General features: G+C 36.2%; 2 protein-coding genes across 3 annotated transcripts; both read left to right on the forward strand.

The window, feature by feature from the left end:
• Positions 1-213: 213 nt before the first annotated feature.
• Positions 214-54869, forward strand: aldh3a1 (aldehyde dehydrogenase 3 family, member A1). 2 transcript variants are annotated; one of them, XM_065281293.2, is made up of 11 exons: positions 214-262; positions 1562-1724; positions 5755-5986; positions 6069-6154; positions 6228-6436; positions 7614-7731; positions 7814-7955; positions 8051-8217; positions 53555-53654; positions 54012-54271; positions 54665-54869. In XM_065281293.2, exons 2-11 carry the CDS (start codon positions 1572-1574, stop codon positions 54677-54679), a joined length of 1482 nt encoding a protein of 493 aa, XP_065137365.1. In that variant the 5' UTR covers positions 214-262; positions 1562-1571; the 3' UTR covers positions 54680-54869. The 2 variants fall into 2 exon arrangements, with proteins under 2 accessions (XP_065137365.1, XP_065137364.1); XM_065281292.2 differs by lacking the exon at positions 214-262 and adding an exon at positions 954-1105.
• Positions 27411-41142, forward strand: LOC135771172 (uncharacterized). Its single transcript, XM_065281289.2, has 8 exons — positions 27411-27551; positions 27619-27773; positions 29204-29340; positions 33784-33877; positions 35536-35862; positions 36135-36309; positions 36409-36533; positions 38061-41142. Exons 1-8 carry the CDS (start codon positions 27428-27430, stop codon positions 38379-38381), a joined length of 1458 nt encoding a protein of 485 aa, XP_065137361.2. The 5' UTR covers positions 27411-27427; the 3' UTR covers positions 38382-41142.
• Positions 54870-67745: the final 12876 nt, after the last annotated feature.

Raw genomic sequence — 67745 nt, forward strand, 5'->3', positions numbered from 1 at the left:
TATTGGTTATTTAAGGGGGGGGGTCTTCTTAATAGTCTGTTATGACTTGATGTCACCACATCAAATAATGCATGATGGCGAGGAAAACAGAATGCATGATCAAGTTTTAATCAGTCATCTGCACCTCACGTCAATCAAAGTGATGTAATGCAACAAATATTGAACTACAGATAATGAAAACAGGCGTAGGCCTTCAGGTGTCCAGGTTAAGATAAGAGGGCACATGCAAAAGATAAACGTATGCAGCTATATCACTCATTTTGTGAGTATAATGAAGCCTATATCTAATATTTCACTATATAGCTTGCTATGCAATTGCATGAAGCAGTAATATTATGTTTTTTGTCCAACTAGCTTATGTGACATTGAATACCTCTATTCAAAAGTTTTAGGGTCAGTTTCACTTAAATTTATTGATTTTTTCATATTACTATAATATAAATGTATTCAGGAAATAAATTTGTTAGCTTAGCTAAGTTTCAAGAAGCTTAGTAAGATAAGAAAATATTTATTTACTGATATAAAATAATGTATTTTAAAAATCCTGTTTATTTAAGTAATATTATATGTTAAATAATAGAATTTAAATAGAGTACATTTACAGAAATATTGTGCTTTTTTGAACGTTAAAATAGCTCTGCGCCCGACGAGATGTCAATCTCAGAAATGGCCCAAAGACTACTATTTGAGTTTGAGATCCTGGCTTACATAAACCCCAACAAGGGATACTGCTCGTCTGGATTCATTGCGATAACTACGGCTGAAAGTAATTTACATTATTCCTTGCGTAACAGCTTTCATTAGTCAGTAACAACATTGTTTAATGTTTAACTGTGCTATTATCTTATACATTATTATAACTAAAATCTGACTTTCCTGCAATTTTGTGCATCAAGTTAAATACATTTTTTTAAATCTATTTTATCGAGTTTTGTTAAAGACAATTTACTAGACGCGCCGCCGTTTGACGGGCTCAATAAACCCAGTCAGCGTTTGTTTTGTCCCCTGCGTCACAGTTCCCGTGTATATAACTGTTCTACAAATGGGGGCGTGAACAGTTACTGTACCATTCTCCGCAGTTTCGCAGCTCGTGGCTGAAATCAAAGTGAGTATCAATAACTTGTTAACAACAAAGTATGCTTTTATACGTCCTGAATCCAGGATAAAATCAAAATATTTCGTTTGAATGAATTTTAACCGATTTAAACTTGATGTGTGTGTAACGTTACTCTGATGTGTGATCGACGCGTGAAAAGGATTTAAGGTTAGAAGTGATAAACGCTGGTGCTATTTTTTTACCCAGTGTTAGCTAAATGAGTTGTGTCTACACTGAGATGAGTTGTAAACAATAAACATATTGCAAATAAATTGTTTGATTTCCTCAAAAACGCTGTTGAACTGGTTCTGAAGCTAGGAAAAAGCACTTGCTAGACAATACCTGGTTTACTTTTTACTGTCGTTGTAATGTAACTTTAGCTCAAATATGTGTTACCCAACTCTAAAAACGGTATAGTTACTATAATAGTTGAACTTAGTTTGATGAAACAAATTAATGATTCAGGTCTGAAAGGATGGATACGGTAGTGGATGGAGTGAGAGAAGCATTCCAGTCAGGCAGATCCAGATCTCTGCAGTACCGAAAACAGCAGCTGAGAGCCCTACACAAACTCATCACTGAACGCCAAGCAGACATCGCAGAAGCTCTTAAACAAGACATTAACAGGGTAAGTTACAACAGGAACACATTTACATTTATTTACATTTAGTAGACGCTTATCCAAAGCAACTTAAAATGCATTAAGATAAACACTTTTTCAGTGCTTGTTAACATTGGTTTACCACTGAGGTAACTTACAAAACATCAACATCTTGATGATATATAAAAGTGATATATAAAAGTCAATGATATATACTGAAATGATATTGTGACTTTAAGCTGTTTACTTGACAAGATGCAGTGAAAAACGTACGTTTTTTTCGTTGCGTTTATGAAACATTTTATGTATGACAACACTGTCAAAAAGATTTGCGTTTACACCAGCCTAATTTCAAGAGAATTTGTTTACAAGTTGGTTAATTTATATGAATTCATACAAAGTTAATTGTGCAAAAACGTATGATTATCATAAAAAAACAATAATAAAAACCCCAACTCTAACTTAACAGGGGTCAAGGCAAATCATACAAAAATGTACAAATGTGGTCGTACGAATTAAAGGGCACCAATTATCCGATTAACGATTTTACATTTCCTTTGTTGTGTAAGTGTGTATTAGTACATGTTAACGATATGCAAACGTTAATCCCAAAGTTAACAATGACACGAGTAAATCTCTTCTTGGACTACAATAAACACACGGATTGTAGGCAACAGTTTACTTCCTGGGCCGTTAGACGTGGACACTATGGTCATTATCATAATTCCTCCTGCTTCTGACATACAGCCTTTAAAGGTGCAGTGTGTAAATTTTAGCGGCATCTAGTGGTGAGGCTGCGAAATTGCAACCAACGGCGTAGTCTACTGCTCACCCCTTGCTTTTGAAACACATAGAGAAGCTACGGTAGCTGTCACAGTACAAACATGTCATCGTCGGAGAAAACTTAGTAAAAAAAATTGTCCATTAAGGGCTTCTGTAGAAAAATGGCGGCACAAAATGGCGACTTCCATGTAAGGGGACCCTCTTTGTATGTAGATAAAAAGGTCTCGTTCTAAGGCAATAAACACCTAACGTTTCATTATGAAACACCCCTAATAATATAGTTTTATATATTATTTTGCATTTCTGTCAAGAGATCCTTCTAAAAATTACACACTGCACCTTTAAGTAGTCTGTGTTTTCATATTTAAAGGGACAGTAAGTAGTGCTTCAAGTGTTTAATTAATCAAAATCAATTTCTTTATTCATAAATATGTCCTCTTGGTGTCAAATGACCTCTGCCAGTGATCAGACTTTTTTTGTAAGCTTAAAATTTCTTCTCTTTACTTACATTGAAGTCCAAGGAGACTTCCATGTCGTTCCGCCATACTGATAAACTATAATAGCAGAGAGGGACAAAAAGCACTAACCTACCAATGCGTTTCCACAACGCGTTTTCATTCAGACGACGTGAACCAGCTGCAACGGACAAGGAGATCAGTGAGTACATAACGGCTACCGTAGGTGCAACACGCATTTGGAAAGGCAAGGCGCTAGAGAGCACTGTTAGTTTGAATGCAAAATACAATTTCACCACTAAATAGTGGTAAATCCTACTTGTTGTCCCTTTAAAGAATTTACTACTGACCAAACCATGACTCAAACACGAGTTTTGTTCAGTGCAGAGTAGCGCTTGTTGTTTTTCGTTTCTACGATCACAAATGCAGACATGGTTTTAATTTTAGGGATGTCCCGATCAGGTTTTTTTGCCCTCGAGTCCGAGTCCGAGTCATTTGATTTTGAGTATCTGCCGATACCGAGTCCCGATCCGATACTTCTATAATACATAAAAAAAAGAATAAAGAGCGAAAAAACAGAACCAGGATGCTCCTTATGTCATGCCGCACGCATTGCTGTTTCTGTGTGGAGTCAAAAGAGTCTAACTCTGTGCCAGTGCATAACTACAGATGTGTTAAAAATAATGAATATATAGTATATATGTTCAGGGGTTAAATTGGGGTTTGTTTTGTGGGGAGGCTCTGTTGGGAGGGAGGGTTCGAGGGGTAACATGTTTAATCCTGATGACAGCAAAGCCACTGGTGTGTTTCAATGACATTTTGTATCTCTGATAGGATTTTATAACTTTCAGCTTTAAAGCTGTGCCACAGGTTGACCCAAACATTAAAACCTGAACTTTAAATAATGCAAATCTATGAGTCTGACACCCTATATGCATTTGGTGCACATGTCATTATGCACAATTGATCAAACTTTGAAGGAAGTTATAAGAATCAACCTCCTTGACTAATTCTAGGCATAAGATAGGCTACCCAAAAAGACTCAATTAACAAGAAAAACAACATACTGATTCAGCAATATGTCTTATAAATTAGCCATAGAGATTCCCTAAGCTGGTCAGCAGTTAGTTAAACAATCACTATAGTTAGGTTGTAATTTATTTGTATAATCAAAATACATTATTTTATTAAACTATACAATCAGTTGTATCCAGTTATCTAGTTAACATTTTGTAATGAGATGAGTGACATGGCTATACATACTTTAATACTTTGTTTCTAGACTTCTATTAAGTTTTTTTTGACATGGGCACCATTCTTACCTCTCTTTCTCTCTCTCTCGCTCATCTCTACAGTAATTTCAAATGATCCTGCGCGAATGCGCGTTCTTGAGGTTCTGAGTGAGACGCGGAACTGCGTCTGAGCACATGTTGACAATAACGATCAACGCGTCGTTTAAATGAGCGGTAAAAACGCGGTTTTGTCGTGGGTTCCTTGCACGCACGAGTGTGAAGCCTATGAATGAAAGCACGTCAATGGGCTTGTTCGACTTCATGCGGCGCCGCAACAATCGACAGCCGGGTGACGTCAAACTACCGCGAGAGTGATCTGCGAAATCATACGGAGGAGTTTGCTGCGGAACTTTGACGTCATGCAGCACCACAAGAACCAGCAGCCGGATGAAGTTGAACAAGCCTATTCTCTTCAGTTCACACGCACCAGCGCAGCGCGTACACTGGCGCGGAGCAGAGCGAGAATTTAATGGATTTTAAACCTTGCATATGTATCCGAGTCCTGATCGGGAGGTAACGTCCGATTCCGATCGAGTCTGAAACCACGTGATCGGGGCCGATTTCCGATCACGTGATCGGATCGGGACATCCCTAGTTTTAATGTTTTAGTATCCTTACATTACGAATCTGTTACGTCCTGCTCAAAACGCGGTGGCAAAGTTGATCGATAAACTTGATCATCTGCATTTTATGGATCAGATTTGGTTCGTATTGACAATGTAGTAAAGACGATGTTAACTCCTGTCAGTATTGCATTGGTAGCTGATCTTCAAAACATGGTAAGGAGCGTCACATTTCTGGCTGACGTCAGAGGTAGTCAGGCCAAACACAGCGTATAGATTAGCTGGCCAATCAGTAACTTCACTATGCGCCTCGAAAGGGTGAGCTGTGGACTGAGCCGTTGGTTGCAATTCACAATCTCACCACTAAAAGTCCCACACTGCACAGAAAATCTCTTACCGTGGGTTCACACCAGTCGCGTTTGAGGCGTCAAATTCGTGTTACCATGTCTAGTTTGAACATTTTGAGTCTACTCGCTTCATTTGCGTGTGAAAGCCGCGCCTGAAATTCTAGTCATTGAAACATTCACGCGGAAATTCACATCACTACTAGAGCAAGCTCCTGATTGGTTAACTTAACGCAGTGCGTTTTTCCGCCAAAGTTCAAGTTTTTCAAGTCGCTCGTTTGCCGTGGCAACGCTAAATGCCTCATTCACGCCGCGAGACCTCCAGAAGCGCATCAACGCGTCTTTACATTGACTTAACATTGAAATCACTTGCGCTTGACACCTCTACCGCAGCTGCTCTGAACGCAGCATTAAGATTCTCCTTATGTGTGTGCTCTGACCAGGTTTCATAATTGGCCAGGATTTAAAAAATCCTGTAGTGTGATCCCTGTTTTATTTAGTTAAGATTACGACGACAAGGTGTCGTTATCAAAAACTTGCGTTTTCAGGACCCCAAAACGCAGTTGTCATGTAAACGAACAGCCAAACCGCATTATGTAAACGGCCCCTATATTCAACAGAGTACGTTTGACACTACACTATTTGAGTTTATCGGCCTTGAGAATGACATCAAGTTGGCGGAGAGTCATCTGGATGATTGGGCGGCCCCTCAGCCTGCGAGGAAGAACCTCGGCAATGCACTTGATGATGTTTACGTAAAGCCTGAACCTTTTGGTGTCGTGCTGATCATCGGTGCCTGGAATTATCCTTGGGCTCTGACCCTACAACCTCTCGTTGGAGCTATTGCAGCTGGTAGGCTGTGTGATCTTTTCTAAAAAATCACTCTCTTTGGGACCACATCATATGATTTAACACCACTTCCTCTTTTCTTTAGGCAATGCAGCCGTAGTGAAACCATCAGAGCTGAGTGAGCACTCTGCTAAACTTATGAGTGAGCTACTTCCTCAATATCTTGATAAGGTACATGACTTTAAACCTTATTTTATGTGTATTGGGAAATGTGTATTGTAAACCCAGCATTTATATATTTTAGGAGATGTATCGAGTTGTGACAGGAGGTGCTCCAGAGACCCAAGAGCTGCTGAAGCAGCGTTTCGACCACATCTTTTATACTGGGAACAGCACAGTGGGGAAACTGGTTATGGAGGCAGCTTCTCGTCACCTCACACCAGTGATTTTAGAATTGGGTGGGAAAAGCCCCTGTTATATCGATAAGAACTGTGACATTGCTGTGGCATGCAGGTAGTGTGGTTTGCATGTTAAATGAAAAGCTGCAATCCGTAACTTTTTCAGTTAACATAAACAAAAATGATGTATACATTTGTTCCTTTTAATAACATGAAGGAAGATATTTTGAGGAATGTTTGTAACCAGACCATTTATGAGCCCAATTCACTTCCATAGTTTTCTTATTCCTACTATGGAAGTGAATAAGGCTCATGATCGATTTGGTTACAAATATTCCTCGAAATTTCTTCCTTTATCTTCATCAGAACAAAGACAATTATAGAGGTTTGTAACAACATGAGAGTGAGTAAATGATGACTGAAGTTTCATTTTTGGGTGAACTATCCCTTTAAATATACACCCTAAAAAAATCAGCGCTAAATAGCACTAAAAGCTCGTAATCATAGGGAAACATTTTTAGTGCTATATAGCACTTATGACGAACCATCCGAGGGTTATATAGCACCACTATAGCACCAGATATGATTATGATCCAGTGAAGCACTTTTAGTGCTATTTCACACCGTTTGTTTTTATAGTTTGTTTTGTAGTAGTATAACCTTACTACAAAAATGACTTTTTGAACTTATGCATGATTACGTCACGTCTGTAAACAGATAGAAGACGACCCGGCTACCCTATTGCATGTGTGTGCTGCTGCAGATGGTAAAGAGTTTGTAGCATGTTGCTTAAAATTTTAACTTGTCAGCTAGATGGCAGCATATAATCTGTAAAGTTTTAAGCGACGATCATCTGAGGAATTATGAATATCAATTACTTAAACATATCAATTTATTACATCCTTACATCTGGGGAATTTGATTGTTTATAAACAAATCTACGTTGAAACATTTATGTGGACACACATAAATTATTTCATTTAATGAGAACAAACGCAGCAGATATATTACTTGTTCAGATTACGTTTTTCGGATAAATGTCCTGTCATGTTGATTTCCAATGACAGATCCACTCTGATGCGGGGATCACAGACATCAGATTCACCCACGCAGATTAAGAACAGTGCACATACAGAAAATTAGATAGCTGCAATTTTATATTTTAAACAGAGATGGCGATAGAGAGGAAAAATTTATGGATTGCAGTGCCGGCTTGTAAAATATATATATATTTTTGCATGACAACTGATAGCCGGATAATAATGATGCAATAATTGTATAATGTTTATCAGACGAATAACTTGGGGGAAGTTCATGAATAGCGGCCAGAGCTGCATTGCACCTGACTACATCCTGTGTGAGCCAAGCATGCAAGACAGGATCATTGAAGAGATTCGAAACACACTGCGGGTGTGTACTCTGTTTTTAAGGATGATGTTGTAGTGTATAATCACATCGATTATATATGAATTCAATTGTAAACTAATTCTAGGAGTTCTACCAAGAGGATGCGAAAAATTCTCCAGATTATTGTCGTATCATTAACACACATCACTTTGATAGAGTGATGGCTTTGATGGAGGGCTGTACAATTGCTTTCGGAGGAGAGAACGATAGGTCACAGTGTTACATTGGTAATTTGATTTAAATAAACCTTGACTACTTTATTACAAAATATGGATATCTCTGTCGGTTGCAGAAACATGCTTTATTTACTCTTCTTCAACAGCTCCTACAGTTCTGCGTGATGTTTTGCCCCATTACAGAATCATGCAAGAAGAAATCTTTGGACCTGTGCTGCCAATAATTACTGTTAATGATTTAAGTGAGGCTATAAATATTATCAACAAAAAGGAAAAGCCTTTGGCACTCTATGTGTTCTCCTCTGATAAAAAGGTACTTTTATTATGTATTCGATTTTTTTAGCTAGAAATTAATATTTTAACTCAATCCTTATTAGGGGTCAAGCCCCGAAGGGGCGTAGAACCCTATTGTTATTGTTAGTTTTCTTATTATTAGGGGTTCAAGCGCGAAGCGCTGAAACCCTATTGTAATTGTTAAGATTTTTATTATTATTATTCTGCCGTAAAACGGAACGTGCAGACCAAACCGTAAGGCCTAGAGACTTGAAACTTGGCCAAATGGTAGGACCCAATTTGGGGAGAGGTTGACAGAGTATCAACCCGATTGGCCTATAGGTGGCGCTATAACGACGGAAATCACGTTTATGCTCATAACTCCCAGAAATCTTGTCCAAATGTCAAGTGTCTTATATCACTGGAATCCTTGCGTCAAGACGAACAAAACGTATATCTCCGATTTTATTTGCGCCTAGAATTTTTTTTCGCTATTTTCGATTTTGTCGAAAAAAATAAAAACGAACTAGTCCTAGGTTTTTCGACCGATCGGAACCATTCCAGTGCTGTAATATTCCTTGGAGCGTAAATATCAAAAGTTATCAAAAAAAAGTTGAACTTTCCACTCACCGTCGTAAAGCCACGCCCAAACGCCCCCTATGGGCGGAGCCTCTAGGTCTTAAATGGCTATAACTTGGGATTAGAAAGAGGTATCGACACCAAATTTGGTGTATATATACAAGGGACTATTCTGGGCTCACGTTCAAATAATTGCGCCGCTTGACCACTAGTTGGCGTTATAACACCACCTCAACCTTTGAAGGGCTGTAGCTACAAAAGTGTGGGACCGATCAACTTGAAATTTGGCACGGTTGCTCTTGGTCTAGGGTACTATTAATGTCTAAAAGGAATTTTGCATGGCTCAAGAAACATGGCCGCCATCGGCCAATCAAGAAAAAGCAGCTATTAGACAGGGTTAACGAAGGCCGATCGAAACGAAACGCGGTGGGCCTGTTTGTCTCTTGGCCATGAAGGTCTGTGCAGAGTAAGAAAAAATTCGGCCTCCGGGGGGCGCTATCACGTTTTTTTAGTGTTTAAATTATTGTGTATTATGTAGTGTTTTAGATATCCACAAGATCCTCATATCATTTAATAGAGGTACTTACAATGAACAACTTTCCCTCAAGAAGCAACTGTCTCAGTAGAATCGTTTGTTAGATATTCATCATTTTCTTTTAAACCTACTTTTGCGAACTAGTCCTAGGTTTTTTTACCAATCTGAACCAATCCAGTGCTGGAATATTCCTTAGACATTGAATATCAATAATTATCAAAAAAAGTTTAACTTTGCACTCGTCGTCGCAACACCACGGTCAAAAGTACGAAGAGGCGGTGCCACAAATACTTAAATGGCTATCATTTATGATAGTAATGAGATATCAACACGAAACTTGGTACACATATGTATAGACCTAGACTGAGTTCACATGCAAAAAATAGCAGAGATTGTCCACTAGGTGGCGCAATAACCTAAACAAAGAACGATGACTATAGCATATGTATACGACACATAAATATTTGTCTCACCTACTATTTTGCACATAACATCTGCTTTCAGATTCTTATAAGGGTCTATTAGGATAATTACATATCTTAGAAAACATGCCGACCAACAGCCAGCCAGCATTAACCATGTACGAGTCCAGCGATTACAACTAAACTGATGGGCTTTTTTGTCTTATGTTCTCAAGTGTCTGTGAGGATTTTTGGCTCATCATTCCGGAAATATTTGCATCTAGAACAACGGGTGTTACGTTAACTGTCCCCTAGATCAGTGGTTCTCAAAATTATTCCTGGAGGCCCACTGCTCTGCACATATACAAAAGTCTTCTATTTTAAACAAATCTACTTTAATCATCAGTAGAGATTTGTATGAACTGAACTGATTGTGTCAGATGAGAGAATCATACAAAATGTGCCGAGCATTGGGTCTCGAGAAACCACTGCGTTTCAGTGAGTTGAAAGTACTTCTCTAGATGTTTATGTTTATATGAAAAACTATTTTGTGAATTTACTGTACTATATCTATTTTATTTTATATTCAAATCATCAAAATGTATTAAAACTAATTAAAATCTAATTATCTCCACTTCTGTTTTCAAATTAAAATATGAACAATTTATATATATATATATATTATTTTAGAAACTCATTACTATAATATTACAATCAAATAGTTTAAATTAAAACTTGTTTAAAGGTTGAACTGCAGATTAGTATGGTTTACATCTAGGCAAATATTCATTTCTACATTCATTTCTGTTCTTATAAAAAAGTTATTAATTTTTTTTCTATAATATTTACTCTATTAATACATAACTGAGTATTATGTAAGGAGTTACAATCATAAGATGTATAACATTGAAAGAGTTGAATAAGTCCACTAGGTATGGCATCAAATACAACTGCAAATTCCTTAGCAGTTACTGGAATCTTATAGTGATTGAGGAATTCACAATAATTAAAGAGGTGACCATCATCTTTAAATAACTGCCTCACTAATATTATATTATTATCATACCAATTTCTATAAAATAAGGATCTGTTTCTTCTATAGAAAATTCTTGTTATTCCAAATAACAGATCTATGTGGAGAAAAGTTATGTTTATATATGAGCATCCAAGAAAAACAAACCTGTTTATGGAAACCTGAAAGTTTTATGGGAAACTTGTTTATATCAAAATTGTATCGCAAAAAAAATTCCAAACCACCCAATTTCTTAAAAATCATTTCTGGTATGATGTTCCATAAACTACCTTTGCAACTTCAGTAACTTTTTATCCACTTATTTTTAAAAACACAGTTAGCAGTATTAAAATCTAGTAAAAAAAAAATGTATCCTCCTTTCTCAACTGGATTGCATAGAATTGACTTTTTAATGTAGTGCTTCACTGCTGGGTCTGTCGTTCATACGTGGATTACTCAGTTAGCTGGATTTCATTGTTGACGATTTAGCTTCATGTTGAATTATTTGTTTCTTCGAAGGTCATCCTAGAGTTGTTGTTATAGTAACATGTCCGTAAGGTTAAAACTGCTCGGGATTCAAATTCAACTCGTTATAAAAAATTATACATTTAATATTTTAGTAATGTTAATCAAAAAACTATATAATATAAAAAACATAATTAAGACTGTGTTTTAAGGACTAGTCTGAAGAATTAGTAGTTAGTTAGGGCTAATCAGTCTTACTATTTGGATTTAAATAGAATTTAAATAATTTAAATATTTTTTCACGTGATAATTAAAACAGTTGTGTTCAATCGTGAAGATAAAAATGTATGACTAACTTTGAAATCTAGTCTTAGAGATTAATGTTACTGACCATTGGTTTAAGTGTAGTTCCAGACTAAAATTTAGGCTTAAGTTTTAGTTGTCTTACTTGAAAATAGCTTACACTGGCCTACCTTTAAATATATCTGGGCCATAGTTTTGTCTTAAGATGTACACCAGTAATGTTTTTTATAAGGTTTGTTTGTAAAAAGTACCTAAATGTTTTTACATAACTAATGGCTAGTCATGCATCAATCTAAACCTGTGGGAAATGTTGTTGCAAAAAGTCTTAGCTTGAATCTTCATAAGAAAAATACTCAGGAGACAAAGGTTCCAGGTGCCAAACAAAAATTACTTTATTCGCTCGAGCCAACAAAGTGAGACAATCAATACCCCTCAAAGAGGTGCTCAAAGATCATCTGCCCTCCCAACATCTGACTCCATTTTTATACAGTAAGATCAAACACTTCTTATCTGAGATGACGTATATTCTTCTCATTGGTCTCGGTCTGCCACAATTAATTTTATTTGTTTGATGTAGCAAAAGTGCAGCTTCATCCTGCCTCATATCTAAAATGATATATTCTGCTTATTGGTTTTCATGGCCTTGGCCTAGCTTGCACAGATACCTTATTGTTAATGTAGCGAAGTACAGCTGGACGAATTCTCTAATATAAAATGACGTACTCTTGTTTATCAGTTGTTTCGACCTTCTCAAGATAATCGTGGCGAGAACAATCAGGGTATAGTCGCAGGATCGCACCTGGACTCTTTTAATTAGGAAAGGAAAGTTAACTGAGAAAAAGAAAGTTTAACTGGGTGTCTTATAGCCTTGTGTAGAAACAACAGGCCTTAGGCCTTATATAATATTAATACAGCATATGATCAGTAATTTACCCAACAAAAACTACTATATAAACAACCCAATAAAGTTATAAAGCTTCAAATGTTGTCTTAGAATTTTTCAAATCCTAAAGGTATGAAAAAAATTGCTGTAAATATGTGGATCCTTAAAGAACAATAATAGGCCAACATTAGAAATAATAACTAATAGTCATACATAAAGAGAATAAAATATATTTGGTTATCAGTAGCTTTAGTATTCTAATCTACTTTCCAGAACATAAACATGTCATGATGTATCTTATAAAGTTTTTAATAATTGTTTATAGAATTATTGCAATGAAATTGTAATGTTATGATACAATTGGTTATTTTAAATGTAAATGATTTGCTGAAAACTTACTCTAGCACAGAACATGTGTGAACACTAATAAGTGCTTAATAGCAAATCTGACTGACATTTACTTAATGACATCATTTGTTATTAACTCCATTTGATATAAACAACACATCTGTATCAGTTATGTATGGACATAGCCAGCGGTTAAATATAAAACAATGTAAAGCTTTAGTACTACTTTTAGGCCTACTATAATATGACAGAGGCGATCATCTGAAATACTTGTATGTTTGCACATAATATCTATGTCAAAGAATATATATGTTCTATAAGAACAATTACTTTTGTTAAAAAAATGTCTAAAAGATTTAAACAAGCAAACGTTTAGTAAGACCTACAGAATAGATCTCTATGAACTAAAATAGCTGTTTCAGATGAGAGAAACATACAAAATGTGCAGAGCATGTTTGTGTATATGTTCCTTTTGTCCATAAAAATATATACGGTTTAATAACTTGCATACCTCACTTTATTTACCTAATTAAAACAGAAAGCCTTCATGGTACTCGATTAAAGGACATGAACATGAATCTACTAAATGAAATGATATTTGTTATTGACACGATTTAATAACACCATCCACCATTCAGATAACGTATCTGGTTGTTTTATTAAATTGTTTCAGTTCTTACACTCAACAACAGTAAAGCCAGTGCAGTACAAATTTGTCTACACTGTATAAATTATATATATATATATATATATATATATATATATATATATATATATCAAATACAAAAACAACTTTGCCAAAGTATAGCTATCACACAGTCATTTTGAAAATGGCCATGACGAACGGCCCCTAAAGCTTATGACAAAGCATACAATGTATTATGGAGATCAGGCAATATACTCTAATTTCTTATTGTGGATTTTAGGTGCAATTTTCCGTTATGTCCACTAGATGGCAGAAGAGGTTCAATCACAGGCTGACATTTGAACTCTCAGAAAACCCAGAAGATGATTACTCTTTAACTAATTCTACTATTAATAGAAATCTGTTCACATTTAAAGGTGCAGTGTGTAATTTTTAGAAGGATCTCTTGACAGAAATGCAAAATGATATACAAAACTATATTATCAGGGGTGTATAAAGACCTTTCATAATGAACCGGTATGTGTTTATTACCTTAGAACGAGACCTTTTTATCTACATACACCAAGGTCCCCTTACATGGAAGTCAACATTTTGTGGCGCCATTTTTCTACAGAAGCCCCTAACGGACACATTTTTTACTAATTTGTCTCCGACGATGACATGTTTGTCTGGTGGCGGCTACCGTAGCTTCTCTATGTGTTTCAAAAGTGAGGGGTGAGTAGTGGACTAATTTGTGACCTCACCACTAGATGCCACTAAAATGTACACACTGCACCTTTAACTTCATGATTTTACTGTTATACTATTAAAATCAAATTTAGTGAAAGACTACCACTTCAATTGTTCTGAGTTGTCAGTTTTATCACTCATGTCACTTTATGATAGCTGTGAAACGTGAACATAATTTTGGAGGCACTTACACGACATTTGCAGTAAGAATTATATTTTTATGTTTTTTATAAAAAAAACTACATACAAAATGAGTGTGTAACCATGTCAATATTAAGTCTTGTTCTTTAACAGTCTTGTTTCTCCTTTCTCAGGTAAACGTGTGTGTGTACAATATACAATGCAGAATATCTATATGGCCATGTCCTTAAACGTCTTGTGATCCCAAATAGCTTGAACCCCGCTAATCGCTGCTTGCAGCTATATTTAGGGGTTCAAGCCCGTAGGGCTGAAACCCTATTGTAATTGTTAAGATTTTTATTTTTATTAATTATTATTATTTTGCCATAAAACGGAACGTACAGCCCAAACCGTAAGGCCTAGAGACTTGAAACTTGGCCAAAGGGTAGGACCCAATTTGGGGAGAGGTTGATAGAGTATCAACCCGATTGGCCTATAGGTGGCGCTATAGCAATAACAAACGCGTTGATGATCATAACTCCCACAAATCTTGTCCAAATGTCAAGTGTCTTATATCACTGGAATCCTTGCGTCAAGACGAACAAAACGTATATCTCCGATTTCATTTCCGTCATGAATTTTTTTTCGCTATTATCGATTTTGTCAAAAAAAATAAAAACGAACTAGTCCTAGGTTTTTTGTCCGATCGGAACCGTTCCAGTGCTGTAATATTCCTTGGAGTGTGAATATCAAAAGTTATCAAAAAAAATGTGAACTTTTGACTCATCGTCGTAAAGCCACGCCCAAACGCCCCAATGGGCGGAGCCTCTTGGACTTAAATGGCTATAACTTGGGATTGGAAAGAGGTATCGACACCAAATTTGGTACACATATACAGGGCACTATTCTGGGGTCACGTGCAAAAAATTGCGCCGCTTGACCACTAGTTGGCGCTATAACACCACCTCAACTTTAAAGGGCTGTAACTACAGAAATATGGGGCCGATCAACTTGACCTTTGGCACCGGTGCTCCTGGTCTAGGGTACTATCTGTGTCTAAAAGGAATTTCGCGTAGCTCAAAAAACATGGCCGCCATCGGCCAATCAAGAAAAAGCAGCTATTAGGCAGGGTTAACGGAGGCCGATCGAAACGAAACGTGGTGGGCCTGTTTGTCTCTTGGCCATGAAGGTCTGTGCAGAGTAAGAAAAAATTCGGCCTCCGGGAGGCGCTATCACGTTTTTTCAGTGTTTAAGTGATTGTGTATTATGCAGTGTTTTAGATATCAACAAGATCCTCATATCATTTAATAGAGGTACTTACAATGGTCAACATTTCCTCAAGAAGCACTTGTCTCAGTCGAATCGTTTGTTAGATATTCATAATTTTCTTATAAACCTACTTTTGCGAACTAGTCCTAGGTTTTTTGACCGATCTGAACCAATCCAGTGCTGGAATATTCCTTAGACACTGAATATCAATAATTATCAAAAAAAAGTTGAACTTTGCACTCGTCGTCGCAATACCACAGTCAAAAGTACGAAGAGGCGGTGCCACAAATACTTAAATGGCTATCATTTATGATAGGAATCAGATATCAACACGAAATTTGGTACACATATGTATAGACCTAGGCCGAGGTCACATGCAAAACATTTCAGGAGATTGTCCACTAGGTGGCGCTATAACCTAAGATCAAAGAACGATGACTATAGCATATGTATACGACACATAAATATTTGTCTGACCTACTTATTTTGCACTTAACATCTGCTTTCAGATTCTTATAAGGGTCTATTAGGATAATTACATATCTTAGAAAACATGAGACCAATAGCCGCCAGCATTAACCATGTACCAGTCCAGTGTAATGGTGTGCGATTACAACTAAACTGATGGGCCTGTTTGTCTTATGTTCTCAAGTGTCTGTGAGGATTTTTGGCTCATCATTCCGGAAATATTTGCATCTAGAACAACGGGTGTTACGTTAACTGTACCCTAGATCAGTGGTTCTCAAAATTATTCCTGGAGGCCCACTGCTCTGCACATATACAAAAGTCTTCTATTTTAAACAAATCTACTTTAATCATCAGTAGAGATTTGTATGAACTGAACTGATTGTGTCAGATGAGAGAATCATACAAAATGTGCCGAGCATTGGGTCTCGAGAAACCACTGCGTTTCAGTGAGTTGAAAGTACTTCTCTAGATGTTTATGTTTATATGAAAAACTATGTTGTGTATTTACTGTACTATATCTATTTTATTCTATAATCAAATCATCAAATGATTAAAACTAATTAAAATCTAATTATCTCCACTTCTGTTTTCAAATTAAAATATGAACAATTTATATATATATTAATTTTTAGAAACTCATTACTACAATATTACAATCAAATAGTTTAAATTAAAACTTGTTTAAAGGTTGAACTGCAGATTAGTATGGTTTACATCTAGGCAAATATTCACTTCTACATTCATTTCTGTTCTTATAAAAAAGTTATTAATTTTTTTTCTAGAATATTTACTCTATTAATACATAACTGAGTATTATGTAAGGAGTTACAATCATAAGATGTATAACATTGAAAGAGTTGAATAAGTCCACTAGGTATGGCATCAAATACAACTGCAAATTCCTTAGCAGTTACTGGAATCTTATAATGATTGAGGAATTCACAATAATTAAAGAGGTGACCATCATCTTTAAATAACTGCCTCACTAATATTATATTATACTCATACCAATTTCTTTAAAATAAGGATCTGTTTCTTGTATAGAATATTCTTGTTATTCCAAATAACAGATCTATGTGGAGAAAAGTTATGTTTTTATATGAGCATCCAAGAAAACAAACCTGTTTATGGAAACCTGACAGTTTTATGGGAAACTTGTTTATATCAAAATTGTATCGCAAAAAAAAATCCAAACCACCCAATTTCTTAAAAATCATTTCTGGTATGATGTTCCATATACTACCTTTGCAACTTCAGTAACTTTTTATCCACTTATTTTTAAAAACACAGTTAGCAGTATTAAAATCTAGTAAAAAAAGTATCCTCCTTTCTCAACTGGATTGCATAGAATTGACTTTTTAATGTAGTGCTTCACTGCTGGGTCTGTCGTTCATACGTGGATTACTCAGTTAGCTGGATTTCATTGTTGACGATTTAGCTTCATGTTGAATTATTTGTTTCTTCGAAGGTCATCCTAGAGTTGTTGTTATAGTAACATGTCCGTAAGGTTAAAACTGCTCGGGATTCAAATTCAACTCGTAATAAAAAATGATACATTTAATATTTTAGTAATGTTATTTTAAAAAACTATATAATATAAAAAACATAATTAAGACTTTGTTTTAAGGACTAGTCTGAAGAATTAGTAGTTAGTTAGGGCTAATCAGTCTAACTATTTGGATTTAAATATATTTTAAATAATTTAAATATTTTTTCACATGATACTTAAAGCAGTTATGTTCAATCATGAAGACAAAAATGTATGACTAACTTTGAATACTAGTCTTAGAGATTAATGTTACTGACCATTGGTTTAAATGTAGTTCCAGACTAAAATTTAGGCTTAAGTTTTAGTTGTCTTACTTGAAAATAGCTTACACTGGCCTACCTTTAAATATATCTGGGCCATAGTTTTGTCTTAAGATGTACACCAGAAATGTTTTTGATAAGGTTTGTTTGTAAAAAGTACCTAAATGTTTTTACATAACTAATGGCTAGTCATGCATCAATCTAAACCTGTGGGAAACAACCCAATAAAGTTATAAAGCTTCAAATGTTGTCTTAGAATTTTTCAAATCCTAAAGGTATGAAAAAGATTGCTGTAAATATGTGGATCCTTAAAGAACAATAATAGGCCAACATTAGAAATAATAACTAATAATCATACATAAAGAGAATACATATTTGGTTATCAGAAGCTTTAGTATTCTAATCTACTTTCCAGAACATAAACATGTCATGATGTATCTTATAAAGTTTTTAATAATTGTTTATAGAATTATTGCAATGAAATTGTAATGTTATGATACAATTGGTTATTTTAAATGTAAATGATTTGCTGAAAACGTACTCTAGCACAGCACATGTGTGAACACTAATAAGTGCTTAATAGCAAATCTGACTGACATTTGCTTAATGACATCATTTGTTATTAACTCCATTTGATATAAACAACACATCTGCATCAGTTATGTATGGACATAGCCAGTGGTTAAATATAAAAAATGTAGAGCTTTAGTACTACTTTTAGGCCTACTATAATATGACAGAGGCTGTTATCTGAAATACTTGTATGTTTGCACATAATATCTATGTCAAAAAATATATATATTCTATAAGAACAATTACTTTTGTTAAAAAAATGTCTAAAAGATTTAAACAAGCAAACATTTAGTAAGACCTACAGAATAGATCTCTATGAACTAAAATGACTGTTTCAGATGAGAGAAACATACAAAATGTGCAGAGCATGTTTGTGTATATGTTCCTTTTGTCCATAAAAATATATACGGTTTAATAACTTGCATACCTCACTTTATTTACCTAATTAAAACAGAAAGCCTTCATGGTACTCGATTAAAGGACATGAACATGAATCTGCTAAATGAAATGATATTTGTTATTGACAGGATTTAATAACACCATCCACCATTCTGATAACGTATCTGGTTGTTTTATTAAATTGTTTCAGTTCTTACACTCAACAACAGTAAAGCCAGTGCAGTACAATTTTCTCTACACTGTATATATATATATATATATATAAATATATATATATATCAAATACAAAAACAACTTTGCAAAAGTATAGCTATCACACAGTCATTTTGAAAATGGCCCTGACGAACGGCCCCTAAAGCTTATGACAAAGCATACAATGTATTATTGAGATCAGGCAATATACTCAAATTCCTTATTGTGGATTTTAGGTGCAATTTTCCGTTATGTTCACTAGATGGCAGAAGAGGATCAATCACTGGCTGACATTTGAACTCACAGAAAACACAGAAGATGATTACTCTTTAACTAATTCTACTATTAATAGAAATCTGTTCACATTTAAAGGTGCAGTGTGTAATTTTTAGAAGGATCTCTTAACAGAAATGCAAAATGATATACAAAACTATATGATCAGGGGTGTATAAAGACCTTTCATAATGAACCGGTATGTGTTTATTAGCTTAGAACGAGACCTTTTTATCTACAAACACCAAGGTCCCCTTACATGGAAGTCAACATTTTGTGGCGCCATTTTTCTACAGAAGCCCCTAACGGACAAATTTTTTACTAAGTTGTCTCCGACGATGACATGTTTGTCTGGTGGCGGCTACCGTAGCTTCTCTATGTGTTTCAAAAGCGAGGGGTGAGCAGTGGACTAAGCCATTGGTTGCATTTCGTGACCTCACCACTAGATGCCACTAAAATGTACACACTGCACCTTTAACTTCATGATTTTACTGTTATAATATTAAAATCAAATTTAGTGAAAGACTACCACTTCAATTGTTCTGAGTTGTCAGTTTTATCACTCATGTCACTTTATGATAGCTGTGAAACGTGAACATAATTTTGGAGGCACTTACACGACATTTGCAGTAAGAATTATATTTTTATGTTTTTTATAAAAAAAACTACATACAAAATGAGTGTGTAACCATGTCAGTATTAAGTCTTGTTCTTTAACAGTCTTGTTTCTCCTTTCTCAGGTAAACGTGTGTGTGTACAATATACAATGCAGAATATCTATATGGCCATGTCCTTAAACGTCTTGTCATCTAAATGGCTTGAACCCCGATAATCGCTGCTAGCAGCTATATTTTTAGGGGTTCAAGCGCGAAGCGCTGAAACCCTATTGTAATTGTTAAGATTTTTATTATTATTATTCTGCCGTAAAACGGAACGTGCAGACCAAACCGTAAGGCCTAGAGACTTGAAACTTGGCCAAATGGTAGGACCCAATTTGGGGAGAGGTTGACAGAGTATCAACCCGATTGGCCTATAGGTGGCGCTATAACGACGGAAATCACGTTTATGCTCATAACTCCCAGAAATCTTGTCCAAATGTCAAGTGTCTTATATCACTGGAATCCTTGCGTCAAGACGAACAAAACGTATATCTCCGATTTTATTTGCGCCTAGAATTTTTTTTCGCTATTTTCGATTTTGTTGAAAAAAATAAAAACGAACTAGTCCTAGGTTTTTCGACCGATCGGAACCATTCCAGTGCTGTAATATTCCTTGGAGCGTGAATATCAAAAGTTATCAAAAAAAAGTTGAACTTTCGACTCACCGTCGTAAAGCCACGCCCAAACGCCCCCTATGGGCGGAGCCTCTAGGTCTTAAATGGCTATAACTTGGGATTAGAAAGAGGTATCGACACCAAATTTGGTGTATATATACAAGGGACTATTCTGGGCTCACGTTCAAATAATTGCGCCGCTTGACCACTAGTTGGCGTTATAACACCACCTCAACCTTTGAAGGGCTGTAGCTACAAAAGTGTGGGACCGATCAACTTGAAATTTGGCACGGTTGCTCTTGGTCTAGGGTACTATTAATGTCTAAAAGGAATTTTGCATGGCTCAAGAAACATGGCCGCCATCGGCCAATCAAGAAAAAGCAGCTATTAGACAGGGTTAACGAAGGCCGATCGAAACGAAACGCGGTGGGCCTGTTTGTCTCTTGGCCATGAAGGTCTGTGCAGAGTAAGAAAAAATTCGGCCTCCCGGGGGCGCTATCACGTTTTTTTAGTGTTTAAATTATTGTGTATTATGTAGTGTTTTAGATATCCACAAGATCCTCATATCATTTAATAGAGGTACTTACAATGAACAACTTTCCCTCAAGAAGCAACTGTCTCAGTAGAATCGTTTGTTAGATATTCATCATTTTCTTTTAAACCTACTTTTGCGAACTAGTCCTAGGTTTTTTGACCAATCTGAACCAATCCAGTGCTGGAATATTCCTTAGACATTGAATATCAATAATTATCAAAAAAAGTTTAACTTTGCACTCGTCGTCGCAACACCACGGTCAAAAGTACGAAGAGGCGGTGCCACAAATACTTAAATGGCTATCATTTATGATAGTAATGAGATATCAACACGAAACTTGGTACACATATGTATAGACCTAGACTGAGTTCACATGCAAAAAATAGCAGAGATTGTCCACTAGGTGGCGCAATAACCTAAACAAAGAACGATGACTATAGCATATGTATACGACACATAAATATTTGTCTCACCTACTATTTTGCACATAACATCTGCTTTCAGATTCTTATAAGGGTCTATTAGGATAATTACATATCTTAGAAAACATGCCGACCAACAGCCAGCCAGCATTAACCATGTACGAGTCCAGCGATTACAACTAAACTGATGGGCTTTTTTGTCTTATGTTCTCAAGTGTCTGTGAGGATTTTTGGCTCATCATTCCGGAAATATTTGCATCTAGAACAATTGGTGTAATGTTAACTGTCCCCTAGATCAGTGGTTTTCAAAAGTATTCCTGGAAGCCCACTGCTCTGCACATATACAAAAGTCTTCTATTTTAAACAAATCCACTTTAATCATCAGTAGAGATTTGTATGAACTGAACTGATTGTGTCAGATGAGGGAATCATACAAAATGTGCTGAGCATTGGGTCTGGAGAAACCACTGTGTTTCACTTAGTTGAAAGTACTGCTCTAGATGTTTATGTTTATATGAAAAACAATTTTGTGAATTTGCTGTACTATCTGGGCAAATATCAATATGAAACATAAAATAAACTTTTGCCGTTGTATTCCTAGATTTGATATGATGTCTCACAGTGATGTGGGAACCATTTCTAACCTGTATTCGTTATTTCATTTGTAACTGCTGTTATGTTCCTTTTGTCCATGGGTTTGCATCTGCATGAAAATTATTATAAGATTCAATGATCTGCAGTCATTTACCTCATTAAAACTAAAAGACTTGAGGTTATCAATTCAAGCATTTTGAAATGTGACATTTTCAAAATGGGCCAGACTAAGTATATCTAACCAATTAACTAGTAATGTGAAGCTTATGACAAAATATTAATAGTTTTATTAAGATCAGACAATATATGTCTTTCCAAGACTAGGGCTGGTTGAATAATTAAGTTAAAACTGTGTTTTAAGGACTAGTCTGAAGAACTAGTAGTTAGTTAGGGCTAATCAGTCTTACTATTTGGATTTAAATATAATTTAAATAATTTAAATATTTTTTCACATGATACTTAAAGCAGTTATGTTCAGTCATGAAGACAAAAATGTATGACTAACTTTAAGACTAGTCTTAGAGATTAATGTTACTGACCATTGGTTTAAGTGTAGTTACAGACTAAAATTTAGGTTTTATGTTTTAGTTGTCTTCTTTAAAATAGCTTACAATGGCCTATCTTTAAATATATCAGGGCCATAGTTTTGTCTTAAGATGTACACCAGTAATGTTTTTTAAAAGGTTTGTTTGTAAAAAGTACCTAAATGTTTTTAAATAACTAATGGCTAGTCATGCATCAATTTAAACCTGTGGGAAACAACCCAATAAAGTTATAAAGCTTCAAATGTTGTCTTAGAATTCTTCAAATCCTAAAGGTATGAAAAAGATTGCTGTAAATATGTGGATCCTTAAAGAACAGGCCAACATTAGAAATAATTACTAATAATCACACATAAAGAGAATATATATTTGGTTATCAGTAGCTTTAGTATTTTAATCTATTTTCCTAGACATAAACATGTCATGATGTGTCTTATAAAGTTTTTAATAATTGTTTATAGAATTATTGCAATGAAATTGTAATGTTATGATATAATTGGTTGTTTTAAATGTAAATGATTTACTGAAAACTTACTCAAGCACAGCACATGTGTGAACACAAATAAGTGCTTAATAGCAAATCTGACTGACATTTGCTTAATGACATCATATTTGTTATTAACTCCATTGGATATAAACAACACATCTGGATCAGTTATGTATGGGCATAGCCAGTGGTTAACTCTTTCACCGCCAGCGTTTTTAAAAAAAGTTGCCAGCCAGCGCCAGCGTTTTCATGATTTTCACCAAAGTTTATTGCCTTCCAGAAAATGTTCTTCTTTAAATATATAAACATACAATATACCAAATGAAAGAACAGACCCTCTGCTTTCAAACAGAAAAAAACGTTTCATCTTACCTTTAGTGGTTCTTTTGCAATCAGCTTTTGAATATGGGTAGGTTTTTGCAAAAACACCATATTTTGAGCAACAAGCAGAGACAATTTCATTTTTTTGACGGACTTTTCATAGAGATCCCATTCAGAGCGATCTTTAAAACAGACACGGACATGCAGCAGCTTGGCATAGGGCAATACTTCCGGTTTTAAAAAGTTGCGGAAGGGCGCCAACTGGTGGATAATAGCGGTATTGCGGAAAGACGGATCTCGTCATTGGCGGGGAGGCGTTTTCTCTTAATTGACGAGATATCTCGTCAATGGCGGGGAAAGAGTTAAATATATAAATATGTAGAGCTTTAGTACTATTTAGCTTTTTTCATTATTCATTTCAAGAACAAGAACATTGCATACATACAAGAGGATTACAATGTGCTTATTTAACATTTAACATAACAATGGATCAAATAAAAATAAAATAAAAAAATAAATTAACAATAACATGGGGATATTCTACAATAATTCAATAAAACAAAAGGTTTCAAAAATGTTATATATTTGCTTTGCTTTTTTTGACTTTTAACAGTTTCAAAATAATTTCTTAATTCCGTTCTAAATAAAATGCTATTGGGTTTATTATTTGCCCATTTTTGTTTATGGATGTGAAATTTTCCATATATAATCAATAAGTTGATTAACAAGTCTTTCTCCACACATTTACTTTTATAATACAAAAATATATCCTTACCAGATAACTGAATTATTATTTTGTGAGTTTAAATATCAAGCATTCCACATCAATCCAAAAAGATTGAGTAAATATACATTGATAAAATAAATGTTTTATGGATTCTACTTCCAAATTGCAAATACAAGTAACCTCCATATCTCTTAAAAATCTGGAGACTACTTGTTTAACTGGATACATTAAATGAACCATTTTATAAGTAATTTGTCACGGTGGAATCCGTGTCATGTTTTGTGTCTGTTCCGATTGTCGTCACCTGGACTCTTGTTAATGAATTACCTGCCTCATCACACCTGTGTATCGTTAGTCTGTTTGTATATATACCCTGCCTGTTGTATGTTCACTTGCCGGATGATTGTCGCTGATTCCCTGTCTGTTCCTGTGTTCTACGTTTTAGTGTTCCTGTGTTTATTTACCTGCCTGTTGTTTGATTCTAGTGTTTTGTTTCTTGGTTATTATTAAATGTTATTTATTCATCTCGAACTCTGCACATGCGTCCTACTTCCTGATCTCATGTTCCCGGTCGTGACATAATTTCTTTAACCTTATTCGTGAGACAGTATATATTTAATAAACTCCAAACCTCTTTCCATACAAGTTGACTATACACAGCAAAATCACCAGAGTTAAAATCCTGGTGTTACGGTGTTTCAGAGTAAAGAGTTAATTTCACAGAGTGGAATTTTCAGAAATCAGCACAACTGGTGTAAAAATTACTCTCTGACTGGTGAGACTATGAGGAGTTGGACCTCATTAACACGGGTTTTGTGTTAAGTTACATCCGGGACATTTACAAGCTGTTCGCGCCTACTCGAAACTTTTCTCTCACAGACGCCATTTTATTTGACTGGATGTGCGGAGGAGACAGCATTATATTTACTGGTGAAACACAAAGTAAGTTATTTATTTAAGATTGTATTTTTGTTTAACTATGTTTTTGGCATCAAAAGCTGTTTTATCAATCAAATTTGATTAGTTAAATGTTTTTACGTGGCATCCGGGACTTTTACATGCTGTTCGCGCCTAACAAGCTAATTTTTACCTCACACACAGATTGTATTTTCTTCACTCCTGACGCAGCAGAGCGACAAGATTCTTTGTCAGTATTCAGTAAAGATAAGGAAAAACAGTAAAGATAAAAGGTACGTAGTAAATCATATTTATAACCTCACATTGTATTGCATATGTTGTGTAACGTTAATTGATTCACGAGCAAAGGATTAAAATCACCCACAAACTGATTTTCTAGACTTTTCTCTCACAAACCGATTTTCTAGGAGCCATGACGATTAACTTTTAACTGTTAACTTACTTGTATTAATTCTATAATTTATTCTCGAAAAACAAATATTAATAAAAAAGTTGAAATATAACAACTGTTTTGATCCGCCAATTGTTAGTTTTCGGATCAATGATTTACACGCTGTTCGAATCTAACAGACCCCATTTTGTTGTTTGTGCGGGCAGACAGGTTTGAATTCATTTACTGGAGAAACACAAAAAAGTGATTTATTTAAGACTGTATTTTTGACAACTTGTTTTAATATATTTTTTACATCAAAATATGTTGTATCGATTAAATTTGATTATCAGAACGTATTTTATATTACGGTCACGTGGCATCCGGGACTTTTACATGCTGTTCGCGCCTAACAAGCTAAATTTACCTCACACGCAGATTGTATTTCCTTCACTCCTGACGCAGCAATTCGACAAGATTCTTTGTATTTAATAGTAAAGATAAAAGGTGCGTAGTAATTTAAATCATATTTACCAGATGTATTATAACCTCACATTGTATTGCACTGTTCTGTAACGTTAATTGATTCAAAGGATTAAAATCTCCCACAAAATGATTTTCTAGACTTTTCTCTCTCAGACCGATTTTCTAGTAGCCATGACGATTAACTTGTAACTGTTAACTTACTTGTATTATTTCTATAATTTATTATCGAAACAACAAATATTAATAAAAAAGTTGAAATACACTAGTCAACATTTGAAGTGGATCAAATCCTTTTCTAAAAGTTTTCTTAAAACCAATATCCAATACCCGTTCTTGTTTTAGGACAAATTTGATGAATGTTTTTGATCCACTTCAAATGTTGACTACTATATAACAACTGTTTTGATCCGCCAATTGTTAGTTTTTGGATCAGTGATTTACACGCTGTTCGCATCTAACAGACCCCATTTTGTTGTGTGTGCGGGCAGACAATATTGATTTCATTTACTGGAGAAACACACAAAAAAAAATGATTTATTTAAGACTGTATTTTTGGCAACTTGTTTGATTTGTATTTTTGTCATCAAAAGCTGTTGTATCGATCAAATTTGCTTATCAGAACGTATTTAATATTATGATCACGTGGTATCCGGGATTTTTATGCTGTTCGCACCTAAACGAGCTAAATTTTACCTCACGGATTATATTTTCTTTAACGTTAACTCCTGATGCAGAGGGGCAATACTCTTTGAATGTAACAACACCAAAGATAAAGGTTTGTGGTTTATCATATTTAACATGTGTATTTATAATCTCACATTGTTTCGCAATGTATTGCTTCGCGTAAAGAGTAAATTGTTCTCACAGACCGATTTCGGGGTGCGGAGGAGTATTTTACACAGGTGGTAACGTTAATGGCGTGCATAATGTTCTAATTAAACCGACTGCAGTTAAATACTCCGGAACACGGTTGCCACGTTGTTTTAAATGTTTTAACTCGATACATTTATAAGGTATCTGTCGTGTTTGTAGGACTAATTTCTTGCGCATCTCATCTAAAGCCGTTGTTGCCTAATAATGTATTCCCTGTGCCTAAGGTAAATATTAAAGAAATACTGTATATGAAAAAATCTAAAGCCGTTGTTAACCCTGCATGTGCAGTTACCGTGTGCGCTAGAGATGGGACGACAGAAAGTCAGATTAAAGAACACATGTGCGCTGTCTGGGAAGACTGACAGCGCACATGTGTTTGCTTCAGTAAAGCCTGCTATATCTCTTTTTCTTTAATCTGACTTGCATTCTATATTTCTTTATCTCGCTGTTTTTTTATGGTGTTTGCAATTACCTTCTAAGTACAGCTGTCACCACAATGTGTTTTTTTAGGTTAACGTCATGTTTGTAAAAGTGCAGTTCCAAGGCTCTAAGAAATTCATCAAGCTGAACGATGGATTCACTTTCACTGATTTTATAACTGAAGGCAAGTGATTAAAAGTTTTTAGCTCATATAAAAAGAGGTTTTGATTCTTATACTTGGAATGCTTTTTTGGTCTGCAGTGCAAAGCAGATTTGAAATGCACACTGGAGCAGACTTGCGGATATATGATGAATCCCACACCGAGATTGAACAAGACCTTTTAGGAGAGTTGCTTGAAGCAGACCCAAAATCAACGTTAATCATTGAAGACCTTAGTAAAGGTATTTTAATATTTACAATTATAAAATGAGAATCTTTATTTGTTCTTATAATTACATTTTATTTTAGTTTGTGTGTCAGAGGAAGCAGCCAGCTCCTGCACAGATACGCAGTCAATTACAAGTCCTTCATCTAGTGAACTTCATGTGCCCTCTGGAAGATGTACCAAGAAATCCAAAATGTCAGAGCAGAGTGATGAATTTAGGGCAACATCAGCTAAGGAGGTGACATAAATTGCATGTTTGCTTATGTTGGTTTCTTGTTTCATTTCCACAATTTGCAAGAATTAAAATAACACGGTTAAAATAAATGATTGTAAGAGGTGTTGAATAATGCAGCCAGAGCTATGATACATCTACAGTATTTTTAAGCTAGATTAATATTATCCTCATGTTGTGGGCTTTGTTTGATATGTCTGTAGTAGGGATGTTAACAATTAAGCGATCTTTGATTAATTGTCGGTAAGAATTAAATCAATAAAACTTAACGATTGTAGATAAAGCAAGCACGTGTGACCTGCGCAAAGCACATACACAGCTGGTGAAAAATTATACAAGTGCGAAGAAGTTAAACTTGCAAAGATCACAACGATGCTCGATGCCAAACACACGCTTGGGCTTTTTATCCTCGAGGCTGGCTGCTAAAGCAACGAAATGGCATCCGCAGTGGATCTGAGAGGGTCCGATGCCAAAAATCTAAACACAGTTAGGATACTGAAAGCAAAGACCCTCTTCAGGGAAGCCTGCAAGATTAGCATAGCAACGCTGCAATACACAGGGAAGGAGACCAGAAGCCGTTTTCAATAAACAGATTAAAATGTAAAACTTAAATTCTGGCAAGAAACTGTTAAATGTAAACTGTAACTGACTGTCGTTACACTCTGAACGCCCGCAACATATATCATTGATCATCATTACTGTTTTATCAAAACACCAACTACATTGACTCATTTTACAATCCCACTAGCATGTTATTTAGACAAAATAAAATCTTTTAATTCGCGTGAGGAAGCTGGCATTTTTACGCACACTTTTATGTCATTGGCTATATGCCACTGCTGTAATGGCTTATTGCACCATTACTGTTAAAGATTATTCGATTGATTCATCGTTAATTTAAATGATAATCGAATATGGGTAATTGTATAATTTGACATCCCTAGTCTGTAGCTGTTGGGACAGCAAAGTGTGTTGCAGAACCTTAACTGTTTAGCATAACAAGCAACATTCTCTAACTAATACAAAAAAAGTTAAACTTGGATGAGCAAACAACAAATTATGCATAAACATAAAATAGCACAGAACCTGAAATTGATAATTACCTTACAGAAAAACCACATCAATTTCACATGTGAAAAACACATGTGGATGTGTGTGTTTGGAACAGGTTTGTATGAATTCCATGTGAAACGCATGTGCATAATGTGGTGACAATTTTTTTTACATGTGATCCACTGATTTCACATGGGATTCACATTAAAATGTTCCCAAAACACACATTTCACATCTGAATTTGCACATGTGAAATCCATGTGACTATTCTGTAAGGGTTGGCCCATGCACTGACAGCAAATATTGGAGTAACTGACAGCACAATTTTTGTAGGCTAGATAACATTGTTTTAAACAACTTTCTTTTACTGTTTTTTTACCTAGATGGTTCTTACTGCCATAAAAGAAAAATCTAAAGGAGATGACATTCTTGAAGAGTACAAGGCCACCAACACCTTGTCAAATGAGATGAGAAGAGCTCTTGTCAACATATTGGTGGGACATATGACCGAGAAACATGGGTAAGTCACATTTCCATGTTTAGGTGTATGTAATTGTTGTTCTGTTTTGTGATGTATTGTTGCGCAATATGCCCCATAGCAGGGCTCGAAATTGCAACTATTTTGGTTGCATATGTGACCGAAATTTAATCTGTGCAACCTTAAAATATATTTGGGAGCATTTGTGCGACTGCCCATTTTGTTGTGATGTGAATTAATTTAAATCAAGCTTTGATTTAAATTGAGTCGCACCACAACAAAATGGGCAGCCGCACAATTGTGTATGCTGTGTGCTGTCCCAGGTTTAGTGTTTTCTCCAACGTTGCATAACTTAATGGTGAAATTTGATTGGTTCTTGCGTTTAATGAAGACCGCAGATTGGCTAACATGAGCGTCAATCATTCCTTTTCGGCGTGCTACGTTGGTGCGCAAACAAATCACGAAAATGTGAAAAGCCAAACCGCGAGTATGATGAGAACGAGCAGACTACAGCCAATGTTACTACTGTAATTGATAGCAACGATCCGGATTCAAATGCACCTCCACCACCACCGGAAAAAGGCTTAACGTTAAACCTTTCGGAGAGATTGGCTCCGCTATGAAAATGGCTCAATGTACTGCGTTTACTGTAAATCCTGTGAAACAGAGGTTGCCCAAGTTGGTGGCGAAATCCACACATTTTATGCGCGAGACCTTGCTTAAACATGGCGTAAGTGCCAAAAACACAAGAAGTGTCATGACAAATGTGTTCATTATTGATGGAGACACTGACCTGTTTGTCAAAGAGTGTTTAATAGTATATGTGTGCATCCTGCTAGGCTGGGTTTACACTTTGCGTTAACATGCGATCTCGGTGATCTGCTCACGCAGATCGGATCATCGGGATATCAGGACACGGGACGTTTACATTTGTCAACATCAAAGTGGCTTCTGTATCTGGATGTCTGTGTGTGCGCGTGTGTGCGCGTGTGTGCGCGTGTGTGCACGTGTGTGTGTGTGTGTGTGTGTGTGTGTGTGTGTGTGTGTGTGTGTGATCGGATCCCGTGTGGGGAGACGCGCTGGATGAATAGCTGTCAAGAAGTAAAGTAATGTAATTTACAAACACATTATTCACAACAGTGAATAAATGTATTTGGTTAATGTTATTATGGTTTGTATGTGTTTTCAAGTAACTTAAAATTAGTGCTGTGTTCAAAATATTGATACGACGATACATCGTCATGGACGCCTGACGATGCACGCATCGATACAGCACCTTCCGTATCGATTCGGACATACTTTTGAAAGTAACGTGACGAATTGCTGTTGATCCGTGATCCATATGGAAAGGACGCATGTGTCCCGCGGAGTATGTATAGTTAAAGGTGGCGGGGTATACTTTCACTTTGCGTGTCTGTCTCGCTGGCGCACGTGTCTGCATAGTGAGCCGCGCGCGCGCATTAAAGTCAATGAGTTCAGTATGAAAGCGCAGATATCTTAGCCTATACTACTGCAAAGGGCTTTATTAGCCATGCTCTTATAAAACAGTACTAACGCATTTGAGAAGAAACACGACAAAGATTTGCATGTGAAAAGTGTACGTCTAGAGAAGAGATACAGAGCTACTTCAAACTATAACTGTCACATTAATAATCTGATTTCTATTAAAAAGTATTAAGTCTGACTGCATGTTTATAGATATATTCATAGATGTAGAATAATGAGAGGCAAGAGTAAGGCACCATCTTTGTAAAACTGCTTTTAAAAAAACATAAGTTAAGTACTAACTCTGGGATTTTAAATATTTCTAATAGCTAATAAATGAATGGCAAAAACACAACTGTTACAAGTCAACACTGCTTATTCAATGTACAATAAACAAATAATAATAAAAATAATAATAATAATAATAATAATGTTACTAAATTCTGATCAAAAATGTAATTAAAAATAGTCTTGTATCGTGATGCGCATCGTATCGGGACCCTTGTATCGGGATACGTATCGTATTGGGGAATTGTTGGCGATACACAGCCCTACTTAAAATGTGTTAAATGAGAGCGAAACAGACGACTGACCAAAAAGAAGCGCAACATTCACGCAATGACCTTGATATGTCGCCATGGAAACTCAAACATTATAACGATCCATTAAATTCTGACATGAAATATTAAATCACTACATGAATACTTGGAACATATTAAACATTTACCTGAATAACTTAAAAATGCAATCAGCAGTGTTAAAATGCTCTTGTATATCGATTTATTTCAAGATACTTTCAAGCTTAGCTAGCATTGCTCCCCAATATGAATATGTGTGTCTCTCACCTGCGCTTCATGACCTAATGTCTTTTTTGTTCTGTAAGTGAGAGGAGATGATGGGGCGGGGTTTTTTGTGACCTTGACCTGTAAATGCAGATATGATGGCTGAATTGCGTTTACATTACACTGAGATCCGATCACAAAGCGTCCTCGACTACCTCTTTATCAGGGCACGCAGATCGGATAACATTCTGATCACAAACTCGTTTACACTTGTCTTTTCCATGTGTGTGTGGACAACATCCAGATACAGGTCGCATGTTAATGCCAAGTGTAAACGCAGCCCTTAAGGGACATCCGACAAACATGCTTGTAGTCGATGTTGAGTTGGGACAATGCTGATGTTATGTTTATGTTGTATTTTTTAAAACATTGCCTATTTAGTAGTTATAGGATACTGGTAAGGCAGTTATCAATACTAATATATATATTAGCCTTCTATATTAAGGTTACTTTTGTAATGTAATAATTAATCAGTGTTTTATGTGTTTGTTAGATTTTCTATTGTAATCATGTTACCTGTAATTGTTCAATTAGTATTGCTGCTATACTAATTAAACAGCATTTGGATAATATTTTGGTTATCTATGCAGCAAAAGTAAAATGGACCAAGCTCACAAAGCGCTCACACAGCTAACTGTCAACACAGGCGTGATCACTAAACTCAAAGGAATAGTCTATTCATTTTCAATATTGAAATATGTTATTACCTTAACTAAGAAGAGTGGATACATCCCTCTATCATCTGTGTGCGTGCACGTAAGCGTTGGAGCGCGCTGTGACACTTCGATAGCATTTAGCTTAGCCCCATTCATTCAATGGTACCACTCAGAGATAAAGTTAGAAGTGACCAATCACATCAACGTTTTTCCTATTTAAGACGAGTAGTTATACGAGCAAGTTTGGTGGTACAAAATAAAACGTAGCGCTTTTCTGAGCGGATTTAATAGAGGAACTATATTGTATGGCGGAACAGCACTTTTGGGTGTACTTCAACTCGCCTGAAAAATCCCCTCCCCTTCTCCCTCTCATAATGGGAGAGGGAGGGTGTTACTGCGCCGAGTCGAAGTACTCCCAAAAGTGCTGTTCCGCCATACAATATAGTTCCTCTTTTAAATCCGCTTAGAAAAGCGCTACGTTTTATTTTGTACCACCAAACTGGGTCGTATAACTACTCGTCTTAAATAGGAAAAACGTTGATGTGTTTGGTCACTTCTAACTTTATCTCTGAGTGGTACCATTGAATGAATGGGGCTAAGCTAAATGCTATCGAAGTGTCGCAGCGCGCCCCAGCGCTTACGTGCACGCACACAGATGATAGAGGGATGTATCAACTCTTCTTAGTTAAGGTAATAACATATTTTAATATTGAAAATGAGTAGACTATTCCTTTAAGTTTTCTTTCTTGTTTAAAGCCCGGAATACACTGCAGGATTTTTGCCCTCCTATAAGATCATTAGCTTATCACACTGTGCGACATGGATCGTTTAAACTCTGGTATGACAGGCATGTAGACAGTACGATGATGACACGGAAGCTTCGGCGGCAGCGTCACACGTTAGTGCGACGTCACCAGCATGTGCTCGTGGTAAACACATACCAGCATGCAGGTCGTAGCAGCAAACACACTGTGCGGTGACCATGCCGAATTTCTGACAGTGTCAGAAAACTATCGTAGGCTATCTTTGGATGCAAGACCGGAAAAATGTCCATCTTTGAACCGCTCTCACTGTAAGACATAGGACCACTGATGAAGAGCCACGATCACAGAAATCGCAACGATTGTTTCACAATGGCAAACTTTAGTCTGGGACAGCTAATAATCGTGCAGTGTATCCCGGGCTTTAGTGAACATAAACGGCTGTATGTTGATCAACATATTGAAGCATTGAAAATTCAACAATGTGTCCACCCCGCCTCTGGAAAATTTTCAGGCTCAGGTTTTCTTTTTTTTGCTTTAACCCCTGTATTCAAAGCAATGAAATGTTAAAGTCCTTTCTCAGTTACCTGCCTGTTTGTGTGATAACACTGTACTTGTGGATGTGGTTTTTGAGATTACGTTTTTATATGTTATGACATTTTGTCTGTGCAACAAAACTTAAAACCTCTGTAGCACCAGTGCTAAAATTGACAGCGTTTTGCATGTACATTGATTTTATAGGAGGATTCCACCTGTACAGCAGAGAGAGCAATATGCCCTTGGAATAGTGACTTTGTTTCCGTCATTGAAAGACCCATTTTCTAAGAAGGGATATGTGAGTTGATTATTTGTATTTTTTATGAATGATTTAAAAGAAATTACCCCATATCTTATTTAGCTTCAAGTAGGGCTGGGCTTTTTTTATTAATTTGAATTGACGTTTTTATGCAATTTTATTTAAATCGGGAAATCGATTTTAAATGGACATTCTTTACAGTCAAAGTGAAACAGTGCTGACATTCTGATTACACAGCAGGGTTTTCCTTCATTGAAAATTAAATGTCAGCCACCCAGGCAAAATTTTGGAACTTCAATACCAAGTAGGCTATATTATTTTATGCGCTTTTGTTCTGTGTACGATGTGGGATAAGTAATGGAGATTGTCGTTGTCCTTTGTGTGTCCCTAAGCTCTATTCGTCAAAAAGCAGGGATGTTAACAATTAATTGATTCAAGATCATGCACTTGTGTGCGGTGCCTGCGCAAAACGCATACGGCTGGAGGGAAAAATGAAGCGTGCAGAAGTTAAACTAGCCATGATCACCTCGATGCCAAGCACACATATGTGCTTTTTAACCTCATGCGAGACGAGGCTGTTTTAACCTCATGCGAGACGAGGCTGGCTGCCTATATATATATATATATATATATGCGCCACAATTCTCAATATAATATTGAACCGTTCTGTGCGCGCATGTGAATTGCGGTTTTTCGGTTTATCCATCCAAATCTGTCAGTTTTATATTTATTGACAAAATTATTGATTAAAAATTGAATCAAATTTTAAACAAATCATAGGAGAATGTTATGAATGGTTAAAAGAGAAATAATAGTTAATAATAGTTTCGTTTAACATGTTACTTAACAAGGCCTAATTTCTGCATAGATATTTAATAAAAGTTATTTGAATTTATTTTATATTTATACTATGTTGATAACACTCTTTAGTGCACTTGAATTAGAACTTCAGTTTTTTTTAACCAGATGAACTTTTTTTTTAACCACCTTGTGAAAAGAATGTTAGTGGAATGAGAAAGTTACTGCAGTATTGTTGTAGTTATGTATTAAGTTAACTAGTGAAAAAATAGAAAATCAGCGTTGTAAATCGGTCAAATGTTCTGAAAAAAATCTAGATTTTAAAATCGACATGAAATGGAATTAACAAGTGTCTTATTTACCCCGTGGTGATGTATATTCGAGTGAAACCGGAGAACTGGTTGGATCTGATTAGATGATTTGAAGTTGGGTCGTGTTGCTAATTGCTGCAATCTTCTCCCGGACCCCGCCCACTTGCCATACCATATGACCAGAAGTAAAGAGAGATCATTTTGAGGAGGGGAGGAGATTTGCGGTTTTGATTAAAGATTATGAGGGCACATGAATTTTTCATAAAATAATGAAGCTCACAGATCATTTGTAAAAAATACCACAATATTCCAAAACAAATGAAAGTTTTTCATTTTTATTTCATTGAGACTTTAATTTTTTGCCATATCTCCCAGCCCTATCTTTATGACATTCTACGTATATATGCATTCTTTTCCTTAGCCAAACATGGTCAGAGTTATATAAAATAATATAATTACTGAAGTCAAATTATTATTTACTTTGCAGTCTCCCACTAACTTATACTTTAACCAAAATAAAAATAAACCTGAAACATTCACTCATTTCACCTACTCTGATTTTTGACAATCTTATTTTTATACATATAGGAGCACTTCTACGATGCTGCAAGTGGGAGTGGATATCTTGCTTGGCGTCTAAAGACTGTCCTTAGAAACACTCGTCGCACTGAAAAAACTGAGCCTACATCTCTACAAGGTGGTCCAAAGGTCAAGAGAGCCATTAGCTTAGAACAACAACTTGATGGCGATGCTGCTTTGGAGGCCATTTCGCTTCTCGCTCATACAGGAGTTGAATCAACTATTTTTGAGAAGATGAGACAGACATTTCGTCATCGCCAGGAACTTGTTCAAAATGCAGATACAGCAACAGATGTTTTAAAAACCTTCCCAAGGTTTTTAGATACCAAAGGATTGGTAAGTAAATTTAAATTGAGTAACTGTTGCTTTAATGCAGGGGTATCTAAAGTATGTCCCGGAGGGCCGGTGTCCTGCAGAGTTTAGGTCCAACTTGACTTGACAAACCTGTCTAGAAGTTTGTAGTCTGCCTAGTGACACCTTAATTAAGTGCTTCAGGTTTGTTGTTTAGGGTTGAAGCTAAACTTTGCTGGACATTGGCCTTCCAGGACCGACTTTGGACATCCCTGCTTTAATGTATGGGTGTCTAATTCTAATGACTATTCTTTAAGGTGAATCAAGATTTTGAACTTCTCTTCAATTTGGACACATCTTCAAAGTTAATGGAAAAGTGGGACAGAACCTTAAAGCCAAAAATTATCCAGGAAGCGAAAAACTTGACTCAGACCCCTGCTGTTCAGCGTTTTCTTTTGTCAGCTGAGAAATCCTCAGAAAAAGCCAATTCAGGTGTGCTAAAATGGTTTATTTTAAATAAGTTTCAAATTATTGTCATAATCATTTCACATAATATGGATTATAGGTTTTTTCTTTTTTCTTTTACCACAGCCTGGGACAGTGATTTGTCTACGCTGCTGCTGCTTGTTCACCTTCTTCCACCATCTGCTGGGCGGAAGATGGCTGCAAAAATAAGTGCCACCAATGCAGCTGACAAACTTGTTCTGTTTCATAAGGTATTAAACATATTTTTTCTTATGTACCTTCTAGGGATGCACCGATAGGATTTTTGGGCCGATACGGATTTAAACAGACAACTTCTGGCCGATACAGATATAAAACACTTGTATACAATACTATACAGTTGGTCTATTAGCTAGTTTATTTCTGCATCAAAATATTTTTACTGAACATGGATTTGATCTAATTAACATTCAACTGACCAACATATTAAGAGAGGCACAAATTAAGCTAAAACAAATATAAAAAGACAGCATGACAACCTTCAAAGGTGGTTTTTGCTATTCAGCATTTATTTTATTAACAACATTAACACATTTTTTACATATAATGGATTTCTTTATGCATTTAATTAATAAACAATCAGTATCGGCCTTTCTCGTGCTATTGCCGATATGCCGATGGTTTCAAATTCATCAAAAATCGGCCGATAAATATCGGCGGCCGATACATCGCTGCATCACTGGTACCTTCTTATGTCTCTTTCTATTATTCTACTCTATTGTACTATATTATTAAATGTAACAATAATTTAAATGTGAGTCGAGGAAGTTATCTGTGCCACCCTGGTGGATAAATTAGTGTCTTTTATATTGAAACAATAGTTAGATACAGGACCAGTTTTGAAGGGGTAACACTTTATTTCGATAGTCCACTTTAGACGTTTTACTAATTATAAGTAACTTTGCAACTACTAATCAACTTCCAATCTTTAGAGTATTAGTAAATGGTCTGCGTAATATCTGTTAACACTTTATTGTGATGATCCCTCAACAGACATTCAACTGTCTAAGTATCTTTGCAGGTGCATGTCAACTTATTTCACTAACCCTAACCTCTTCCCTAACCCTTACAGTCTACTTATATTCTAATGACAGTTAGTTCACATATAATTGCAAATGAGTAAAAGTAAGTTGCCATGTAGTTGCAAAGTTATTTGTAGCTGGTAATCTTTTTTCCCAGATAAAAATAGCACAGATGGTCACATTCCTTAGTTACATTATTTGCAGTAGTGTTGCCCCAATGTGAGGTCGTCCTATCGTCAGCCTGTGAGATTGCCGATACACAATAGTATTGGTAAGGCTGGGCAATAGTTTATTTATTTATTTGTTAATTTTTACTAATTTATGGCAAACCACTTGATTGGTGGACAAAAAAAGAAGCTGATTTACTCTTAAGAGCAACACTGTCATGACCGCAACCTTCTTAAAACTGATGACATTAATCCTTGTCATTAAAGCCCAGACACTCTGGGTCAAAGATGCGTATTACAAGTTCAGGTGCATGATGGAATCCATGCCGCATGCGTTACAAGATCTCTCATGTATCGTCTTTCGGCACAACCCCAATTTGCAATAGTTAGTTTTATTATTTTTTTATAGAGTAGTGGTTCCCAACTCTAGTCCTCGGGGCCCCCCTCCCACAATGTTTTAGATTTCTTTTTATCAGTTTTCTATTATCATAACAAGGTCAACTCATCACCTTGCAAATTTTGATTAAGACTGTTTGTTTTTCCTTTGTAGTCATGTTGCAGCATTGATGAGCATCTAGGGAAAGTTCAAAGTCACCAACCATATCTTCTAGCTGTGGGGAGGAGTCAAGACGAGATTGACAACTACTACATTGCTCTGGATAGTAAACTTATACCATGTCAAACAGCTAGTTCTCTGGGTGCTTTGGATGAGCTCTTCAAAGTGCACTATGTTTTTAACATTTCCTATGACAATGCTCTCGACAACTTCTACACATTTCTGCAGACCACTGTCTATAACATAGATGTTGGGAAAACAAAAGAGTCTCCACGAGTGAAAGAGCTGCGAGCCAAATTCCTGAATAACACCTAAACTGAAATTTAAGAGAGAATGCTGCTGTGTTTTAGATGTGAAGAATTGCATACAGATACTCCTTCACTGATTTCACATTTAAGGTTTCAACATGGATTCTATCCCACCTCTAAGTGTAGACTTGTTTGTGCTCAACACGGTTGCCGAAAGCAGTTTTCAACGTACTCTGGTTTTAGGAAACATCTGGACAATATTCATGTTCCTCGTTCAGTTTTTGCAAACGTTCCTCATGCTGATTGTTTAAGTCAGTCAGATGCAGTTCAGACTGGACCATCAGATGAAGAATCTCTTCCAGAAGCTATTTGTTTTGAAAGTAGGCCAGTTCCTTCTAAAAAGGATGTGAAGGACATGTGTGCCTCAATTGTTGCAAAACTACAGGGAAGTGGTGCTTCTAATACATCAGTTTCATCAATTATATGTGACCTGGAAGAGTTTACCACAGAGTTACAATCATTAATGAAGCAAAATTTTGTTACGGAAGACTCCTCTGAAATGTCAGCACAGTGTTTTGAAAATCCATTTACCAGTTTTAATTCTGATGCTAAACGAGCAAAGTTCTTCAGTGAAAGGTGGGGAATTGTTGAACCGTTGGAAATAGTTCTTGGTGTTCGGTATGACAGTAGACGAAACAAAAGAACTGGGACCTATGACCAGGTACCGGTTAAAGAGACTTTTGTTTACATCCCTATTTTGGATACCTTAAAGTTTATGTTTCGTAACACAGATATTTGTAAGCATTTTGAAACGGAGTTTCAAACCACTCCTGATGTATATAAAGATTTTAGTGATGGCAGTTACTGCAAGGGCCATCCATTGTTTTCACAACACAATTCTTTGAAAATCCAATTATATTATGATGATTTTGAGACAAGCAATCCACTGGGGTCAAAGCATGGAATTCACAAGATAGGTTGTTTATATTTTGTCCTCAGAAATCTTCCACCAAAGTTCAACTCTGCTGTTCTAAACATACACTTAGTTTCTCTCTTTCACTCCCAAGATGTTAAAAAGTATGGATTTGATGCAATTTTAGCACCTTTGATCAATGATGTTAAGATACTTGAAGTTGAGGGGATTGATTTGCCCATTTCATCTGAAAAGGTTTACGGTTCAATTTGTCAGATTTCTGGAGATAATTTGGGTATGAATGCTATTCTTGGTTTTACAGAGTCTTTTAACAGTAATTACTATTGTCGCTTATGTTTAACCGAGAAGTCTGATGCCCAAGATGTTTACAGTGAGGATGACCCAAGGTTGTTGTTTCGTGATGAAGTCAGCTTTCAAATGCACTGCAGGGATATTCAGTCAGATCCACAGTTGAACTCAGTATATGGAGTTAAAAGGAACTGCTCTTTGAACACTTTACACTATTTCCACGTGTGTAGCAATTACTCTTTTGATATAATGCACGATATATTGGAGGGTGTTGCTCAGTATGAGATGAAACTTTTATTTGGATACCTGACTGAAAACTTGATCTCAAAAAATGATCTCCTTTTGAGGATTTATTCGTTTGACTTCGGATACACAGAGCGCAAAAATCGACCAACAAATGTCAGTTTGGAACATGGTGGAAATTCTATTGGATTGAATTCAATTCAGACATTGTGTTTGGTGAGAAACACACCATTAATTTTTGGTGACCTTGTGCCTCCCGGAAATCCAAACTGGAACTTGTTGCTCATTTTACTGCAAATTATAAACATTGTCTTTTCACCTGTTGTTACCTATGGCATGACTGTTTTTTTGAAGCATTTGATCTCTGAGCATCATCAACTTTTTAAATCTGTGTACCCTCACAAAAAATTGATACCCAAGCATCATTTTATGGTGCATTATCCTTCATGCATAAGGAAAATAGGACCTCTGTTGCACTTCTGGAGTATGAGGTTTGAGGCCAAGCACAAACTTTTCAAAAATATGCTGAAAAGTTTTAAGAACATCACAAAGTCCCTTGCACGGAAACATCAAATGGCAATAGGAAGTCACTGGGAAACACTGAGTTTACAGCGAAAAGAGTTTGGACCAATGAACTTTTTCTCTCTTAATGACTGTGAAAATGGTGAAGATTTAGCCAGAGCTTTACAAGTCACAGTGCAGGCTGACATTTACTCTACCCGTTGGGTAAAACTTGATGGCACTGAATATAGACCTGGTCTGGTTATATGCACTAATATAAAAAATGAACTTCCATTTTTTAGTAAAATAACAAACATTCTTGTGTTGGGTGAAAAAGTGTATTTTTTGGTTGACAAACTTGTTACAGAGTTGTTCAGTGAGCATTATAATGCATTCAGAGTGGTTGATGGTAATGAATTTGATGCAGTTGTTCCAGCTGATGATCTTAAGCATTACAAACCCTATGACCTTCAAAGTGCATATGGACCAGATGTGAATGTGTATGTTGTGCCTTTACAGAGTTTTGTAATGTTAGAAGATTGAACAATTTTTTTGCACTCTTGGTTTTAAAAAAGTGCATATTTTTTTATTTTATTAATTATACTGTTTTTATAGGCAGTGTTTAAACTATTGTAAGACTAAAAAACATTGTTCCACTTGATGTTTATTTCTTGAAACCATTGAGTACATATGTACATTTGGTCCGGTTTTTAGGCAGTGTAAGTTTTAAACCATTGTAAGACTAGAACACCTTGTTCTACTTGATGCATTTCTATTTTACTGTTTTATAGGCAGTGTATGTTTTGACAATGTATTTGCCTTTTTAATGTTTAAACTAAATTAAATGAGTTTTCAATTACAACTTTTATCTGAACTATTTGTTTGTTAGATTGAAATTAAGCTAATTTAAATCTAGGGTAGTGTTGTTTTATTCTCTAAGGAGTTAGATTAAATTTTTTGAGATATTTTGATTAACTCCCGTAAGAGTGAAATATTGACCTCGCAGTCAGTGTTAATTCATTAACACTTTTAAAAGTGTTAATATTACTATGGCCAGTGTGGATTATATATACACCAAAAAAGTGTTAAAATGACTCTCATAGAGTTAAATTAACACTGGTGATTTTACACCCGTTGGAGTTAAATATTGAACTCGCAGTCAGTGTTAATTCATTAACACTTTTAAAAGTGTTAATATTACTATGGCCAGTGTGGATTATATATACACCAAAAAAGTGTTAAAAATAACTCTCACAGAGTTAAATTAACACTGGTGATTTTGCTGTGTATAAGGAGTTCCAGTATGGTTTACATCTAGGCAAATATTCATTTCTACATAGTGTTCTTATAAAAAGTTATTACATTTTTTTTCTAGAATATTTACTCCATTAATACATAACTGAGCATTATGTAAGGAGTTACAATCATAAGATGTATAACCTTGAAAGAGTTGAATAAGTCCACAAGGTATGACATCAAATACAACTGCAAATTCCTTAGCAGTTACTGGAATCTTATAGTGATTGAGGAATTTCACAATAATTAAAGAGGTGACCATCATCTTTAAATAACTGCCTCACTAATATTATATTATTATCATACCAATTTCTATAAAATAAGGATTTGTTTTTGTATAGAATATTCTTGTTATTCCAAATAACAGATCTATGTGGAGAAAAGTTATGTTTATATATGAGCATCCAAGATAAACAAACCTGTTTATGGAAACCTGACAGTTTTATGGGAACCTTGTTTATATCAAAATTGAATCGCAAAAAAAATTCCAAACCACCCAATTTCTTAAAAATCATTTCTAGTATGATGTTCCATATACTACCTTTCCAACTTCAGTTACTTTTTATCCACTTATTTTTAAAAACAGTTTTTAAAATCTAGTACATTTTAACCTCCTTCCTCAACTGGATTGCTTAGAATTGACTTTTTAATGTCAATACATAACTAATGGCTAGTCATGCATCAATTTAAACCTGTGGGAAACCACCCAATAAAGTTATAAAGCTTCAAATGTTGTCTTAGAATTCTTCAAATCCTAAAGGTATGAAAAAGATTGCTGTTAATATGTGGATCCTTAAAGAACAGGCCAACATTAGAAATAATAACTAATAATCATACATAAAGAGAATATATATTTGGTTATCAGTAGCTTTAGTATTCTAATCTATTTTCCATGACATAAACATGTCATGATGTGTCTTATAAAGTTTTTAATAATTGTTTATAGAATTATTGCAATGAAATTGTAATGTAATGATACAATTGGTTGTTTTAAATGTAAATGATTTACTGAAAACTTACTCTAGCACAGCACATGTGTGAACACAAATAAGTGCTTAATAGCAAATCTGACTGACATTAGCTTAATGACATCATATTTGTTTTTAACTCCATTTGATATAAACAACACATCTGGATTTGTTATGTTTAGGCCTACTATAATATGACAGAGGCTGTCATCTGAAATACTTGTATGTTTGCACATAATATTTATGTCAAAGAATATATATGTTCTATAAGAACAATTACGTTTGTTAATAAAAAAAATAGTCTAAAAGATTTAAACAAGCAACCATTTAGTAAGACCTACAGAATATATCTCTATGAACTAAAATGACTGTTTCAGATGAGAGAAACATACAAAATGTGCAGAGCATGTTTGTGTATATGTTCCTTTTGTCCATAAAAATATATACGGTTTAATAACTTGCATACCTCACTTTATTTACCTAATTAAAACAGAAAGCCTTCATGGTACTCGATTAAAGGACATGAACATGAATCTGCTAAATGAAATGATATTTGTTATTGACACGATTTAATAACATCATCCACCATTCAGATAAAGTATCTGGTTATGTTTTATTAAATTGTTTCAGTTCTTACACTCAACAACAGTAAAGCCAGTGCAGTACAATTTTCTCTACACTGTATAAATATATATATATATCAAATACAAAAACAACTTTGCAGAAGTATAGCTATCACACAGTCATTTTGAAAACGGCTCTGACGAACGGCCCCTAAAGCTTATGACAAAGCATACAATGTATTATTGAGATCAGGCAATATACTCAAATTCCTTATTATGGTTTTTAGGTGCAATTTTCTGTTATGTCCACTAGATGGTAGAAGAGGATCAATCACTGGCTGACATTTGCACTCACAGAAAACACAGATGATGATTACTCTTTAACTAAGTTTACTATTAATAGAAATCTGTTCACATTTAAAGGTGCAGTGTGTAAATTTTAGAAGGATCTCTTTACAGAAATGCAAAATGATATAAAAAACTATATTATCAGGGGTGTATAAAGACCTTTCATAATGAACCGGTATGTGTTTATTACCTTAGAACGAGACCTTTTTATCTACATACACCGAGTGTCCCCTTACATGGAAGTCACCATTTTGTGGCGCCATTTTTCTACAGAAGCCCCTAACGGACATTTTTTTTACTAAGTTGTCTCCGACGATGACATGTTTGTCTGGTGGCGGCTACCGTAGCTTCTCTATGTGTTTCAAAAGCGAGGGGTGAGCAGTGGACTAAGCCATTGGTTGCAATTCGTGACCTCACCACTAGACGCCGCTAAAATGTACACACTGCACTTTTAACTTCATGATTTTACTGTTATAATATTAAAATCACATTTAGTTAAAGACTACCACTTCAATTGTTCTGAGTTATCAGTTTTAACACTCATGTCATTTTATGAAAGCTGTGAAACGTGAACATAATTTTGGAGGCACTTACACGACATTTGCAGTAAGAATTATATATTTTTAGTTTTTTATAAAAAAAAAACATAACAAATGAGTGTGTAACCATGTCAATATTAAGTCTTGTTCTTTAACAGTCTTGTTTCTCCTTTCTCAGATAAACGTGTGTGTGTACAATATACAATGCAGAATATCTATATGGCCATGTCCTTAAACGTCTTGTGATCTAAATGGCTTGAACCCCGGTAATCGCTGCTAGCAGCTATATTACCGTTTGTTTTTGTTAGGATATTTATTATTTTTCTGCCATAAAACGGATTGTTAAATTATGAGGCCAACTAGTGGTGCAGGCATACCATTTTTTTGAATTGCCTCAGCTTTTTTTTGAATTGCCTCGGAACGTGCAGACCAAACCGTAAGGCCTAGAGACTTCAAACTTGGCCAAATGGTAGGACCCAATTTGGGGAGAGGTTGATAGAGTATCAACCCGATTGGCCTATAGGTGGCGCTATAGCGATAACAAACGCGTTGATGCTCATAACTTCCACAAATCTTAGCCAAATGTCAAGTGTCTTATATCAATGGAATCCTTGCGTCAAGACGAACAAAACGTATATCTCCGATTTTATTTCCGTCATGAAACTTTTTTCGCTATTTTCGATTTGGTTTCATGCATCGTTTCGTCACAGCGCCACCTAGTGGTCAGACGAATCAAATAATGCTTATAACTTAGGCTGAGTTTAACGTATTTTCATCCGACTTTTTTCCTTGGAGTCCTGAATTGTTGCCGAGTCCAACGATACCAAGCATGCCAGGTTTTGCTTTACGGTTGGTTCTGCACAGGAAAATAGCGCTTAAAAAACATGCGTGAATAACTCCGCGAGGGTTATTCCGATCGACTTGAAACGACCATAGGAAGAACATTGCATTACCTTCTGAACAAAAAGTTCTATTGGGGTTATGTTAAAATTTCCATCAGAAATGGCCGAAAATTGCAAAAAAAATTGTGTTTTTTACACATAAATGGTTACAACTCCGCAACGAAATGATATTTTTTCACCAGATTTGATACGCTGATGTCTGAGCACAAGCTGAGGCAATTCAAAAAAATGGTATGCCTGCACCACTAGTTGGCCTCATAATTTAACAAAACCTATGACATTGAGCAAACCCAATGGTCATACAACTGTTTTTTCAATAAACTAAAGTGTACAGCCATGATACTAGCTAGATGTAACAGAGTCATGACCTGAGATTCCATGCACGAGTTTGTCATAGCGCCACCTAGTGGTAATTTGTTATTTTCACTTAAAAATACTGTAACCTTACATTTAAAATCATGAGTCATCATGGAATATTCCTTTCATGGCTTTGAGTATAATCATTGATGGATTGCAAGTCACTCCCTAGAAACGAATGAGAATACCCTAGCAACCATTTAGCAAGAGCTGTATCTCTGTATCAGAACATCGTAGAGACATGGGGTTCGGCTCTTTTGACTCATTGACCCTATTTTAACATTTTGTGACCCGAGTCCACAAACCACAAACATTTCCTTCAGTGTTCTATTTGTCAATGTTCCGTGAGAAGAGAGGGAGACATTTCACTGAATAATAGCACTTTTTTTCTGATTACTTTGAACACGTGTGTCTGGTATCTTATTTTTCATCATTTATTTTGTACAATGCAGCAAATTTACACAGCCATGCCCTTAAAGGTCTTAATGTCCCAAATCGCTTGAACCCCGGTAATCGCTGCTTGCAGCTATATTTAGGGGTCAAGCCACGAAGTGGCGTAGACACCTATTGTTATTGTTAGTTTTCTTATTATTATTCATCCTAGTTCTTCCGCCATTGAAGTCAATGGCAGCCCATAGAACCGTACGTAGGAAAGTTATGTAATTTGGCACACATGTAGAGGACAGTCTTAGAAGTTACTATAGCAACATTGGTGTGTCTAACTCAAACCCTCTAGCGCCACCAACAGTCCAAAAATCCACTTATGTTCATGCTCATAACTTCTGACCCGTGAGTCCTAGACACTAAATTCTTGTTTCCTCTGAATCCTTGGCTCATGATGATTCAATTGCACACATTGATGTCATTTGTGTCATGCACATCTTTCCGCCATTTTGAATTTTCCGTAAAACCTACTTTTTCGAACTCCTCCTAGAGCGTTCGTCCGATTTGCATGTCCTTTGGTATGTAGCATCTAGAGACACCCCAGACAAAAAGTTATCAAAAGCTTTTTGATAGACCAATGCGTTCTCGTATAAATTGAAAACATATAAGGCGGCGAGCACGCCAAAACGGACGTGAGGCCGTATCTTCGCAAAACTTTATTGTATCGACACGAAACTTGGTATATGTCATAACAGTCATGACCTGAGGGTGCCTGCAATGTTTCGTCGCAGCGCCACCTAGTGGTCACGAGATTCGAAAAATGCCTATTTTTGCTTATAACTTCTTCAAACTTGAGTCTAAAATCATGAAGGTGGTCTTGTTAGATTCCTTGAGGCATGCCGAGTCAAACGATACCAAACGGTTTTCGGTCGGCCATTTTGGGTGTCGGCCATTTTGAATTTTCTCATTAAGTCCAGTATTTCACAAACAGATTGGCGTATCGCTACGAAATTTGGCATGGTTCATCAGTGACATGTTCTGAGCGCACCTATAAATCTTTAGGACGGCGCCACCTAGTGGTCAGGATATGTAAAATACATTTTTAAAATCTTTATATCATTTGATTAAATTGCCACTATGACATAAGACTTCACTCTATTGATTCCTTGGCTCATGCTGAGTCCGACTGTACCAAATATGTCAGAGTCAAACCTACTTCCTGTCGGCCATTTTGATTTATATTGAACAGCTACTTTTTCGAACTCCTCCTAGAGCGCTCGTGTGATTGACTTGATTTTTGGTATGCATCATCTAGAGACACTCTAGACAAAAAGTTATCAAAAGATTTTCGGTAGACCTATCCGTTGTCGTATAACGCATCAAAGAATGCGAGGGCGGGCACGCCAAAATGTGTTTGAGCCTGTATCTTCGCAAAACTTTTGCGTATTAATATGAGACTTGGTATATGTCATAACAGTGATGACTTGAGGGTGCATGCACCATTTCGTCACACTGCCCCCTACTGGTCACGAGATATAAAAAATGTCTATTTTTGGTTATAACTACTGCAAATTTGAATGTAAAATTATGAGACTGGTCTTGTTAGATGTCATGAGGCATGCCGAGTCAAACGATACCAAATGGTTTTTGGTCGGCCATTTTGTGTGTCGGCCATTTTGAATTTTTCTTTAAGTTCAAGTATTTCAGAAACGCAATTGCGTATTGTTATGAAACTTGGTATGGTTCATCAGCAACATGTTCTGGGAGGACTTGTAAACTTTTCGGTGCCCCCTAGTGGTCAAGAGATTTTAAGCTATATCTCTGCATCTCTTTATCGTATTTACACCAAATTTGGTGGGTGTCATCACAATCAAGACCTGAGTCACAATTTATTTTTTGGTCAGTGCCCCCTAGTGGTCAAGTCATTTAAGGCTATATCTCTGCATCTCTTTATTGTATTTACACCAAATTTGGTGGGTGTCATCACAATCAAGACCTGAGTCACAATTTTTTTTGGTCAGTGCCCCCTAGTGGTCAAGTCATTTAAGGCTATATCTCCGTATCGCTTTATTGTATTTACACTAAATTTGGTATGTGTCATCACAGTCATGACCTGAGGCACCATCTATTCTTTCGGCACAGTGCCACCTAGTGGTCTCAAGATACGAAACAATTGCTTTTTTTTCATAAAACTAATGCAAACTTAGTTCTTAAATCATGACAGTCATCACGTATGAATCATTTTTTGCCATGTTTGGCTTGACCCCGGTATCGCTGCTTGCAGCTATATTTAGGGGTCAAGCCCAGAATGGGCGAAGACCCCTATTGTATCCGTTAGTTTTCTTTTTATTATTATTATTATTATTATTATTATTATTATTATTAGTTATTCTTCTTCCGCCATTGCGGTCTATGGCAGCCCATAGAACCGTACGTAGGAAAGTTATGAAATTTGGCACATTGATAAAGGACAGTCCAATGTGTCCCCACAGCAAATTTGGAGTCTCTATCTCTAACCCGCTAGCGCCACCAACAGTCCAAAGTTGAACTTATGTTTTTGCTTATAACTTCTGATCCGTAAGTCCTAGAAACGAAATTCTTGTTTCCTCTGATTCCTTGGCTCAAGACGATTCGATTGGACCCTATGACGTCATTTTCCGTCATGAAAATTTTTCCGCCATTTTGAATTATTCGTAAAACCTACTTTTGCGAACTCGTCCTAGAGTTTTTACCCGATTGTCGCGAAATTTGGTATGTAGCATCTAGAGACCCTCATGGCAAAAAGTTATCAAAAGAATTTCGATAAACCAATCCGTTGTCGTATAGCGCGTTAACAAATTTTACATAGAGCGCAAAAAAACAGATTTTAGGCTGTATCTTCGTCAAACTTAGGCCTATTGACACGACACTTGGTACTTGTGATGCCAGTCAGGAACTGAGTGTGCATGCACAGTTTCGTCGCAGCGCCACCTAGTGGCCAGACAGATGTTTTTTACACCTATAACTTTGGCTGTGATCAACGTATTTTGACGGGACTTGATTTTTAGGAGTCCTGAATAGTCGCCGAGTCCAACGATACCAAACATGCCAGATTTCGCCTTACGGTTAGCCCTGCGCAGCAAAACAGCACTTAAAAAACACGCGCGAATATCTCCGCGAGCGTAATTCCGATCGACTCGAAAACATCATAGGAAGAATATTGTATTACCTTCTGAACAAAAAGTTCTATTGGCACTATATTAAAATTTTCATCAGAAATGGCCGAAAATTGCAAAAAACGAAAAATTACCTTTAAATTTTGTGTTTTTACACATAAATGGTTTTAACTTCGTAACGCAAAGAGATTTTTTCACCATATTTGATACGCTGATGTACGACCACAGTCTGAGGCTACACAAAAAAAATTGTATGGTTGCACCAGTAGTTGGCCTTATAATTGAACAAAACCTTTGAAATCAAGCCACCCTATGGTCATACAACTGTTTCTTCACTAAACTAAAGTGAAGTGTATAGTCATAAAACTAGCTAGATGTAACACATTTATGACCTGAGGTTGCATGCACGAATTTTGTCATTGCGCCACCTACTGGTTTTGAGATAGAATATGGCATTTTTTGCCAAAAACTACTGCAACAACACATCTAAAACCATGAGTCATCATGGATTATTCCTTTCATTGCTTTGACTATAATCACTAGAGGATGTCCATTTACTCTCTAGCAACCAATGAGAATACGTTATCAACTGTTTTTGCAAGAGCTTTTTCTCTGTATCAGAACATCACAGAGACATGGGGATGGTCTCTTTTGACTCTTTTAACTTGTTGTAACATGTTGTGACCCATGTTTGCCCACTGTAAGCATCACATACATGTCCTTCAGTGCTCTAATGTTCCATGATTGTCAATAACCGAAGGACAGTTGCAGTAGACAAGAATATAGATTATTTTTGTTGATTACCTTTGGATTTTTTCATCTGAAATCATTAGGTTTACCTAGGTTCTTCAGTCTGCTTATCCAAATGCAACTTTACATCCTTCTGTGCCCTTTTCGGCTTGACCCCGGTATTGCTGCTTGCAGCTATATTTATTATTATTTTTCTTCCTCGTTCTTCCGCCGAAAGTCAATGGCAGCCCATAGAACCGTACATAGGAAAGTTATGAATTTTGGCACACTGATAAAGGACAGTCCAATGTGTCCCCACAGCAAATTTGGAGTCTCTATCTCTAACCCTCTAGCGCCACCAACAGTCCAAAGTTGCACTTATGTTTTTGCTTATAACTTCTGATCCGTAGGTCCTAGAAACGAAATTCTTGTTTCCTCTGATTCCTTGGCTCAAGCCGATTCGACTGGACCCTATGACGTCATTTTCCGTCATGAAAATTTTTCCGCCATTTTGAATTATTCGTAAAACCTACTTTTTCGAACTCGTCCTAGAGCTTTTGCCCGATTGCCGCGAAAATTGGTATGTAGCATCTAGAGACCCTCACGGCAAAAAGTTATCAAAAGAATTTCGATAAACCAATCCGTTGTCGTATAGCGCGTCAACAAATTTTACGTAGAGCACAAAAAAACAGAATTTAGGCTGTATCTTCGTCAAACTTAGGCCTATTGACACGACACTTGGTACTTGTGATGCCAGTCAGGAACTGAGTGTGCATGCACAGTTTCGTCGCAGCGCCACCTAGTGGCCAGACAGATGTTTTTTTCACCTATAACTTTGGCTGTGATCAACGTATTTTGACGGGACTTGATTTTTAGGAGTCCTGAATAGTCGCTGAGTCCAACGATACCAAACATGCCAGATTTCGCTTTACGGTTATCCCTGCGCAGCAAAACAGCACTTAAAAAACATGCGCGAATATCTCCGCGAGCGTTATTCCGATCGACTCGAAAACACCATAGGAAGAACATTGCATTACCTTCTGAACAAAAAGATCTATCGGCGTTTTATTAAAATTTTCTTCAGAAATGGCCGAAAATTGCAAAAAAAGAAAAATTACCTTTTACAATTTGTGTTTTTATACATAAATGGTTATAACTTCGCAACGAAAAGAAATTTTTTCACCAGATTTGATACGCTGATGTATGAGCAGAGTCTGAGGCCACACAAAAAAATTGGTATGCCTGAACCACTAGGTGGCCCTATAATTGAACAAAATCTTACATATCAAGCAAGCCCTATGGTCATACAACTGTTTCTTCACTAAATTAAAGTGTATACTCATAAAACTAGCTAGATGTAACACAGTTATGACCTCAGGTTGCATGCACAATTTTGTCATTGCGCCACCTACTGGTTTTGAGATAGAAATATGGCATTTTTTGCCTAAAACTACTGCAACAACACATCTAAAACCATTAGTCATCATGGATTATTCCTTTCATGGCTTTGACTATAATCCACTGATGGTTGTCAATTCACTCCCTAGCAACCAATGAGAATACCTTATCAACCGTTTTGCAAGAGCTATATCTCTGTGTCAGAACATCGTAGAGACACGGGGGTGGGCTCTTTTGACTCATTAACACCACTCTAACATTTTGTGAGCTGAGTATTGCCACTGCAAGCACCACTTATTTTTACTTCAGTGTTCTAGTTATCAATGCTCGTCGAAAGAGAGGGAGAGATTTCACTAAATTCCTGTTACATTTAGAATAGACTTTAAAGTATTGTTACCCGTTTATAAATCACTTCATGGCTAAGGACCCAAATACATGACAGATATGCTAACTGAATATAAACCTAAAAGATTACTCAGATCATTAGGATCCGGTCAGTTAGAAATACCAAGGGTTCACTCAAAACAAGGTGCGTCAGCATTTAGTTATTATGCCACCTCTAGCTGGAATCAACTTCCAGAAGAGATCAGATGTGCTTCAACAGTAAACACTTTTAAATCTAGATTAAAAACACATCTGTTTAACTCTGCATTTACTGAATGAGCACTGTGCTGCTTCACACTGACTGCACTTTTAACTCAAGTCACTTTTACTCCTGTTTTATTCTTTTTAATATTTTAAACTGTTTTATTAAAATCACATTTATTTTCTTTAATTGTTATTTAAAATTCTCATGTCTTTATTGTGATCTTATCGTGTATATCTTATTTTTACATTTTCTTTTTCTTTTTTATATATTGTTTTCTCATCTCTGTGTAAAGCACTTTGAATGACCTCTGTGTATGAAATGTGCTATACAAATAAACTTGCCTTGCCTTGCCTTGCCTAAATGAGAACACAGCTTTTTTGCTGATAACTGTTATATTGTTTTGTCTGAAATCAAGAGATTTTCCTAGGTTTTTTAAACTGCTCATCCGAAGTCAACTTTACTTTCTGCTGTGCCCTTTTCGGCTTGTTATTATTATTCTTCTTCTTCTTCCGCCATTGCGGTCTATGGCAGCCCATAGAACCGTACGTAGGAAAGTTATGAAATTTGGCACACTGATAAAGGACAGTCCAATGTGTCCCCACAGCAAATTTGGAGTCTCTAACTCCAACCCTCTAGCGCCACCAACAGTCTAAAGTTGCACTTACGTTTTTGTTTATAACTTCTGACCCGTACGTCCTAGAAACGAAATTCTTGTTTCCTCTGATTCCTTGGCTCAAGACGATTCGACTGGACCCTATGACGTCATTTTCCGTCATGAAAATTTTTCCGCCATTTTGAATTATTCGTAAAACCTACTTTTGCGAACTCGTCCTAGAGCTTTTGCCCGATTTCCACGAAAATCGGTATGTAGCATCTACAGACCCTCACGGCAAAAAGTTATGGAATTCATGTCGATTCGCCAATCTGTTTGCGTAAACCGCGTCAACAAATTTTACGTAGAGTGCAAAAAAACGGATTTGAGGCTGTATCTTCGCCAAACTTAAGCCTATTGAAACGACACTTGGTACTTGTGATGCCAGTCAGGAACTGAGAGCGCATGCCCAGTTTCGTCGCAGCGCCACCTAGTGGTAAGACGAATGTTTTACACACCTATAACTTTGGCTGTGATCGACGTATTTTCATGGGACTTGTTTCCTTGGAGTCCTGAATTGTTGCCGAGTCCAACGATACCAAACATGCCAGAATTGGCCTTACGGTTAACCCTGCGCGGCAAAATAGCACTTAAAAAACACGCGCGAATATCTCCGCGAGCGTAATTCTGATCGACTCGAAAACATCATAGGAAGAATATTGCATTACCTTCTGAACAAAAAGTTCTATTGGCATTGTATTAAAATTTTCATCAGAAATGGCTGAAAATTGCAAAAAACGAAAAATTACCTTTAAATTTTGTGTTTTTACACATAAATGGCTATAACTTCGTAACGCAAAGAGATTTTTTTACCATATTTGATACCCTGATGTATGAGCATATTTTGAGGCCACACAAAAAAAATTGTATGCTTGCACCACTAGGTGGCCCTATAATTGAACAAAACCTTTGATATCAAGCCAGCCCTATGGTCATACAACTGTTTCTTCACTAAACTGAAGTGTATAGTCATAAAACTAGCTAGATGTAACACAGTTATGACCTGAGGTTGCATGCACAATTTTGTCATTGCGCCACCTACTGGTTTTGAGATAGAATAACGCATTTTTTGCCTAAAACTACTGCAACAACACTTCTAAAACCATGAGTCATCATGGATTATTCCTTTCATGGCTTTGACTATAATCACTGATGGTTGCCAATTCACTCCCTAGCAACCAATGAGAATACCTTATCAACCGTTTTTGCAAAAGCTATATCTCTGCATCGGAACACCGTAGAGACACGGGGGTGGGCTCTTTTCACTAATTAAACTTGGTTTAACTAGGTTCTTCAGTCTGCTTATCCAATCTCAATTTTACATCCTTTTGGGCCCTTTTCGGCTTGACCCCGGTATTGCTGCTTGCAGCTATATTTTTTATTCGTTCTATTAGGTGATTAAGCGAATGTTGACAGAAACCTCAAGCGGAGGAGTGGCTGTTAATGATGTCATGATCCACTACACTGTCAATTCCTTACCTTTTGGAGGTGTAGGTAAGCCAACCAATGAGAAATCAATCAATTCAATTGCCAATAGATAATTGCTAATATTGGTAAGGACTAATTTAGGCAAGGCAAATTTTTATATTGCACATTTTATAAGATGTGGGGTGTATTAGACAGAAAAGGTGCATTAAAATAAAAGTAAAATGAAGAAATTTAAAATCACAAGGAAAACCAAATATACATACGCTTTTAAAATAAAAATAGCAATAAGATAATACTTTTTATTATTATTATGAAAACGACTATATTATATATGAAAAACTATATAAAAATACATTTTCACCAATGGCCACTTGTCTCAGGCTTTCTGTATACATCTTCATAATCTCTCTCTTTCTGTGTAAGGAAACAGCGGAATGGGGAGATATCATGGAAGACACACGTTCGACCAGCTGAGTCACCATCGTGCATGTGTTATTAAATCTTTTGCTTTGGAGGGTGTTAATGACGCCCGCTATCCCCCACTAACAGCAGCCCGATTGGGCAGAGCTAAACTTGCCCTGCAGAATCGCTTGTGCAGTTGTAGTGCCATGTGCGTTTGGGCAGTAATCTCCACCATGGTGGCCATCGGTCTGCTCGTTGCCTTAGTGGTTGTACTGCTACAGGTAAAGATTTTACTACATAATATGCATAGGTCTTGCTAATTTCTTGGTTCTGATTGGTTGGCAGCACACATCCCCATGGTTTGTTTGCCACCTTACAGCTGCATATTGCTTGTTCATTTTCTAAGCAAGATAGGGAAGAAAATCTACAAAAAGCTAAACGTTTTTGTACTCCATTTACTGTTAAATTATTAATCAGGTTATAGACCATCTAATGAGTAAGCTAAAGGAAATAAAACTATTTTTTAAGGCATGTGGTGAAACGTTTTGTAACAGATTGTCAGGTTGGTTAATAAGTATTTGCCAATGGACTGGATTAAGCTTTGCTTCATTACTCTAGAATTTCTCTAACAATGCATGATTGTTCATAATCATTGTCCCCTCCCACTTCCACAGGAGACTCCGATGTAAAGCACCACCAGATGCCTCTGCCTAAATGACTACTGTTCGTCAAGTGTGTGATTGTATTAATAAATCATTAGGATACAGTGACTATATAGTAGAATATGCATGTACAATATATGTGAGTTGATTCGCACTCTGTTTCCAGTACACTGTAAACACACAATATGTTGTTTTTTTTTTTTTTTGCATTTAAGAGAAAAAAAAACAACAATTGAAAAAAAAAAAAATAATAAAAAAAAGATATAAAAGTAAAACATTTTACAATGAACAAGATAACACACAATATGTTTTAAATAGAACTTTTCTGAATCCTGTTAAAAAATGTGTACTTTTATAAGTTAATAAGGCTTGTTAAAAAGGCTCCTTCTGCTCAGGTAGCAGATTTGCAGCAGATGAACTGGTGAATAGTGCACGGCATGGCACATCTAAATTTAATCAGTAGTATTATTTCTGTTGTGTATGAGTAACAAGGGCTACCATTGTTCTCAAACTTTCTCAGCTGGGTGACCTTATAGAGAACATAAGGGTTTTTGTATACACTTGTTTTGACAAACTTTATAATAATTTATAACTATTATAATCTGTATTATCATTTCACTTTGTTAACATTATAATGGTTTACTTTTGCAACTTAACAAAGTTGATTAAAAGAATAATGATCAAAATGACAGTTATTTCATTATAGTACATATAAAATATTTACATATCTACAGTATATAGATTCGGTGTTGTTTCTTAAACATTAAAGGGGACATATTATGAAAATCAGACTTTTTCCATGTTAAAGTGCTATAATTGTGTCCCCAGTGCTTCTATCAACCTGAATGTGAAAAATAACAACCCAGTGACTTAGTTTTGGTAAACCACTCTCTGCAAACCTGTGAAATTGAAATTTGTCTCCCCTTGTGATGTCAGAAGGGGACAATACCGCCCCTTAATCTGCACTATCCAACCACAGCACTGCCATTTAGTGCAGAGATCAACCCATGTGGGTGATTCTTGTGAAATTAGACTTATGAGGTGTCATGAAACATTTTGATAAAAAAAAGTAAATGCTATCAAATAAGAAGCATACAGTTACAAACATCTCTTCATGTACTATTTTGCACATGATTTTAAATGACATCATACAAACCAATTTTGTTGTTTTTTTCCTCATTTAAGGGGACAATTTTCATTACTGCACCGTGTCCATGACTGGATTTGGGTTCTTTGACATGGAAATATTTATAATAAAAAAAAATTTAAACAAAAAATAAAAAGCTTCAGTGCATGTTATACTATAAACATTTACAGTAAATAAACATGTGGTATTTGGTGATCATTGGTAAATGTGGAGACAATAATAAGGAATATAAATGTGTTCAAGACCTTTTCTCATCCTCTGCAACAATTTTTAATCATTGTTAAAGCCCTCAAGGAACTAACATTTAAAAAAAATGTTGGAATGGACATAATTGCCTGTTACACTCAAGATGGCTACAAGGTAAGCAGTTCTTATTTTTCTCTCCAGATAAAAGTTGAAATTTTGTTTGTCATAGTAACTAGACAACTTTTCAGTTCTCATTACCGAAACATGAGTTTGTAAATGCATATATTTAATGTAATATCATGTTACGGTAATGATAATTTTTGATAATGATAATCGAAAATAATTTTATAGTAAATATTTTTTAAATCCTCTAAAAAGAATGGTTATATTAAGTTCAGACCTTAATCTTATATGTGCAAAAAAAAAAATGGCTTCAAGGAGTTTTTTAAAATTCTGATGCTGGACACCTTCTAAATCTGGATTCCGTGAGAATCCCTCATTTGCATTTTAAAAGGACACCCAAAAACGGCAAATTTTTGCTCACATCTACAAAGTGGCAATTTTACCATGTTATAATAAATTATCTTTATGATATTTTTAGGTAAAACTTCACATATGTACTTTGGGGACACCAAAGATTTATTTGACATCTTAAAAAAAGTGTTGTGAAATGTCTCCTTTAAATTGTATGCATAATGTGATTTTCTTAAGCTAATTTAATAGGCTTTTATATCTGACACATTGCAAACAACTTTGCTTTTTTTCATTTTAAGGTTTTGTAAATCACTAAAATCGAAACTAAACATCAATTGACACTTTTTTTCTATTTCTTATCTACAATGCAACTGCCGTCACTATTCAGCAGGTGGCGCCCTCTTACAGTCTAAAATATCTTATGGGGTATACACATTAAAGTGATACCGAGCTAGTCTCAAAAGTAATCTCTTCACACAACGGCTCCCAACATTAATCTGCAAACACATTTAATGTTCTGATATTGTGCTGTGGAAGATACTGAAAGATGCTATAGAGAATAAATACTCTGTACTATTTACTTTTTAGCACACTCAATGGATCATAAAACCAGTAATGTAGTCAAGACCAACTTCAGTCTCTGAGTCAAGTCCAGATCAAAGAGTATCAAGAGCGAGTCCGAATAAAGCTGCATCTTGACTCACACTTGCATTGCCAATGGTAGTCATCACATTGCTGTCAGTGTGAATGCCCATTTCAGTGGTTAAGGGTTTGAGTTTTTACTGCACCAGGTCATCCATATGGCATTTGTTTTTCACTGCAAAACATTACAGTTTAATACAAATTATATCCAGTTGGTACTGAGGCCTGGTAATAAATTCAAAACAAAATGTAGGATGTTTAGTCATCTCACTTATAATCTGTGTTAGTCTATTTTAAAAAGAGAAAGAAATCGACAGCACATCTCCCCTCAGTCTCACGGCTCCACTGTTTCAGTTTCCATGGAAACACATTAACCCCTAACCTTGGCATGTACGCTGGTTATGAATGCGTGTGCTAAGTGATTGCTCCTCCCACGTCATGGCCGTTGTTTTCGACGCAGCTCAAACACACTTTTACCCTCTGTGTTTGCTTTCTCATCTCTGCCAACAGATTGTTAAAAGCCAAGTGACTAATCGACTGACAATGATTGCAAATTCATACATATAACATTTCCATAAGCGACCATTTATGTTTATGGTATACTCAATTGTGAATGTAATGCTCTTTGTGTTTCACAATTGCTGACAGATTGAAGAACGTCTTTATCTTTCTTTCTCTGGTGGTCAAGGTTACTTACAACTGCGGAAGCCATTTTATTTTGCTGCCTTGAGGCCTAAATAGATTCTGGCAAACTCATGCCAATGCCTGCTTTGCAGATCTTCTAGTAGTAGTTGAGGCGTTTGCCATGCCAAGGTCATTTGCCTCCCAGCCCACTTTTATGAGTGAATCTGGAAAATCCAATGTTGCTTCTTTAACCTACAGTCTCTTATTTGCACTCTTTTCTTCAAATTCCCTCTCTCCTCCACCCACACCTTCTTCCTCATGCTGGCTAACATTGCTGCCTCTGTGGAGGCTCTGTGTTCATTTAACCTCCTCTCCACAGAAGCCATCAGCTAAATCTCTGAAGTCTTTCACTGTAGCCTTTGTACTTAGAAGCAAGGTCAAAAAGTGAGCAAGTCTCTCAGCATTGTACCTACATACAGTCTTGGCTTCATGGCGCAGGGATACAGGAAAACGATAAGAGAGCTTTTTGTCGTTGTTTAGCCTCTGAGAAACTGTTGATGGCTTTGTTGTAGGCGCAGCAGTTTTTTGCAATATCCCGGTGGTGGACGGGGACTAAATCCGACCGTTTCAGAGCAGATCTCTGGGGAAGAGTGATGTTTCCTCTGAAAATGAATGAGTGGAGCTGAGTGGATGCTCAGTAGGGGGTTTTGGCCCGTCGTGTCTCATTCGTCACATAGCTTTTGATACTGAAGCGTTTTGATACTGATGAAGAGGGCTTTTAAGCAGATCGTTTACATTTAGTGCATGCACATTTCTTTTTTATGCCATATTAGTAGAAAAACAATGCACCAAATGAACATTATTATACTCAGCTACTTAGGCCCTTTCAATTTAAAATAAAAAACGATCCATATTGGCGTTTAAAGAGTAACTAAACCCTAAACCAACTTTTTTTAGTTAATGATCTGTAAGAATGATGCTTTATTAGTGCTGTTCGTTGATTTTAGTAAGTTTTTTGACATTTGGATATAAACAGTGGCGGTTCTAGACAAATTTCACTAGGGGGGCCAAGGAGGGGCCAGTGTTATACCAGAGGGGCACATAAAAAAATGGCAAGAAATTATATTTAAAGATTATAGGGGTGGTTACACGAATTCGTTTAAGACAGGACTAGGCCTTAGTTTAATTAGGAAATATAACTAGTTTTAACAAACATGCCTTACTAAATACATTACTTGTGTGCATTTTGAAGCAAAACAAATGGCACTGGTGTATTTTAAGATATGTTTGGACAGCTCTTACATTAATTTTAGTCTAGGACTAGTCTAATCCCTTTCCGGGAAACTGCCCCGTAAACTTTATTTTACTTTACAATCATATAAATATTTATTTAATACAAGAGTGAGTACAGGTGCAAAAGGGGAGCTTGGCTCTTTTCTAAAGCCCCCCAACCTAAAATCATGCGAGCCTACTCAATAAACTTTATGAAATGCAAACTTTAATAAGGACAAACGTTTGTTTTAGTTTACATATAAACACACATTGCTAGACAGTTAGGGACCACATTCTAATCAGTATTTAAAATAATATTTATTTTAAATTGTAAACATTTTTATATGTAACATTTAATTATATTCCTCCAATTTTATGCACGTATATGTAAGAGCATAATTACAGCGCTTATTACAATGTGTAAACTTTAAAAAGTTAGCGAGATTGGTTTTGCCGGTTGTTGATAAGTAACAGCTGTGAATGATCACAACGCGCTTAAGCAGCTACGTCACAGGAGAACAAGTGAACAGTGTCCCAATGTCAAGTCAGCTAGAGTCCTTACCAGTGCCCAAACCTGCATACACATTCTCAACATCGGGAGATTGGGAACGAATTGAGACACTCGCAAGCAGCACCCGCGGCAAACGCAGGCGGCTACAGTGACTGGGTGCGCCGCTCTAATTTGCCCGTGTAGAATGTTGCGTCACATTAGTTCCGCTTTGGCGCTCGCGTGTAAAATCAAAATAATTTTATACTTTTTTATTTGGTCAGCACGGGGTGGCCACAGGGGTGGCCAGGGACATGTCTACAGAGGCACGGGCCACCCTTGGCCTCCGTGTAGAACCGCCACTGGATATAAAGTGTTTCAATACTGCAATATATGGTGTAAAAACGTCTGAGTGCTGCCCTCTTCAGGTTGAACGGTGGCTACTGCAGTTGAATTTTCCTATTGGATGTTGGGTCTAAAAAATGACTCGTGACGTAAGCAGGTTCAAGCTCACCACGCCCTTGTTAAGATCTCACCACACACTTGGTACGAGTTTAGTTCGTCCCCTCTATCTCCGTTGGGATCTGCCCACTTTTCTTGCTTTTTTCAAATATTGCCAGTGGGCGGAGTCAGGCTCTGACCAGGGGTTTAGTTACGCTTTAAGCAAAGCTCTCCTTTCGCACTAAAATGCATGAAACATGACCATTCACGCACACTGGGCATGCGCACACAAGTGTAATAGAGCTTATTGCTCTACTCATAGCTTGCCTCTTGGGCATGTATGCAGCCACAGTGTTATACCTGCACAAGGCATTTAACCTTTTCAGCCGTTTGCACTGAATTTCATAACTGAGCCCCTGGCATGAGTTTATGCTGCACGTGACAGAAGCGGACAGAGTGCGCCGCTGCAGGCAACTCAAAACGTATGGCTTACAACACTATATATCAATCAGGATACTTGTTAAAAACATGTTAATATAGCGTTTGTCATCTATGGCTATAGTTGGCAGCACAAGTGTACTATTTAAGGTGCAAACCGTAGTTTAACGGAAAACATATGCGCCGTATTGTTAAACCTGACTGTCAGGGTTCCCACGGGTCCTTGAAATCCTTAAAAGTTTGTGAATCTGGGGGGGAAAATCAAGGCCCTGGGAAGTTTTTGAAAATATACATACATACAGGTCATTGAAAGTGATCAAAACGTCTCGGGTTACGTATGTAACTGTTGTTCCCTGTGAAGGGAACGAGACACTGAGTCTTCCTTGCCATACTTCCCTGTAACGCCGTCTTTGGCAATATTTCAGATAGCGATATACTTCCTGTCTCCCGTGTTACCCTGTCTTTGTCGTTAAGCCTCACCGTTGGTTGAATTTGATATACACATTCAGACACACTTCACACCCTGGAGGCGTCCCCAAAGTGTCACCGCAATGACGCAGCGCGTGTTCCCTCAAAAGGGAACTGTAACAATGTATCTTTAAAGGTAACACAATGTACTCTCACTTGAAATGTGTCCCCACATTTAGTCCTTGAATTTGATGGTATATTGGACCTGGAAAGTCCTTGAATTTGTAGATAACTAAGGTGTGGGAACCCTGCACGTTATATGTTAATGGTGATAATGTTTATGATACTTGTGCACTTGTTTTGGGTGTTTGTGTCATGAACAAACACACAATGTGCTAAAAAGAGTGTTTGCAAGTCTTTGGTACTGTGGATGCTGTTGTAATGTGAATACTTTTTCGGGCTATATCTATGCACAAGGCAAACAATATATACTGTACACAATGCACACAATGTACTGTATATTCTGCACAAGGCAAACAATATATACTGTACACAAATGCACACAATACTGTATATTCTGCCAGTTCATTTTGACTGTAAATTATGCTGCTTTTTACACGATTACACTGGAAGAAATAGTTTTTTTTTTTTTGGTTGATTTTACCCATGGTTGGATAAATATAGAAAAACCCAAAGCTGGGTCAAATATGGACATTTCATAGGTTAATTTAAAGGGCACCTATGGTCAGATTTACGATTTTACATTTCCTTTGCTGTGTAAGTGTGTATTAGTTCATGTTAACGATATGCAAAAGGGAACAAACCCCAAAGTAAACAATGACGTCTCCAACGTAAATCTCCTTTCTTGGACTACAACAAACATACAGATTGTAGGCAAAGGTTTACTTCCTGGGATTGGTGATGTAGACAAGACCGACATTATCATAATTCATCCCGCTTCGGACTCACAGCCTGTAAGTTAACTCCTGTTAGCACTGCATTGCAGAGGCGATTCTAGGGTTAGAGCTTTAGGGGTGCTGAGCACCCAATGAGCTCCGCTGCCACCACCCGCTCTTTTTTCCTACAGAAACCAATAATATGTCTATTGTTAAATAGCTATCATTTTAACATTGGTTGTACTAACTCCAAAATAAAGATTTTTTTGGAGACTTTTCAGGCATGAAAATTGGTCAGGGGTGAAAAAGATGAGAAGAATATTACCCCTCTAGGGTCCGGGAGCATGCTCCCCCTTAGAATTTTTTTAAAATAACATATTTTAAAGCATCAATCTGATGAGTTTTCAGATGCATTTTTTTTGCCAACCTTTTTATTTCTAATTAATGGTGAGCTAGCACATTTTTGCCATTAATGCCATATTAAAGTCTCAGGACAAAAGGTGGGCTACAGCAGCAGTGTGGGTATGGTTTTATGTGAATATACAGTGTATCGTTTTAAGCCTTTATCAAAATGTCAAATCTCTTAATTTATAACTTTTATGCCTACAACATATGGTAGGTTAATTTATAGTTTAATTTGCAGCTTTTCTTTTAACAGTCCTTTAATTGAACCATTACCTTTACTATATGTCTAAAATAAAACACTTGTGACTCCTGCACTAAGGGTTAAAAACGTTATCCCTTCATATAAGTCTACATGTGACAAACTAAAAAATATTTATTGTCTAGTTTGATAGTCAGACAGTTAGTGATTTCACACATAACTTACCGGTACTGGTGGTATACAGCGATATGTAGTTTGTTTTCACTCTGTTTCAAACGCCATGTTTTCATGACGACTGACCAGAAAAGACGCACGTGATGTCATGTTTACATGATTCCCGATTGTTAAAATGAGTCTCAAATTAACGATAAATCAAACAAAAAACTATAACAACGGAGACACACGTATGCAACTTTCCCACTGAGACGCACAAAACTGCATGTGTCTTGCGGAAGAACATTGTAACCGGCGCTACTTCTCTCCGTTTAAGTCTATGGACGAGTCACCCAGGTACTTTGCTACTCCGCAGCGCGCGGGTACCCGCCGGACTAAAATAATCCGAAAATAAACACTTATTATAGGTGTACCATGGTGATTCATTATAAGACAAAAACACGGCTTGAAAGATTGATTCGTGATGTACTCGCTCATTATAAACATAACGTAAACATTTTGTAAGATTTGAACAAAAAAGTTGCATCACAACACTTTTAACTGATTCTCACTCTGCGTGTGTTTCGCGCTGAATGACGGACGGGGCGATGCAGGTACAGGAGAAGTAGAAGAGGATGACACCATTTGCTAAGGGGGGAGGTTTTCATTTTCTACCTTATTATACATTTTAAACCACAAACTACGGAGTATGTTTTGGACATTATTTAACCTGGTCAAAGACGAACGAACATTTTAGAATAATTAAATTTCTTGCCCCAAGTTTTAGGGGTGCTGAGCTCCTTTTTAGGGGTGCTGTAGCACCCCTAAAAAGGGGCTAGCCTCGCCCATGCTTGTAAGTGAATCTTTCAAACATGGTAAGAAGCGTCACATTTCCAGATGACGTCAGAGGTATTCAGGCCAATCACAACGTACAGATGACCTGGGACAAAGAGCTTTTTGATTCAATGAGTTTTGTAGAAAATCTGTGCGTTTCAGGAAGACAGGGAAATCTGGAGCTACAAAAATGTACGGTATGTGGAAAATAATGTGTTTTTTACAATAAACCATGTGAACACATTGTATTATAGCAAATACACAAAGTTTCGTTGTTTTTTAGCAATGTAATAGGTGCACTTTAAACTTACAGTTGGGATTGTTTATTTATTTCTAATGGGTTGAAACAACCCAGCATTTTTAGAGTATACTTACCAAATATACTTACCGGTACTCATGACTTGAGTTAAAATAATTTTTATTATGGGAGATGGTAGAGACCACATCAGTGACATGAATACTGGCATAGCTATACAGTAAAATAGTTTTTCTATTGTTAATTATACAGTAAAACAGGAATTTTGCAAAAATATTTGGCTACAAAATGCACTGATTGGTCGATGTGTTTATCTGTTTTTAATATTTTATATTATATTTTATGTGTTAAACTTTCTATAAAAGCAATCAAGCACCGCATTGCTTAAATCTATGAGTTCTTGTTGCTATACATTATTAACTGCTCCCATTTTTACATTTTTTCCCTCTATGAAATAATTTCTCGGAAAGGCTTCTTTCAATTAAATAGCAGTGGTTTGGCACTCAAGTATATCCAGCTGTGCCTTTAAAAAATTGCTTGAGCCAGCACAGGGTGAGTCAGTGTATAAAAAATTTGATATCTCACTGTTCTCATTTGGCCTGGTTGTTCTTTCTTATATCTTTGAGGTACAGTATGTTTTGAAGCGGTCTGGTAGCAGTGATATTTAATGTCTCTTGTGCATGATATCATGTATCTTCCACATATGACCACACATATTGCAACTCCCAAGCCACTAGAGAAAGTTACCCATTACTTTATCATAGAGTTTTGTGTAGCTAAAAACTGAAGACAGACGCTTTTGTTTACGTGCAGGCTCAATCCCTATCATGATTGGTTGTACTTTAGACCGTATGTATATTGATTGTCCTGTTTGATAGCTCAGCTGGTCCATAATCATATTAGTATCTGCTGATTTTATTGCCTACAGCACTTTAAATTGTAAACCCTGGCTTAAACCTTACTAACCTAGTTGGAAGATATAACAAAGAGTAATTTCTCATTTAAATAGGAAGTTTTTTCCTAACACACTTCATAAGAATGAATCATTAGAAAGTCCAAAATGGCTGCTTTAAATTAGAAGCAGATATAAAAAATTTATGAAGTAAACATGGCCTTTTGGCGATTTCCGCTTGACATATGGCTTTAGTTTGGTCTGGCGCAGAATTGAAGTTAAAATATTTGCATTGATCTCTGCAGCACCGTATCTTCTGCTTTCTGTTGTCATTTGTTTTTAATGTGTTTCTTTTTTATGGTGCCATCTGAGGATTAGCGTCAACGCTAAAATGGAAATATGGATTTCGGATAACTAAGCACCTTTCACCGCTGCAATTAAGCCCAAACCCACATGTTGATTTTCCAGACAGTATTGATCTCTAGTTTCCAACTGGGGGGTGTCTATTTACATATTATTATCACTGTTTGTGTGTCTATTTGTTTATGATATTAATTACCTCTCATATAGGCTGTAAACAATGAGGTATCTATTACATCTCTGTGATTTTAATTTGAACAGCTTTCTTAAATGTTTGTTGGTGGATTTTTCCATTGTTATATTAATAATTAATATATTAAAAGGTGCAAGGAGAGGAGATTTTATAAAAGAACGAAAATAAATAAAAGCCTGTCAGCTGAGACTCCAAATATATCATAGTCTTACCAAACTGACATACGCTTGACAGCTTTTATCCAAACTTATGGGGCAGGTAAACTATTTGTTTATATAGTATGTGATCCAAACCCATGACCTTGACGTTGCTAGCACCATGCTCCACTCAGAACCCCTTGACAACTGCATAGAAATGCCTTGGCAACCTCCCACTCAGTTTCTACATGGTTAAGCATGGGTCATGTTTTTTTTTTCTTTTAGAAAATGTAAATATCTCTTGTCTGTTGCTATGCCAGAATTAAACCAGTGAGTCACACGTGCTGCTGAGGTAAAATAATAAGGTTTTTATTTCTTATCATCAACCTCATGAGGCTTGTCAGACTCAGTGTTATAGCACATGATTGAATTTTATTATGACCATATTCATTTATTTTATAAAAGTCATGGGACCTGCACTATTCAGTGCTATTACAAGTCAGGAAGAGTCGCTATTTACCTCCAACTATACTATTAAATAAAACTTTAAATGTGAAACCAAGTCATATAGACCTAGAATGGTATTAATGTGAATAATTTGTAGCCTATTTTTATTTTTGGGTAAACTATTCATTCAATATAATATCTTCATAATTGACCGAGTAATGTCATGTCAAAAACTGAAATTCAAGGTAAAATAATTTGAATCAAACTTTGATGCTCTTAATTTCATAATTAGTTTTTAACATAGATTTGCCATGGGGCTGTTTAATGCTTCATTCTGATTGGTTGAGAAACATTCTAAGGGTGTACATATCTGTAAATGTACACCTAAAAGTAGTTTCAGGTGTGTTGACCACATTACAATTCCATATCACTATGCTAAATTAAAATAACAGATTTATTTAATTTCAGCAAATAAAGCATAAATGTGTGCTAGCAAAATACTTTCTTTTTTTTTTAAGTAAAATAATTTAAAAAAGAAGAAAATGAATACAATAAATAAACACTGATTGACTGCTAGTTCAGTTATTTTTTGCTTTATTCCTCCTGATAACATTAATAAAAAGGAATAAAATAACAAAAACTAAAATGAATATGTACAGAAGAAAGATTAAATAATAATTCATTTTGCTATGCACGTTTATGCTGTAGAACTTTTTAGATTAAGCCTACTTTCTATATTTTTACAGTATGTTAATATGCACAGTATATGTTTTCTCAGCAACAGGACGACCACACTGGCTTTGTGCCCCTGAGCACAGATGGTGTTGAGACAGTGTAACCAGACCCCACTGTAGAAAAACATTAATGGATCTCTGCACTAAATGACAAATACACCTTTCCCTGGGTGGCATAGGCCGGGACTGCAGCTTCACAGTAGGGGATTGAGAGAAGTTGCAGAAAGACACTAAGCATGCATATCCTGTAGCACATACCAGACAAAAGAGTGCTCTTGTCCTTTATACTGACCGACAAAATGTCTGACCTAGCACATTTATAAGGTCTCCAGAACCGTCTCGGCTCTTGATTGGTCTCATATTTCGCCACACAGGCACTGGCAGAGGCCATGAATCCTTAGGCCATTTAAACTCAAGGAAGACAATTAGCTATCAAATCTTATTAAAGAACGATTCAGTTGTGCTTGATTAGAGAAAGTGCCTGTGCTTTCAGCATGCGATCTGAGATAAATCCTCATTTGCACCCCAACTCATATTTTAGGGGGGTGTATACATTTTCAGTGTGTACGTGCAGCATGCTACATCCCACTATTCTTGTGTGTGTCTGTCTTTGAGGATGTGCCTGGGAATAGACAGCACAGCATAACCATCTGTTTTCTCAATGTGTGATGAAAGTGGAAGTCTATGAGACATAATAAAGCTTCACTGCACATATGAGCACCTGCTTTGTGTAATGAATCCACAAAGTGCTTAATTTAAGTTTATATGCCTGTTAAATGAGGATGTTTGGTTGGATGGTGAGATTTTAAAGGAAATTAGTAGACCTTGTTCTTGTCGATGGCCCACCAGGTAAAAGTGGGATGTAGACCAGCACTACATAAATTTATCTGAAAGAAACCTTACCCTGAAACGTAATAATAAAATATTGATAAAAAGTAATTGCAGAGGTGAATTACATGTATTTCAAAACAAATAAAAAAACAACAAACATAAGGTGCTGATAGGGATGTTTTTGGAACTATTTTAATTGCCAAAATAAAAGTCCTCATATTCCTATAAAATTGTTTTTACTTACTGTCTTACTGGTCTTGAGTGATCAAAAAAAAATCAAATTTTAACCTCTGAGACAAAGCCCAAATGCAGTCAAGACCGAGACTATCAAAAAATGTTTATGATGTAAAAAGTTTTTAAACAACCACAAAAAGAAATCACGTATAATTTAATTATTTTGAAGGCTTGCAATAGCTGTTTAAATAAAGATTAAATGGTGGGTGGATGATGAGTTTGCTTGTCTGAAGTTCATTGTTTGTTTGCAGAGATGAAGAATATCTCTGAGGCTCTGTCATCAGCTTTTCTGCCAGCCGTGACATTAGCTTTGAATTACTGTAGCTTCGCTCACTTTAATAAATCAGAGATAGCTTTTTTACTCCATTACAAGTTAGGCTTAATTCATCCATGTGAGAGTCAA

This window comes from Paramisgurnus dabryanus, chromosome 8, assembly GCF_030506205.2.
Source record: "Paramisgurnus dabryanus chromosome 8, PD_genome_1.1, whole genome shotgun sequence".
Lineage (NCBI taxonomy): Eukaryota > Metazoa > Chordata > Actinopteri > Cypriniformes > Cobitidae > Paramisgurnus > Paramisgurnus dabryanus.

Bases quoted from the DNA above. Each gene is read 5' to 3' on its own strand.
- aldh3a1 (XM_065281293.2), top strand. From the start codon at position 1,572: ATGGATACGGTAGTGGATGGAGTGAGAGAAGCATTCCAGTCAGGCAGA. The intron at 7,732-7,813 runs GTGTGTACTCTG...AACTAATTCTAG, and splicing joins AGATTCGAAACACACTGCGG to GAGTTCTACCAAGAGGATGC. The intron at 7,956-8,050 runs GTAATTTGATTT...CTTCTTCAACAG, and splicing joins TAGGTCACAGTGTTACATTG to CTCCTACAGTTCTGCGTGAT.
- LOC135771172 (XM_065281289.2), top strand. From the start codon at position 27,428: ATGCACACTGGAGCAGACTTGCGGATATATGATGAATCCCACACCGAG. The intron at 27,774-29,203 runs GTGACATAAATT...TTTTTTACCTAG, and splicing joins GGGCAACATCAGCTAAGGAG to ATGGTTCTTACTGCCATAAA. The intron at 35,863-36,134 runs GTAAGTAAATTT...CTATTCTTTAAG, and splicing joins TTTTAGATACCAAAGGATTG to GTGAATCAAGATTTTGAACT.